The 71,896-nt window shown below is 43.8% G+C and overlaps 2 protein-coding genes across 5 annotated transcripts; both read right to left on the reverse strand.

Moving 5' to 3' along the window:
- Positions 1-1,005: 1,005 nt before the first annotated feature.
- On the reverse strand, positions 1,006-8,431 carry KCNJ2 (potassium inwardly rectifying channel subfamily J member 2). Its single transcript, XM_054846872.1, has 2 exons — positions 8,287-8,431; positions 1,006-3,259 (listed from the first exon to the last, which is right to left on the reverse strand). The coding sequence occupies exon 2, from the start codon at positions 3,041-3,043 to the stop codon at positions 1,760-1,762; it is 1,284 nt and encodes a 427-aa protein (XP_054702847.1). The 5' UTR covers positions 3,044-3,259; positions 8,287-8,431; the 3' UTR covers positions 1,006-1,759.
- Positions 8,432-22,476: 14,045 nt separating this feature from the next.
- Positions 22,477-57,831, reverse strand: KCNJ16 (potassium inwardly rectifying channel subfamily J member 16). 4 transcript variants are annotated; one of them, XM_054846777.1, is made up of 5 exons: positions 57,712-57,831; positions 57,561-57,630; positions 57,058-57,213; positions 44,465-44,570; positions 22,477-26,994 (listed from the first exon to the last, which is right to left on the reverse strand). In XM_054846777.1, exon 5 carries the CDS (start codon positions 26,916-26,918, stop codon positions 25,629-25,631), a length of 1,290 nt encoding a protein of 429 aa, XP_054702752.1. In that variant the 5' UTR covers positions 26,919-26,994; positions 44,465-44,570; positions 57,058-57,213; positions 57,561-57,630; positions 57,712-57,831; the 3' UTR covers positions 22,477-25,628. The 4 variants fall into 4 exon arrangements, with proteins under 4 accessions (XP_054702752.1, XP_054702753.1, XP_054702755.1 ...); XM_054846778.1 differs by lacking the exon at positions 57,058-57,213; XM_054846780.1 differs by lacking the exon at positions 44,465-44,570.
- Between the last annotated feature and the right edge of the window lie 14,065 nt (positions 57,832-71,896).

Raw genomic sequence — 71,896 nt, forward strand, 5'->3', positions numbered from 1 at the left:
AGGAACCAAAATACCGCCCAGAGCCAGAGCTTCACAGAAGGTGACAACGTCTGCTCAGAGCTCGGGGACCTGTGTCTCATCCACTGACCACTCGGTTGGTGTTTGCCAGGGAGAGGAGGCAGGAGATGGACCTCGCTTTGCAGCCTCATCCTCCCCAAATAATCCCTCTCCAAATGAGCTGGGAAAAAAAATATACGCTTTTTCTGACACCCTTGCCCTGCTGAAAAGAAGCATTTTTACCCAATGCTACAATCCCTGTGCCGTTCCCAAGTGCTGTGTTGTAAAAGTTGTTTTCTCTTTTCCTCTCCATTACCCTCTCCCTTCCTCTTCAAAAACCTCTTCCCGGGGATTTATCTATCGCTCGGCTCATCTGTGCCCCAACGCCTGGCTCCGGCAGTGTTATCTCTAGCACCGATCAGCAGCTTCGCGTGTCTCTGGCATGGTTTAACGGGTAAGACAACGGCGGCCAAGGGGCTCGGGTCAGTCGCCTGCAGCACATGGAGGATGGCGGCTCAGTTTTCCGGAGGCTGGGTCAGCGCCGAGGGCTAGCGCGGGTTTGGGAATGCGTGCACTAATACTTGACCTTCTGCTGCAGCCCGGCTCGGCGAGCGACCGGGGAAGGACAGATGTTTGCTTTCCCCCAACTGCGTTTCTCCTTACAAGAAAGGAAGGGAATTTATTTCCCCATAGAAGAGCAGGGGGGAAAGGGGAGGAGTCCTAGCTCGCTTTAGATCTGAGTCTTAAGCGTTTAGAATAAGGTGCAAAATAAAGGTCTTAAAAAGCAAAAAAAACCCAAAAAAACAAAAACAAAAAAAACCCAAACAAAACAAAAAAAAGTGTCTGAGGTTTGAAATTTTTTTTGTTTAAAGCAGCCTGTTCCTTTTTTTTTTTCTTTTTTTTTTTTTAAATAAACTCCACTGTGCAAAACTGTGCATTTTCTTTGGTATCCATTTAGGTAGTTTTAACTTAGTACTTTTTTCTATGTATATATATATTTTAATTTCATTTTTCCTTTAGACAGAGAATTAAATTCTCCCCCCAAAAATCATAATTTTGCTGGAGGCTACTGATTGGCCTGATATTACATAATGCCCCTTATGTAATTGGAAAGAGAGAAATTGATTCTAGCTATCAAACTACTGGCCTCAAAAGGAGTTTAGACTTTCTGGCAACATCAGCCTCTCTGAAGTGATCACGAGCTTTTCAACCCAAAAAGTTCAACACTGACTTTTTTTTTTTTTAAATTACACAAGAGAAAATAAAAACTACACTGCAACAAAAATAACCATTTGTGTTCATGTAGTTAGCAGCAGCTTTTTAAAAAATAATTATAATAATAATAATAAGGCAGATTCTTGCCTTTGTTATGCCATTAAAAACATTCTTGTTCCCTAGAGAGAAGCATTCTGGAAAAAGTTGAAAAAAAAAATAATAATAACCCAACCAAAGCTTGCCTGCAAGTTCAAGTTTTGTAAAAAAATATATACATAATTTATTCTACAACATATGTGCCTTCTGTTCATACTTAGACATGTTTAGTGCTTTGTGTTTAGAGTTCATTTTCTGTCGTCCCTCCTCTGAGGACAGCCCTAAAACCAGCCCGGGTTTCTCAGGTCTGCTTGCCTTCACGCCACTCTTCAACAGTACCGTTGTCTGAAAACTGTTCTGGGCCAACTTCTCAGGTCAACGTGCCTTTGACCGATAGATTTGTTTTTTATTTTTTTCCTTTCAACCAAAAGAGAGAGGAAGAGTTTGTCAGTCATATTTCCGACTCCCGCCGTAGCGGCCGTGGCTCTAGAGGCACCCCTGCTTGGTTGTGGTGGTCCATGTCCGGGTGGGTGTCTGTGCTCATGCTCTCAGGCACCCCAGTGTCAATCTCGTCCTCCTCTTTGCTGGTGAGGGCCACTTCGTTCTCATAGCAAAAGGAGTTTGCGTTAGAGAGGATGTATTTCTTTTCTGCTAAGTCTCTGGCACTACAGATGGGTGTGTTGGGCACTTCGTATGTTTTGTGGAACCTCGAGTAGTCCACTTTGTAGTAGTTTTTCTCTTCAAACAGTACGGGCTCATAGCGGTGGCCCCAGAGGATTTCGTTTGCCAGATATGAGCTACGGCACTGGGTAGTCATGGCAGTAGCTTCCACCATGCCCTCTAATATTACTACAATTTCAAAGTCAGCATTGTCCATGTCTTGTTTGCTCAAGTCATACAAAGGACTGTCTTCATCTATTTCATGTACTATTGTAATTGGGGAGACCAGGAATATGCGGTCTATCCCGCTGTCAAACCCTACGTTGATGTCTATTTGATCCAAAGGGATGTACTCCCCTTCCGATGTGATCCTGGATTTGAGGAGCTGTGCTCGCACATGTGCCTCCACCAAGTGGCTTTTCCTCAGGTTTCCAACACGCCACATCAGGCACAGTTTTCCGTCTCTCATGGCCACCACGGCATTGTGGCTGAAGACTAGAGTTTCATTTCTCTTTTTTGGCTTAGCCATCTTTGCCATGACAGCACCGATGATGAAAGCATCAATGATGCAGCCTACTATAGACTGGAAAACCACCATGAAAACTGCGATGGGGCACTCGTCTGTGACACACCTGAAGCCGTAGCCGATCGTGGTCTGGGTCTCAATGGAGAACAGAAAGGCTGCGGTGAAGCTGCTCACTTGAGAGACACAAGGTTTGTTATTTTCTTGATTCTCCAGATCCCCATGCAACAGCGCAATCAACCAAAACACGCAGCCAAAAAAAAGCCAGGAGAGGATGAACGTCAGGCAGAAGATAACTAGCATCCACCTCCAGCGGATGTCCACGCAAGTGGTGAAGATGTCTGCCAGGTATCGCTGTCCCTTCTCACCCACGTTAATAAACTGGACGTTGCAGTGGCCATCTTTTTTGACAAAGCGGCTCCTGCATTGCTGTCTGGTATGTACCTTACTCTTTCCGTTCCCAAAGCCGTTGGCAACGGCCATGGTTGCCAGCTTCATGCCGTCCTCTTCCGAAGACACGATGCTGTAGCGGTTGGTTCGCACGCTGCCCATCACTACTGCTGTGGACTGAGGTGCTTCTGCTTTAGAAAACAGTCTAAGTTTCTGCAAAACCCTTTGGAGAAACAGTTTTGAAAGTTCTAGAGGAACACACACACACAGAAAAACTGGGGAGAGGCCGGAGTCCCCAAAAGCCCTTGGATCAACCAAGGACAGTCTTCTGGCATGCAGAGTTAGCTTAACAAGTAACCGTCATAGAGAGGGCATGGTCTGCAAGAGAAAGAGAAATGTCGTATTAGATCTCGGAGGAAAAGGATAAGGGATCAAACCTGAAAGAATCAAGCAAAATGACTCCTGTGGACCTGCAGGAAGTTTCTTTATTCTTAATGACAGCATTTTCTGGAATGCACAACGTGCGCAGCTGTGTATTGACAGAAGTGACATCATTACTACAAAGAGGCATCACTCTTCCCAAGTGAAAGCACTGAAGTGATCATGTCACGCAGTCTCTAAGCAGTATTCACTTTAAAGCTGGATATGCAAAGAATCTGTCTACTATTTACAACTGTGCTTTCTGTTTCGTTTGAAACAAACAATTAGCGCTAACATCCATCTGTTCAAAGGGACATACGACGTGTGTCTCCTGGACTGTTTTACCTATGACAAACAAGGGAGCATGCAAAAGGGAAGATGACGCGTACTGAGAAAAGCAATAAACTTGGAAAATGCAAGTGTCAATGATTTCATGAAATTACATCGCATACAGCTCTTTTATTTAATTAAGCTAAAAAAAAAAAAAGAGTTGTGTATTCTCTGCAAATGGCAGGAATAAAGGCTGCATTAGTTCCTCTTTAACTCCATAAACTCGTTAGGATCTGTGCAGTTTTTACACTCACATTAGGCTTAAGTCATACAAAGTAAACTAAACCCTGTAACAACCTCCACCTGCTCCCGCTAATGCAAGTAGCACAAGGCTAAGATGGAGTAGGACCGGCTGAGTGTTTTCGTAACACCTTCGGTGGCAAGTACAGCACCTCCCCCTCGGGAGCCCGAGGCAGCCAGTTCCATCTCCAACGGGTAACGGTTCTGAGCATCCCATGGGTCTTAAATGTCAGCAATTAAGACTCAGCAGAGAGGCTACAAAACCTTCTTCCTGAGGATAGAAGCCACCAAACTTGTTTCAGGGAGGTCTGGCTTAGACCCAGGTTTAGCTTTTAACAAGTGCGTCATCCATTAAGTCATGTACTGTATATCAGGAAATGTAATTGAAATACTGCAGAGGAGAAGAGCTGCATTAATGCAACTGCTCCGTCCACACATGCACCCCGTGGAGGAAATAAAACTAAAACCGAGTGATGAGCAATGTCTGCTGTCCATTTGTCAGAGGACAGGAGACTTCAGCACCGTCTACAGCAGTGGGAGGTTAAACCACGATGCTCTTCGTAAATCAATGTTATCAAAACTCATCTGAGTTTGTCCGAAACCCAGCAAAACCGCAGCCACCAAGGAGCATGACCTCTGCCCACGAAGCGGCTTCAGTACTCTGTGGCTCTTCCTCTGATTCGTATCTGACAACAGCTGTAGATAAGAGTTTATCTCCTTTCCCAAAAGCAGTCCCTAAAGCCCTGCAGAGGTGTTCCAAAAACTTGAAGGATTTCAAACAGTTTCTCAGCCCTCCCACATCCTTCAACCACATTACAAGGGCTTTAGGTCAGCAAACACTTGTTAGGAAAAGAGCAGGTGACAAACAGAAAACAGCATTGTGCTTGCAGTTGCACGCAGGATGGTTTTCCCCCTAGAATCTCTTTAGGGTTTACTTTTACCTTCTCTTTTTCCCTCACTTCTGTTTGTTGTGCAAGAATGCGTCCCAACGCCCACTTGCCAAGAGCAGTCATCTGTGACTTCAGCGGCGTACAAGACATTTTGGCAGCTTTTGGTAGGTTCGGTAATACCTGGATTTGAGTACGGCTCTCAGCAATGTAGGCTTACGGGATGTATAGCTGCCCTCTTATCTGACTATCTTGCCTGCGCTGTGTATGGATTCACTTTTTCCCTCTTCACACCTTTTTAATCATGGGCTTTCTGATTCCCATCAGGATATGATTCTCAAAAATACAAAGGAATTCTTTTAATGTTCACTTAAATTATTTTTTTTGGCTGAAAAATACCTTTACTAGAAACCTGAACACAGAGGGAAAGTGAAATTACTGTTAATACATTCCACACAAAAAAAAACTTATTGAAAAACCATTGCATTGGTCTGCAAATCAATCACTTTTTATAAACCACATCCTATAATCACAGGCATGTTTGACTTCCACATTCAAAATCTGTTTTGTTCCAAGCTGATGGAAAGACACAGCCTAGGAAACCCTTTATTTTGAAGTCTCTTTTCTTTCTTCTCTTCTTTTCTTTTTCCTGCATTGTCTCTTGGATTTTAGAGGAAAACTTGTGGTGAAGGGAAAGATAAGCTGTAAAGTCTCAAGTATCTGAATACTCAGCTCCCCCCACAAAAGTCTTGACCCAAGGACATTTGTTTGAATTCCACAAATCACTGAAATCATCACTCCAGCTTCCTGCAGCAAGCTGGCTGCATCTAGAAGTTTGGGACCCGAATTAGGTATCTTCCTACTCTGAATGGCTGAGCACCTTCTGCCTGCTGTACCAGGCACAGCATTTCTCCTCCATAGCTGCACGCTGTCAGCACTCTGCCCTTGGGAGCAAACCCGCACCACTTTGGCTCTAAGGATCCTTAAACTCGGGGTGTGCCTGGGGGCACCCTGCGCTACCTTTACGGACTGCTTGAAGTTTATACAGCAAAGGTCTGGCACGCTCCACCGCAGCATAGTTTTCTTTCTTTTACAGCACAAATTGCCTTTCCTCCTTGCGAGTGCCTGGAGTGGGGAGGATGCAGGATGGGAGCACGACCAGCACCGCGCGCAGGGACCGGCCAGGGCAGTGCAGCAGGTCTGATCTTGCTCCTGCTCGTGGCAGCACGAGCCCTGTAAGATGCCCGCTAGATCCACTGGCTGCCTGATCGGTGTTCACCCTGACTTTCACAATGAGTTTCAGTAGAGGTTCCCCAAAAAAATCCCACAAATAACCAAACTGACATGAAAATCTAATGGTACTTCTTATTTTGCTAATCCACCTGCTGTTCAAAGGTAAAACAAGTTTGGTCCCCCCATACACACTGCATTATCAATTGTTGGTGGCACCAAAGATGCCAAGCTAGTGTGGGACCAGCCCTGCAATCCTCACCAGACAAAGAAGCCAACCCAGAACCCACAAAGCAACTCAAATCTTTGTATAATGGGGCCCAACGCGCTGCAGCCAGACACACACACACACAGCTGTAAATTCAATCATCACTAGGTGTGTTATTATTATTAATTCAGGCTACCTTTCCTCCTGGAAGAGAATAAAAGACTAGAGCAACGCAGCTTGTAATTACCAGCACTGGCACAGACGCAGCATTACTGGGAAGAGATGAGTTGGGATGGGAGAGCCCCAGGCTTGCTCTGCTGCGAGGGGATGCTTGGAGGAACAGAGAAAAACGGGGCTGTGCTGCATCTGCAGCACCTCTGAACTAACGTTTGTGCAAATGCCACGATGAGGAGCCCAAACCCCCACTTTCCCCTTAGCAAGCATCGCCCTCAGGATCTCCCCCCTAGGAAAGACGTTCACATCGCATGTCTGAACTCTGCAACGAACAGCTCGAAGGGAATTGTGCAGGAGGTTTGATACTGAGCAAAAACTCTGAAGTGCAAAAAGAGCCGGGGGGGGGGGGGGGCGTAGATAGAGGAGCACTAATGAGCGCTTGGAGCAGTTATTCCCAGGCTGACGCCACACAGCCCTGCAGAGTGAGCCGGGCACATGTTGCTAAGAGAGCACCAGCACTACCTTCGCCAAGCGCCTTCCCCTGCTGCCCTCGGTAAACAGAACAAAGGAGCTGCTCGCACCAGCGAAGCCTGTTCCCACAGTCCCCGCTCCCTCGCTGCGGGGTACGGGGGCATCCCCAGAACCTTCCTCCAGACCCCCGCGTTACTTAAAAGTCATTCCCCAGGGCTTCTCCACCGCTTTGGGTAGGACTCAAGTTACGCAAAGTGGTGAGCTGCCTTCAGGAGAAGGATCTGTCCTTCACGATCGGGCAGTGGAGGGGAGGAAATAAATAATAAAAAATAAAAGAGCAGATTATGATGATGCGAAGAAATAGGAGAAAGGAAAGGACAAGTGGCTTTTGCATCTGCTGTCCTGCAAAGGAGACGGGTTCAGGATATTTCTAGCTGATGACAAAATAACTACAAGTGAAATAGTCATCACCAGGGGGTGTACTTGATGCACCGGCTGTGAGGACGGAAAAGCAAACAAGTGTAAAGGTAAGGCTGAAACACAGAAACAAGTGCCGGCTGCCTGCGGGCTGGAAAGGTGGCAGCGGGCTGGGGGAGGACAGAGATGCGGGTCCTGGCTCAGCCCAGCCACCGGCGCGGCCCCGGCCCCGCACCTGCGGGTCCCCGGCTGCCCCGGCCCCGGGAAGATGACAAAGCACTCGCTGAACCGCGCAAATAAATCTGCCATTTCTTATCAGTATTTTTTCCTCTGTCAGGAACTAAGTTGAAACAATACAGTCTCTTCACAGGCTTCCCAGATGCAATGCTTTTTTTCTTTCTTCCTTTTTTTTTTTTTTTTGGTCAGGATGATTGAAAAATAAAGAAAATCCCCCGTTTCCATAATGCCAATGAATGAAGTTACAGGTTCATTTCACACCCCTCCAAAACATTTCGGACACTCCTTTCAAAAACACGCATCTGATCTCTAAGACTTGATACTTTTGACCTCTCTCTTGTACAGGAAACAACAGGCGAGAAGAATGGAAAGGGATGGAGCGGTGCTCCTTCTGCGACACGGAGTTGTCATGCAAACTTCCAGCCCTTCCCCGGAATAAAATATCTCGGGGGGGTGGGGGGTGAGCAGCTGGTGCATGGAAAGTTATGAACATAAACAGATGCTGCAAGCAGATGCTCGAGTGTTCCCAGCATACCTATCTAATTATTTTAGGCACTGAGAATAGCTCGTGGATGGTGCACGAGAAATGCAGGAGTTCCCCCTCCAAACGGCTACGCCGAAGCGTGCAACACATTCACCGACCAGGAAAGCTTTATCTCGGGAATTTCGCGGCACGGTGCGTGCACCCAGACAGCTACCGGCGCATCGCCCCTACCCCTGGAACCCGGGGCGGCACTCGGAGGCGACGGGGCGGGCGTCTCGAATAGATCTAGAAAGAAGGCGCTCCTTACCTGCCGGTGGCCTTAAAGGAGGTGCTTATAGAGTTAAAAGGGTGTAAGATCCAGCAGCTGGGGGGAGGCAGCAAGCCAATCCCAGGGTGCCCGCCGGCCGCCGCCGCACCGCTTGCAACTGAGCCACTCAATGAGCCGCTGCCCCTTTTTTGCGGGCTGCCATGTGATGTTTAATAGCGGCTCCGCCGTCCCCGCCCTCGGCGCTGCCCCGCACCAATGGGAGGCGGGAGGCCGGGCCGAGCCGGGCCGAGCCGGGCCGCCGGCGGGGCCGGGGCAGCGCGGCGGAGCGGCCGGGGCCGGGGGTGGGGGGGTGCCCCGCCGGGGGTGGGGGGGCGGAGGGTCCCGGTGAAGCTGCGGGGCCGGGGGCGGCCGCGGCCCCTCGGTTGTGCGGGGAGGCAGCGCCGGGCGCCCGCTGCCCCAAAGCGGCGATCCCCGGGCCCTGCTTGCAGCCGCTCCGGCCGGTACCCTCCGGTTGCGGCCGCGGGCACTCAGCACCTGCCACGGGTGTCCGTGTCGTGTCCCCCCCCCGCCCAGAAAGGCTTTTGCACCGCTTTACTGGGACCTTGGGAAGGGGCCGTGTGGGATGTGTATGCCTACTCGGTCCGGCTTTCTTGGCTCTGGGTAGTGTCCGTGGCCCCGCGTAGTGAGGAAAAATACCAGAGAGGGAATAGTTTTGTTCCTTTTCTTCCTTTCTTTATTTCACTGAAGAGAAATGCTACGACGCAGGGTATCCCATCACAAACGCCCGACCCTAACGCACACTAGGAGCAGCAGTCAAGCGGACCGCAGCACAGCTATTAACTTAGCATCCTTCTCTTTGACTGAAATCGAACGTCACTTCCAAAACAAGAGCTTTGGTCCCTCTAACTGAGATCTTTTGGAGCAAGGCTGGAAGCAAGAGAAGTATTTGCCTGGCTGCAGCATGTAGGATCCTTTTCTTTGTTTCATAGATCACCTGTGGCAGCTCGATCCGCAGGCTGGCTGGCCATTGTTGGAATATGCACAAATCAAAATGATTTTTAATAGCTTGTCCTCCCTACAGTGGACGTGGCCTAAGACAAAGAACACGAGGATGAAATATCTGGCTGGGAGCCTTGCAGGAACAAAAACAGCCTTGTAAGCACACTCAGAAGTTTGCCAAACTCCAGCTCTGATGGACAGTGCAGGGGTGTTAGTTTCCGAGGCAGGTGTCCGCTGCTGCAGCACTCTCCTGCTGCCCTCGGAAAGCCGAGTTCCCAAGTGCTAACAGCTGAAATGCATCAGGGAGCCCTGTGGGGAGGGCTGGAACAAGCAGAGTGAAGGTGACTGCCGAATCGGACCACACAAGGCTTTAGAAATTGGAGTGAACACCTTGAACTGCAACCCAGGACTGCAACGGTAACCTCTGCAACACCCAGAGAACGGGTGCTGGGGGTGCTTCTGGGACAAGACAGCGTTAACCAGCAGTCAGGTCTTCTGCCTGGAGCCACCGAGGGAGGGACTGGTCCAAGGGGGTCGGCCACTCTCCTCCGGGCAGCTTCCATACAACGTCCAGAACAGGCTCTAAATGTGATTCCCTACTTTCCACAGCAATGCCGGTGCCTGCGGTCACTCGAAATTGCTTAGGCTCTCCTCCTCCTCCTCATTTGTTTCCTAAGTTTACAACTCCGACATTAGCCGTCTTTAAATGCTCAGTGCAAATGCTTTGCCCAAATGCTTTCTCATGGAGTATAGGCTTTAAGAACACACTGCTCATACAGTTGCTGAACAGTTTCCACTGCCTGCCATTACTGTCACTTACAGCATTTGCCGAGTTCCCAATACTCCGAATGAGGAAGCACCGCAGCAACAAATACAATGGCCAAATGCAGCTGGTTTTAAAAGTCCCCGGAGTTATGTGTGCAGGATACGCAAAATTTACAGAGGAGAGGGAAAGAAAAGACAAGTGCTTGTGTATATTGAGCAATCTGTCATGTTGGGCAATCATATTGTTTATGAGTTATTCTTGAGTGATTCTGTTCATTTTGAAGTGGAAGAAAAGTCCTATAAGACAGGTAGGTTTCTTATGAATGTCGAATCTGGAAAAAAAATCTCTAAGAGGGAATGACTGCAATTATTTTATTCATTCAGTAAGACAAAGATCATCAAATCCATAGGATTTGAAAGCCATGGGCGCAAATACTACACAGTTCATGTACCTATATCAGAGAAAAAAAATCCCCTGTTCTTCTCAGAGTATGTGTGCTTCCTATGAACAGCTGAAACAGCAATAATTTGACCCACCTTGAAGAAGTGTGTGCTCATCTATATGTACGTGAAATAAAGCAGAACTGTGATCCGCTATCGCTAAGGGATGCTCTGCTGAGAATACACACAGATCGCTGCACAATAACCACAAGATATTACAGATTACAGCCTGACCTTGTAGACTCTTACTCACCCTTTACTCATGCAAACTGACTGATAAACACAACAGACCTACTAGACCCAGAGATCCCAGATCCGCCGATGTGAGTAAGACTTACTCACAGCAGTAGAGATTTGCAGATCAAGCCATCTAGCATTTCATGCTGAGGAAGGGTACAGCATATACATCACGACTGTTTTACAGCTTGCTTAAAGTCGGAGCAGCTCTGCCCAGAAAGCTTCTTCTTAGGATGAAATATCGATTCTAATCTATTATACAGATAATGAGAACAGTAACAAAGCCGTCTCTGGTCTGCGTGGACTTCAGCGAGAGGAGTACTTCCAAAGCAAAGAGAAGTACCCCCCAAACAGGGAAGTTGAAGTTACAAGAAAAGTTTCTAAAAAACCCTTTCCTGTTGCAACAAGCCAGGACAAAGAGAGTGAGAGACAGCCGAAAATTTAACCCTCAAGAGTGAGTGAGGGTTTGTTTTTCTTCTCTCAATGAATGGTTTTCTAATTTGAGGTAGTCTAGCTACAGAAGTCTCTTAGTGCCTCACTGCAGAGCCTCCTTACTGAAATATTAGAGAGCTATGTGAAATGGCCAGAGTCTGAGGAGTTTTCAAGACAAGATCCACTATCTGCAGAAGAAACGGTATCAAGGGATAAGGAGGGCTCTGGGAAGGTAGAACATTTGTATTTCCTACCAGCGTAAGAGGTGTAAGAAAGGGAGCCAGCAACAAAGCAGGATGCTTTTTCTCAGACAGATTTCAGCCGGGCCGTATCAGTGAAAGAAGGGGCTTTTTCTCCCCACATTTTCTGTTTTCCGGCATCGTTCTCACCTCTGCCCATCACAGCCAGCCTGTCCCTCAGTCTTGCAGAGATCTGCAGATGCCCTGTGGAAGCAAATTTGAGAGTTGTATTGCAGACATAGTCCTTGCCAGCTGGGACCAGAGGCTTTAGCCCCTGTCTTACTGCACGGGAGATGTTATTAAATTGCTTTTTCTGTCTTGGCGGTGAAATGACCTAATTATCAGATTGCATTAGTCTTCATCTCTTAAAGTGGCCAAATCTGCTTTGGTTCTCAAGGATTTTATTGCCAGCTGAAAATAGCTTAATTGTATTGTACTTGCAAAGAAAACACGGTCTGGTAGAATCAAAGCAGTCGGTTTCCACAAGATGAGAAGAAATGCCATAAATAACGCGTTGGGCTTTTTTTTTTTTTTTTTTTGTCTCACCATTTCCATGCATGTAAACTGGCATAAGTTAGTCTTTCTTCTCTAACCATTAAGTCAACTGGAAAAAATTCATCAGGAAAAGGTGGTTTCCCCATTCACAGTAAACCCCTGGGGTTTAGGCATTAACTGGTTCTTTATAGGTCTAATGCTGGGATCTCCAAGGAAAACTGAAGCCACATTTGTCATAGAAGGAATGGGGAAATCCAATGAAAATTCCACAGGGAGACGGTTACATCTTTGATAAGACTTGAGAGAGCAAATAAATATATTTTGTGCTTTGCAAGCAAATAGGATATACAGGTGTGCAGCCGGTGACACAGTTATATTGGATAATAATGTGTTTGTTCATAGAAAGGGTGAAATACGACATAGGAAATTGAATTGGTTTATATATCTGAGAACGGTGGAACTCACACACCATTCACATTTTTTTCTCTCTTTCTTTCCCAGATACTTTGTGTCCGAAATCTTTGCTTAAGATTTCAGGCTGTTTTATTCAGTCTTATTCTAAAGTCAAATCACCAACCAGCAACTATACTTGGAAAAAAATTAAGCATATACTTTCAGCGTTTGCTACTGCGGATGGTGGGTGTGGGAAGCAAGGTGAAGAAATCTTGAATTAATGAATTACAAACCGTAATCCATAGCGAACAGTAACTGTATACAACTAGCAATCCAACAGCAGCCCAAGAAGTTCTGCCAAAGAAAACTTACTTCCAACACTGTATTCCATGTGGCTCAACTCGTAATAAATTAAGACACCTGCTTTAAAGGATCTTTAATTTCCAGCTGAACTTTCAGACCCAACAAAATATGATAAATACCTGTTGGTAAAAGGTGAGCTCTCAACAGATGCTTACCTCTGTAGAGTTAAAGGCCTTAGAATGATTAGGAAATGTTAATCTGTTATTTAATGTACATCTTGCACATTCTTTCTTTTCCAGAAGCCTTACTGTAGCAAGATATTTGTATTACCATTTAGTGATCGATTTTCACAATTTAGGATTGTGGATAATCTTTCAGAAATGCGATCAACATAAGGGACATCTGGCATCGTTCGTGACATGGCAATATTCTATATTTTTCCCTGTCCGACCATCAGTCAGTTGTGGCAATTTGTCCTCAAAGGCAGCAGTGAGGAATGTATGTTTGGATTAATGAGAAGAACCTCAGTATAAGTGATAAAACTGACCAAGCAATTACATCTTAATAAGGCTAATACTTTCCTATTAATCTCAAAGTTATCTAATGATCTTCCATAGTTCCCATTCTTTGGGTATCTCAAGGGAAAGGGAGTTAATGGTTAATAAAACTTGCCAGAGTGGTGAGAACATGCCCATGGAGCTGACATAGGGAACTTGACAATTCCTGGAAGGAAAAGGGTTAAGAGCCAGCAACTTACACATACAAAACTGTGACTACACTTTCATTCTCTTCCTTACAGCTTCAGTTGCTAGCGTTACTGGCCTGCCAGATTTTCTAAAATCAGGATAGGCTCACGCTCAGCTGAACAGGACAGGGTAAGAATATCTTTGTATTTCTCTGGCTTGCAAACTTTGGGTTATGTAAATATTGTATGTAAGCAGGAGGGCTCTCAAGGGAGGAGATATTCAACGGTTTTGCAATGAGTACCCTACTCTGGGCTGTCACCAGTCAAGTCACCTACTTGCTCAAAAGCCCACGTGGTGCTCAGCCAACTTTCAAACTTCCATCCGCAGAGTCCACTGTGCTCACGGAGCGTGGCTGGGTCCCTCCGCTGCAGGCAGCAATGAAACCTCACCCTCCTTCCTTGCGGGGCATCGGAGTTGGAGGAGCTGATCCTTAGAACCGGCGGTTAGCCACGGCGTGAGGGTGGGGAGAGCTGCGGGGGGGTAAAGGCGTGTTTCTGGTCTGCTGCTCTGCCCCCGCAGCACCGTACCACCAACCACAACAGCATTCTGGTTAGCAAAAAAAAAAAAAAAAAAAAAAAAGTGATAACCTACCTTCTGGTGTTCAGTGCGGGATGAGGAAGGGGCAATGATTACAGACTCGTGTTTGCTCTAAGTTCACCGCGGCTGGAAGAGGAGGGATGAAGCAGAGATCGGCTTTGGCCTTTGTCACCACGTCTGTGCCACCACAGGCAGAAATGTGGAAAATTTCCAGTGGGAAAGGGAGTGGCGAGAAAGAATAAAAAGTCAATTGCAATGGAAAGAGCGAGAAACCTTTTGTCTTTTCTAAGCAAAATTAATGCAAAGTACATGTCTTTTCTGCAGCTCTCCTCCTGACCGACCCACTTGTATTATACAACTTGTTTCACCCAAGTGATTCAAGTCGGGCAGCTTCACTTTCTCAGGTGATGTTTGGCAGTTCCTGAGAGAAAGATGATGTGAAATATGTGGGTACACGATGAAATCTGCTTCCACCAGCAGAACGCTACATCCAGAAGTGACTCAGAGAACTTCTGTTAAAACCCCACATGCTTTTCCTGCATTGCAGTGTGCATGTTGCATTTCTGATGATGATCATTTATTATCACTGTATTTTATTACCTATCAGTGTATCCACTCTAGTGAAAACTGCGTTTATAAACTCAGAAGCATCCGATTTGTGTTAACACCGTATAAACTACTGCTCTCCTTACTTTCTCACACTTTTTATTGTAGTATATTAGCTTAGATGCAAACGTCCTCCGTGTTTTCTATCAGTTTGTACCAGAACCTAAGAATTTGCCTGGAGTCCATGGCCACAACGTAAATGACAATATCAGAGTTTATTTTCTCTCCTGGAAAGCAAATAAACTTTGCTAAAAACAGAGAGTTAGAACACTGGCCATTGTGGAAGGAAAAACACAGTAGAAAACAAGCTTAAGTTTCCTGAGGAGCCAGCGCTGTGCCTATTTACATCAAACGCGAACTTCCATCTTGATGGCGGTGGTGCAGACCACTCCCTGATAGGAGACCGGGTGACTCCGCGTGTGTTTGTGCTGGCTCTTTCGAAGCACTGCCGACTCTGATTGAACGCAGCAATTCCCGTTGTGGATCTGCAGGTGCACCACAGAGGGTCCGTGAGGTGCTGGAGCTGGTGTGGAGCAGTCCCACCTTGACCGGGAGAGCCTCGAGACCTTTCAGAGCCATCACGGCATCTCTTCTCCCCCGCGCCTGTACTTCCCCGGTCAGGAAGCCAAGCTGGGCAAGGAGAGCCTGGCCAGGAGACACGCCGCCCGGGCAATCAGGGGAGTAGATCGCTGGCACAAAATGGCAGTCCAGCCCCGCTCGTAACTCCTGCGTGGCTGGGAAGGAGGTAGATAAATTAAATTAGCTGGCACCTTTCTAAATTTCCCTCAAAACTAAAATTGAACAGATGAGTAAAACCAAACCAAGCTCAAATTGTTGGTTAAACTTCCTGATATTGTTTTTGACTGATTATTTGGACCAGCCCTCCAAGGCCCACCCACTAAAACACTTCGTATGATTTGAAAAATCTTTCGTCAGAGAGGAAATAATCCTCAGTAAGTCAATGCCACAGCTTCCTTTCTTCTGCTATCGTGATCTTGTGCTGCTTATTTGCTTTTCTGATGCCATTTTGTGTCTCCAGGCTAAATTCTGCTCTTTAGTTATATGCAGACACACAGGGGAAGAAGGATTCCTCACCCACCCTTGGGCATCCTGCATTAAAATTTGGCCCAACCTGCACATCCTGTGCACTCTTTTGGCCTGATCAGGATGCAGAGACAGAGGGAAAGGATGTTTCGCACTAGGAAATGTTGCTCCTCAGAAGGCATGAGCCATGCGTTCCTTTGTAATCTCCCTAATACTCCCAAAGTTGGCTTCGATCCTCTGATATTATTTGAGCTGATGCCCAAACCCTATTAAGCAACCTTGTGACAGAGACTGGAGGGGAAAGGACTGTGCCGTTTCCCATCAAGTATTAAAAAATCAGTATGGAAAGTCGTGAAATGTCGAAGTTGCTGCAGCCCACGGTGACTGTGAGTCCTGGTGACATCATGGCCCGCCGATGACATCACAAGTCCCGGGACCCTGGAGGTTTCCCGGGGCTCTGCTCGCTCTTCAGGCAGGTGAATGGTGCTGCAGAGAGCAGGTTGCCTGGGAGGGGGCAGGGCTGGCTGCCGATCCCTTCCCCGCCTGCGGACTGGGCTGGCACCAGTTAGCACTTTCTGCAGTTTGCTGTTGGCGTGAAGCGATTTGCAGAAACATGCCGCCGGTCTGTAGCTCACGAAGAGGACGGGCTGATTACAAGAAGTCCACGTTCCTCCTCAGCAGCCTCAGACCAGAAAGCCTTTATCCAGAGCCGCACTTCGATACATATTTCACTTTAATCTAAGCACACAATTAGCTCAGGGGCCAAATGCCTACCGAGGCCATCGGTGGCGGGCACGGGCAGAGGGAACATTCAGCACCCAGGTTCTGACTATCTTGATTTGACAAAGGCCAGAGATCACATGTAGAGGCAATCAGTGGCAAAGAGTAAAGAGTGAGAGAGCAAGCGAGAGAGACAAAGAGCTAAAGAGAATGAACAGAGGCTCGTCACGTCGCTCGTTACAGTACTGGAAGGTGCTTGTGCTCTCTGACAGCAAAGGTGACATAAAAACCTTTGCAGAACAGACGAGACCAGAGCACAACGGGCTGGCTTTGTTCATCTTTCCTGATGGGGTGGCTCCAGTGCTTAGGATTGAGTGCCAGCAATGCCAATCATTTCTAGGTGTTCTGTTAAAAAAAAGTTTACAGAAGTTAGAAATCACCAACCAGCTCATCCTTCCTTAACTGCCATCCGTGACACTGCCACCAGAACCACCAGTGAAGCCAGGATGGGTGCGCAATTAAGGCGAGCGTATTTTGAAAGCACAAGTGAGTGCTGGAGAGAGCTGTTTGCTTTGCATTATTCACACTCTTCAAGCTCTGGCAAATTGCTTTTCCTCTGACCATACTTCACTATAATTTTTTCAAGCTGAACTGGTTTGGATGGAATTAATGTCTGTTCTGAATCTTCATTAGAAATGTCAATTGACTTTGAATCTTTTTGGAATGTCCAGAAAGAAATAGAAGTCTTTCAAGCATCTTTGTGCTTTTGGTGTCTGGAAGTGGCTTCCCTCACAGGAGAGAAAAGAAAAGAAGCAGATCTATTTGAGTAATTTAATCTGTATAAGGTAATTTACTAAAAGGCAACACTTCAGTACTCAGTGCTTTCATTTTCCAACACACAAGTATCCTTGACCTCGCCCTTCTCTAGCCTCAGTTGTGTTTCGGCTAGCCCTTGTAAGACGAAGCCTCTCTAAGGAGCAAATCTACAAGTCAAAGCCATGACTTCCTTTGCTCAAAAAAGGACCCAGAAGACTGGATCAGTTGTACGTATCTCCTCCCTTTATATGGTTTGGCTGTTCCAGTGCTTTCATCATCTCAGGTAAAATTAGCACTATAGTAATTACCCTGGGCCAAATATACGGCTGGTGAAAGTGCACATATTTCAGAGGGATGAAACTTGAGATGGAATTGGCAGGCACCGTCCCTGTTTATTAAGGCTAACGTAAGAAAAGTGATGGGAGCTATTTCGGTCCCACATCCACACGTGCGGACATACACTCACATGCGACACGTCCACTCTGCTGTGATTTTTCCCTGTTAGAACTTCGCACCCAACTTCCTGAGGATTGCTAATGCCAGCGCAAGGTTTTCCAACTCATCCCTCCACATCTTTGGGACAGACCAAGTCAAGAGAAGTCTGTGGTTTTGGTCTTCTGTACTGTCAGCCACAGTTTTGCTGGAGGGTGTTGGGAAACGGCTTGTGGCTGGTGGCGTGTAGAGTTGTGCAAGGTTGATGTTTTGTGGGGTATTCTGGGAACTACACTGTGATTGTGAAGGACTTGTCCATAAAGAAAGATAAAACGGGAGGAAAGAGGAAGAGGACCCAGTGAGGCAAAGCGTTATGGGCCCTGTAACAGAGTGGCTCCAACTCAGGAGTGGCACTCTGCTGTGCCCTCGCAGATGAAACCAGTGACAAAAGACAGATGGGTTTTTTGCCTATGGAAAAGTCATCACTGAAGAGAAGAGGTTTTAATCAGTAAATATACAGTGAGTAATTCCAACACCTATCATAAAGTACTTACCAAATTTTGTTTCCCGACTCACATCCTACTATAGGTCAGTCTGGAAGCTGTCCCATTGAAATTGGTGGGGTCATATTTACTTAACGTGAGTAAGGCCCTTGACCTGGGCGGGCAAGGAAGGTTTCCCCTTGGGTACACTCACCAGGGTCTTTTTTCACGTCTACTTGGAGATCTGAAATGAGACCTACCCATTTATGTGTAATTCCTCTTTTTGTGCCCTATTTAGGGCACGCCTGTCGCAATTAAACATTTATCAGTCAAAATTTGAAAATTTATGACACGCCCAAAAGGCAACTCTACTTACTGCTAGAGACACCCAGCTCGGTCATTCCACCGAGCCGCAGCACAGAGCAGTGGTATCGGGGAGGCTTTGGGACTGTCTCCTCTCTACTGCTGTGTTGTACAACGGTCACATATAGGCCGTCAGCTCATTTTGGCACCTGGACTAAGCAGGAATCGTGCCGACCGAACATCAGACCAAAAATAGTCCCTCCCCTGTCAGGCAAGTTTGAGAGACACCCTGTGATCAAAGGTGGGGAAACGTGAGGAGCAAATACAATGCCCAGTAGTTGCAGCTGCCTGACAGTTGTGGCGCTTCCTACACATGCCGCTGCGAAGGAGAGTCTGAAGAAAGGATGTGAAGAAGGATGATGATATAGATGGTTCAGCAGATGTTTAATTGGAGCTACTCCCATGCGTGAGAGAACGCACGAAGCTGTTCAATGGAAAATGTGCGTTCAGAAGTGGACATGGCACTGAATATGAGATAATTATTAAGGCATTTCTATTTTGGAGCCCTTCTGTGTGTAGTTTTACATAATAAATGTTAGCGTTGCTTTTCTACACGCACACACGTTCCCTGGTCCAAACAAACAAGCAGCTTTTTGCTTCTTGTCACTGATACCTCTTGAAGTAAGAATCTTTGGCCACAAATAGATCATTGCCCTATTTGAAAAGTTCCTAGTGGAGTGTAGCCAGTTTTGACTGGCTATATATACCTAAGCTGGCAAATCAAGCAACCTCTCAGCTTTTGCTTCTATATATAAAGAGGAATGATATAGAATAAATCAGCTGGACGAAGCACATGTCAAATCAATTTTTATACCAAAAATCATTTTCTTTCTGAGTTTGGTTTATACTACTGAGCCTGAGCTATAGAAAGCCCTAACCTATGGTCCCCAATTTGCCTAGGATGGTCAGGCAATACCAGGAATTTGCTGACAACAGGTTCTCCGCTTATGCTGTGCTTATAACACCGCCTTTCTACGTGCCCTTCAAGAACGGCCGGGGAATCCATCGGCGGGGACAGCACGCCGTGCCTCCCAAGTCGTTATGATTCTCAGATGCTGTGCAGCCCTCACTGCCCAGCTGCCCCCGAAGGGGGGCTGGAAACAGAGACACAGAGATGGGGGCTAAGCCTGAGGCGTTCATCTGAGTTTAAGGCGCCTGTCTCCTCACAGACGCTCTCGGGGAGCCACTCAGCACCCACCGAGCGGGAGCAGGACAGGCTCCGCCGGCCCCGCCGGGACAAGCGGGGAAGGGGCCGCGGGGGACCCGGCGCAGCGTGGGGCGATGGGGGGGGTCGAGGGCGGGGGGGCGGGGGGGGGGGGCGCCGCCGCTCCGCAGGCTGCCACCAGGTGGCGCCCAAGTGCCCGCGGCGGCGCGGCCCCGGCGGCAGGAGCGGGGCTGGGGCTGAGGCTGCGGCAGGGGCTGGGGCAGGAGCGGGGCTGGGGCAGGAGCGGGGCTGGGGCAGGAGCGGGGCTGGGGCAGGGGCTGGGGCTGGGGCAGGAGCGGGGCTGGGGCTGAGGCTGCGGCAGGGGCTGGGGCAGGAGCGGGGCTGGGGCAGGAGCGGGGGCTGGGGCAGGAGCGGGGGCTGGGGCAGGAGCGGGGGCTGGGGCAGGGGCTGGGGCTGGGGCAGGGGCTGGGGCAGGGGCTGGGGCTGGGGCAGGAGCGGGGCTGAGGCTGCGGCAGGGGCTGGGGCAGGAGTGGGGCTGGGGCTGAGGCTGCGGCAGGGGCTGGGGCAGGAGCGGGGGCTGGGGCAGGAGCGGGGCTGGGGCTGGGGCAGGGGCTGGGGCAGGGGCTGGGGCTGGGGCAGGGGCTGGGGCAGGAGTGGGGCTGGGGCTGGGGCGGGGGCGGGGGCTGGGGCAGGAGCGGGGGCTGGGGCAGGAGCGGGGGCTGGGGCAGGAGCGGGGCTGGGGCTGGGGCTGCGGCAGGGGCTGGGGCAGGGGCTGGGGCTGGGGCAGGGGCTGGGGCTGGGGCAGGAGCGGGGCTGAGGCTGCGGCAGGGGCTGGGGCAGGAGCGGGGCTGGGGCTGGGGCAGGAGCGGGGCTGGGGCTGAGGCTGCGGCAGGGGCTGGGGCAGGAGCGGGGGCTGGGGCAGGAGCGGGGCTGGGGCAGGGGCTGGGGCAGGAGCGGGGGCTGGGGCAGGAGCGGGGCTGGGGCTGGGGCAGGAGCGGGGCTGGGGCAGGGGCTGGGGCTGGGGCTGGGGCTGGGGCGAGGGCGAATGCCCGGGAAACAGGAGGCCCCGCTGCTGTCTGTACATGGCTGGTAGCATCCGAGGTCGGGTTCGGGCAGGGCCAGAAAGATAGGGAATTTTGGGGACGCGTCTGGGTGCGGGGAATTGTTGGGAGTTTCTGAGAATCGTAGGTAACTGTGTTGCGGGGCACGAAGCAAACACCGACTGGCAGGTGGGAATGTCACAGCTTCACAAAATCTAGCTTTCTAGGGAGCAACGGGAGCCCAAAATGGAATTATCCAGCATCATACCATTTTTGTCTGACATTTATCAGATTGCCCCATCATCTCCTCAGCCATGGGGACTAACCCCAAGAAAAGCTTTAAGTTCTGGAAGTAGCTGTGTGTTATTGTAACTGCTCCTTGTTTCATTCTCATTTCATTTCTGTCACGCTTCCTTTTGTCTGCTTGGAAGTGAATTTGTTGTCAGATGCTTCCCAAAACGGGCCTCTTAGGCCCACCACAGACACCAACTCTTTCTGTTTGCAGGTTCCCAGCTCAAAACCAGCAAAGATTTAAGAGCTAAAAAAAGCTTACAAGCAATTTTTTTCTTCCCACACAAACAGTTTGGATACCCTGAAAGGTACCTGTTGTTTCCTGAAGTGAGTGTAACTGTAACCATAATGCTTCAGGTTAGGTAGGCAGCTGAAGTCAGACCTCCTGTGCAGCGTGTAAGAAACACAGGATAAACAAAGGGATATATATCACATCCCACATCTAAAAATCAACTTCACAGAAAATATGCACTAAATGATACATGATAATGGGGAAAGAAATGCCAGCTGCCTTAATGAACGGTGGTAGGCAAATCTGGAAAAATAAATTCTATAATAATCTCTTCTATTCCCTTTGACATAAACTAATCTTTCCCCAGAACAATAGTGCTACTTTCCAAGAGAAAATAACCGAGATGCAGCTATAATCATCATACAGGAGTCCAATGCAAAGTGGTTTGTGTATATTCTCTTTGTTGTTAAAAGTTTGCTTCATCTGGTAAATTTTGTGGAAAAGATGGGAGCAGGGTGAACAATTTCCAGCTGAGGCAGAAAGAAATGCCAGTTGCTGCCTCTGGGTGGCTGGGAAGAAGCTGCTGAACTTCAACCAGATGTATTGGCTTTCTGCTGAAGGCCTGAGGAGCACGGGAGGTGCTCTGGGAGGGTGGGAGGTACTTGTGTTCTACTTCAGCTCCCAACTCGCTGAGCAGCCCAGAATGCAGCCGGACACTTACTTTTGGACTGGTGACCACTTTGATCCATTCATTAGGGATGACTCAAGGGTTAGGTCTGCGTTTCTGCTGTGAGGATGCACGCGTCATTACTTTTGTTGGGTTTCGGAGAGGCTTGCTTGCTTTTGCATTGCTCATCTCTGCAATGGGGATGAATAAAAAATAGCCAAATGGAAATCCTTGGGAAACATCCTCACCTAGAAAAAGCAGATGGGTGAGGAAGATTCTCCCTCCTACTTACCCAAAGCTGCTGTACAGCAGTGTACTGCAAGAGTCTTTCCTAGGTCCTCTCCTAGGCGAGGAGGATGTAAGAACCGGCGCAGTCAGGCCCCACCTAAATGGTCGTTACGGAAGGAGCCTGCACATTTTGTGTGGCTGTGTATCCCTTCTACACCTCTGTCCACTCCTGTCTGACCCACCTGGTGCTACCAAAGGTCCTTCATCAGGCGAGGAGGCTGCAGGTTAAGTATGCAAGCCCTGGGTGCAACTGCCATGCAGAAGTGCGTATGTCTGCGAACGGGGCTTTGTTTGGCTCGTTCCTCCAAACAAATGGAGTTCATGCTAAGAAGTTTCCACAGGATGCATTTATAACTTTGTGGGTTTGCTTGTGATTTGGCACCTTTTAAAGTCAAAAGATTACTCTGCACCTTTCCATGACCTCTTAGTGCATAAGATATGGAAGCTTAAAACTGTGGCTGAAGGGAAGAAAAGTAAAATGTGCTCTCACAAGGTGTGTGGTAGAGGCATGTTCTTTATTTCTGTGTCTTTATTCATAAAAATGCAATGCATGCTTTACTATACATTATTATACATAGTTTCTACACTGTGATAAATGAAATTAAAATATCAAACAGAGAAACCCAGAAAAAGCCAGACTGTTTGAGACCAGTGCTTCAACCAGTATCCTGTCTCCAGCACTGGCTGGTATCAGATGCTGTAGATAAAAGTAGAAGAAACTGTATAGTAGCCTGTTACGAATTAACATGCCCAGGAGAGAAGTTTCTTCCTGACCCTCATCAGTTAGTGGTTGACTTGCATGCCAAAGCATACATTACTATACATGCTCACGTATTTATATCTATCTATACCCAGAAGCATGTGACAAAACACTAAATCAGACTCCTGGTACTTTCACTTACAGGAAAGTCATTCTGAGGAAAGAATTTTCTTCACCGCAAGAGGCTCACACAGTTCATAACTGGGAGAGGAAAAGGCAGGTGGGATTCGCAGCTTAATAGGGGAAACTACTTTTACAAACAGCACCTGAAATATGCACCTTTTGAAGATATTTTGGGGATTTTGATTACATATCTCAGTAGTATCTCATCTCTCTGAGTAGCGTTACCTGTGTAATTAAGCAAACACTCACACGTGTGTAAGTACTTGTAAAGTGATCAGTTAGGCAGATTTCATGTCAGACATTCCCTTTTTCTGAAAACCATAGGATCACAGAAAAACAGGGTCGGAAAGTTGAAGGCAAGGTTGACCATTCTGTATCACTCCTGACAGCTGTTTTCTCCAACAGGTTCCCGAGAGCCACCACCACAGAGGTTACACACCCCGCAGACCTGTTGGTGCTCCCCATTCTGTACAAGTGTTTCCAAATTCACTTCAATCTCTTTGGCTTCAGTTTAACCCCATGTCTTCCTGTCCTACCCACCAGATATGGGCAACAGATTATCCCTCTCTCTCAAACTGCAATTTTTGTGTTTGAGAACTGTTTGTTTCCTAACCCCTTTTTGGACTGAAACACCTTCAGCTATTTCCCTGCTTCCTCACTGCCATGTTTTCTAGATCTCCGGATTCTCTTCAAATTGCTCCATGTCTTTCCGAACGTGCGGTGCCCATCATCGAATAGAGTAACCCAGCCAAGATCTTTCAAAGACAGAGGAGTGTGGAAGGATTACTTCACATGTCTTGAAGGTTAGATTCTATTTTATACAATCCGGATGGTGTATTTTCCCACACCACATAAGTACTGAGACCCTTATATATTTTCCTACGTTCCTTTCCATTTTTTTGGACTATTTCCCCAATGCCTGCCAGTGCTCAAATCCAGGATACAATAGTTATAGATAGATGCTGATGCTGATTCAACATATAAAATAGGCTTATTAATGAGTTTCAGTATAGCCACCTCCCCCGAGGCTTGTTAATATGCTTGGTTTTACCTAAAGGGATCACATAGATCCAAAGACAAGTGCTAGCAAAATAGAAATGCAAGATACATTAAAATAAATTTCAGGAAAAAATATTCAGCATGCTATTTTTCTTCATTAAATGTGATGAGCTCATAAAAACTTCTAATTAATCAGGATGATGTAAATGACTCGTCGGACCTAATTTTAGCAGCTTAAAGTTAGCCAGCAATTCCACAACAGTCATCTCATCTCCTTCAACAATAAATGGAGAGAGATGAACATTTCCAGGATAAACACATCCTATTGCCTTCAGCTCCCTAAAAAGCCAGAGTGAGATGGGATGAAGTCCCCTGTGAAGACAGAGAACAGTTGCAGTAAGCACAGAGAGCCGCAACCAGTAGGCAAACAATGTCTTGATGGCTGAGGTCAGGTGAGATAAATCCCATTTTAGGCAACCACAAATTCAGAGATAATTATTTTTGCGTTAGCATGATAATTAAGCACAATGCAAATTAACTGTAATCATCAGGGGGAAAAAAAACATGATGAGATATTGCTTATTGAATAATTACAGAGATGTGCAGAGCATGGAACTTCCATATCACAGACAACTTCAAAACGTTAACATTTTCCTTTTTTCCAAATTGAGCTGACAGCTGAGTATGTTGAATTTCTCCATGAAGGATCATTTTTACACAGTCATTTCAGATGAATAAAAATATTTCATTTTGACAAAAATCACACTGTTTGGTCTCCAGATTGATCTTTGTCTTAAAGAAGCATAACATACTAAAAAGAAAAGCAAGGCTGACGTTCTGAAATGAAAGACTTTTTGATTGAAAATATTGCACAGCTCGCTCTAAAAACATGATCTTCTTTCTGATGCTCAACCTGATTTTGCTGATTTTGATTTCAAACTTGAGGTCTCGTTTTGATTTCTGAACAGTGCAAATGAGCCAGTCTGGCCAGCCCTCCTAGCCGTCAGAGCTACGTAACAAAATCTTCACGCAGCCCCGAGCCAGCTGACATACCGCATACCTCAAACTGCCGAGGGAGTGGCAGTTCTGGGAATGGCTCACGACTAGGAAATGAGAAAAGCTCTCCAGGATCCCACTGTGGATCCCACAGGACTAGGCAGGGTGTAAGCAGGTTTCCAAAGCTACCCAGTAATACTGGGTTCAGTTATTCTTGCCAGTTCACTTCCTCCTACAAATAGCAGCCCCATAGATTCACCGGGTTAACCCTGGGATGAGGGCTTCATTTCAACTGCTAGAGAGGTGCAATGAAAGAGTAATCGTTTGTTGTGATGGTGGGGGAGTTCCAGAGTTTCCCTCCTAGGGGGACTGGGAACTGGCTTTCCAAATAAATTAGGCAGCTTTGAAAAAGCTGACCTAGAGGGCACACTACATTGGTTTTTGTTCCCTGCCTAGATCATTATCTATCTCTGGGTATGGCCAACATTGGTCCCTGCAGGGTAATAAAGTTTACAATAAGTTTGCTCAAGTACAGTAGCTGTCTAGTCAACCCAAATGTAAGCTGTTTCCTTGTGCCAATGCTAATCTGTTACTGATACCCAAGCTAACCAGTATGAAGCTCCTTCTAGCAGCTCAGCACTGTATTACAATGTAGGCATGCTGTCAGCGAGGTTTATAATATAAATACTTGTGCATATGAGTTCATTGTTTATATTCTAAAAGCTATGCTGGGAGAATTCGTTGGAAGTGATTTTAATTGCAGTAAAAAACTAGATTTGGGACTCTATTGATAGCCTACTTAAGGTCACAGCTGCTTTCTGATAAGAAACTTCTCCAGAAGGCTGATTGACAGCTGTCACTGGGTCTTCTGGATCTTCACAACTGGTGATGAGGGCAACTGCACTAAATGACTTTTGGTTAGTACTGAATGACTTGATCTCCAGTGCTGACGTCTCTGCTTCTTTTTCCCGTGTCTTCTCGGTTCGGTTCCACTCTTGCTCCTTCCGATCCAGTTGCATGGCACTGCAGTGAGGAGCATAAACTTCTGTGGTCTCTTCAAACTGTAAGCAATCCACCTTATAGTATTTTTTCTTTACATGTAAGACATCGTTAAACCTATGGCCCCAAAGAATCTCTCTGGGGACATATGAGCTTCTTGACTGATGTGAAGTTCCTGTTGAATCCCCTGTGTAGACAAATGTGACCAGGATTTCGAAGTTATCCTTCGCCAGGGCTTTCCGGTCTAGACCATACAAGGGGCTCTCACTATCAATTTCATGTACGACTGTCACTGGTGTAACAAGTATGATCTGGTCATTTAGCAACTTCAAGTCCTTGTATTCCATCGTCATTCTGCCTTCCTTGTCTTCCTTGTAGCGCAGAAGCTGAGCTCGTACAGAGCCCTCAACCATGTGATTTGGCCGGAAATCACCAATGCGCCACATGAGGCAAAATTTATCATCCCTTAAGCCTACTACAGCGTAGTAGCTGAAACGAATGGTTTGAGCTCTTTTTCGAGCTGTGGCCATTTTAGCCAAGGCTGCCCCAATTATGAAGGTGTCAATAATGCAGCTTAATACTGACTGTAGGATAACCATGAGGATGGCAACAGAGCACTCTTCTGTAACGCAGCGGTAACCATAACCGATGGTTGTTTGGGTTTCAAGGGAGAACAGAAATGCTCCTGTGAAGCTATGGACATTTGCAACACAGGGGATTATTTCTTCATCATTGAATAAATCTCCGTGTTGGATTGCTATCAGCCAGAAGACTAGTCCGAAGAACAACCACGAAAGGACATAGGACAATGAGAATATCACAAACATATGTCGCCACTTGATGTCCACCAGTGTGGTAAATATGTCCACTACGTAGCTCTCCCATTCCCCAAAGATATGTTTGAAATACACATTGCAGCTGCCATCCTTGTGGAGAAATCGCTTCTGCAATCTTTTCATCCTCATTTCAGGGCTTTCTTGACAAGCGCCTTGGTAACTGATCTTATTTCCCTGTATGTTTACAGGCCTATAGCAACCACTCTGTTCAGTCATCTTTCTCATATCTGCCTTGTGGCATCAGTTTACAGAACACGCTTATGGTCCCAGGGGCTATATGTTTTCTTTGTTCACTGGAAATCTATAAAATAAAAGAAAAAGTTTATTTTTGTTTTAATTTCCTATACTAGAACTCTGTAGCACCAAATCTAAATACATTCACTCTGCGGCCATCATGAGCAATTTTCTGAAGAGTACAGACTCTGACATTCACTACACGACATAGCTCAAAAACTTAGGCCTGGAAATATGAGGCAGCTAGAAATTCAACCAGTTAGAAATGTCCATATCAATCCTAAAATTTGGTATGTATATGAAAACAGAAATCAAAAACCTTTGTGGTGACCCCACTGTGAGTATCTCTTCTAATGTTCTTTTGAAGTAACATTCAAATCAGGATGGTCTCTATGAACAGTCACAGAAATGGCATGAAACCTCTTAAAGTTAGCCAAATATTTGAGGCAGGTAATTATTTGTTTGTTGCAGGTTTGTTTGTTTTCCTCCATTAGAAGAAATGCCTCGGAAAACACCCTCATTTAGACATAAGACTTCGGTAGCATGGGCAGGCAAGTTCAGTGCTAATGTGTTTTAACCAGAAAATGTATCCACCACACAATAATTCGTCATTATTTGTGTTTCAGTATTGCCCAGAAAAACCTGGTCGTGGAATTGAACTTTACTGGGCTAGTGCTACAGAGACATATTTGTTCAATTTGTAGAAAAGTATTTACATTTCACATGAAAAAGAAACCTCTCTGAGGTTCTGGAAACCCTCACAAATCATTCCTTAAAACAAACAAACAAAAAAATCCGGCTGCCAAAAAGTATTTAAATTTTTATTAATGAGTTTGAAACAAGCATCCAGTATGTTAATAAAATTTGTGGATGACACAAGTTTAGGAAGTGATGTGAATTAGGAGATTCCTCTGTCAGATCAGAGAAAAAAAACGGATGTCTTTGCAGATTGCAACCATATGACCTTCAGCAGTACGAAGTGCTAGGCTATACGTTTAGTGACTAATAACAAGAACTTATGCTAGAAACTGAGACCTCATCAACTGGAATCCAACAAAAAAGGAAAGACTTAGCTGAAGTAATCAGTTATGGGATGCTTATGAATTACCTGTAGGATACAGCACCGAAAAACACAAATGCCTTTTCCTGCAGGTCTCCAGCCCATTCTGCCACATCCCAACCGCTAACACACAGCGCACTGACAAGTCAGAAGTGACAGGGTACACAACTAGAACAACTCAAAATTTTTGCCAAAAGTCATGCTTCTAACCGATATTTCTGAAGAAAAAAAGCTAATATTTTTGAGGAAAAACTGTCGTTATTCTTCCAAAAAATTGTAAGTTTTCAATGAAAAAATGACAAGTACTTTTCCCATTTTTAAGTTGGTTTCAGCTGACAAAAGTTCAAATGTAGGTTTTCAATGAAGCCAACATATTCATGGAAAATGAATTTTAAAAAAAGTTTCCTAGTGGTAGTCTTTTTCCTCAGCTCTTCATTCACTTTGCCTGAGTATAAATGACTGCACACACTTGAAGGCAGAAGAGAGTCAGGCCCATAGAGTGTCATATATATTGGATGGACTAGATTAACAGACCGAGAACTCTTCTCCCATCCAAGGAACAATGACAAGCATGCATAGACACTATTCCAAAAACACTTAAAAGCCAAACATAGTTTCCATTTCTTTTTTCTTTTCTTTTTTTTTTTTTTTCAGTACAGAAATGAATGTGACATATGGTGTCGTAGCCTCAGAATGTGGCCTTCATTAAAAAACACAACATTAATGTTTCCAAAAATACTTCTTGGAATACAGTCTTTGGAAACATTCATATGACTTGCTTTACTCATAACTTTAAACACACAGCATAGCCTAGTCTATTGAAGACTCTTGACCTAACATTTTATAAGTCATATTTAACAACAAACAAAACCTGGAAACTGTTGAGTTATTTTTTTAAGAACCTCATAATGTGAGGTGTGAAAATGAAGCAAATTGTAATCAGGAGCCAATATAATCTTAAATAAAAACATACTTAGGCTTATACTGTTTTTCTTATTGACCGATTCAAACTAGAGTTCCTTGAAAATACTCACAAATGTCCTGGGACTCTGAAAGGGACTAAACAGTTCATGAATCAAAGACTGCTGAGTTGATTCCACTCTGCTGTTGCCATCAGCAAATCATCATATTTCAAAAACGGTGTTTTGCTGGCACCATCTTTAGATTTTGTTGGTGCTGGCAAGAATCATGGACCGTCACACATGCAACTATGTGGCGAAGTCCACTCTGATTTTACGGTAGCCTGTCACACACAGGAGACAACTTCAGTTGTGAGGCATCTTGCATTAGGAACTCTGTCTCTACTTAGGGTCTCTCCTAAGTACAGGCTGTAGTAATACATCCATGCTCATGGATGTCTGTGATGGGTTTTTGACTGGTATAAATGAAGCCATGTAGTAAGATGCTAGATTGGATTTTGCAAAACAATCAAAAGTATGTCTGTAATAAGAAAGGGAATGTGATGCAGAGGTTCCTAAACCAGAACCAAATAATCTAGCCCTGAAGCTGGATGGAGTAAAAAAGAATCAGTGCAGAGCAACGCTAACAGACATATATTGCTCTCAGGATCTGAGTTAATCTTTCTCCATCGTGTTGAAAATTGGATTGCTCAGAGCCATTTGGCATTGCACAGTGGAGACGTGCCCCAGATGACCTAAAATCCCAAATGTGCTTGAAAGTCTTAGGAAATAGCCTCCTCAGCCACTCAAAAACTTCTAAAAATGTTGCCCAGTATTTTAGGTGTGCTTAAAGGTAAGCCAAATCCAAACTTTTCCAGGCTACCTCTTAAAGTCTCTCGAGTGCAATAATAATCATGCATCATAATTAATAACTCTTTTACATTGTCTGATGTTGCTCAGAACATTTAAGTCTAAAAAGCCATCTTTCGATGTTTCTGAATTATGTAAGTCTGTATTAAGATCTGTACTTCATTCATGGGGACACTTTTAAACAGGCACATGATTTTCCTCTTCCAAATAAGAGGCAGCAAGGCTGTGAAGCCAGATGTTCATTGCTTACTCTGCTGAGACACACTGCCTGTTGCAGAACAGTCTGAAGGCTATTATTATTATCATCATCATCATCATCATCATCATCATCATCAAATTTTAAAGGGAGAAGACCACAGACTTACCACCAGACTTATGAACTTAAATCTTAAGAGCCATATCAAAAATCTTATTTTTCAAAATGGAAATATTTTACATATCCCTAAGAAAGCCATACAGATTATATTAAAGGTCCTACTACCTGGTAAAGATTAACAAAGGGGGTGGGGGAGGATTTAAAAACATTCTCTACTCACTAAAGCTCATGGATCGGTTGCTGCAAATGATTCTCAGATGTTGCCAGGAAGCGTTTTCACCTTCCTCTAACACTAACACACAAATCCTTGCCCTTTTTTGTCTTGCTTTTACTTTCCATGGGATTTTTTTCTTTATTTCTGGGCATGTTTGTACACATCATGAACCTCCTCTTGCATACTGTGCTGTTGTTCAGAGGAGGAAGTGTGCAGAAATTTGCAGTACTTTTGCTAACCATTCTTATAAATCTATTTCCACAATTTCTTATAAAGCTACCACAAAGCAAACACTAGCAGAAGGAAGCTTTTTTATCATATTTATCATTCTCATCTAGTTCCTCTTGAATAGAGCAGCTGTACCAGAAGAACTTGCACTCTTGATTTTCATCAGCTTGCTCAGAACACCAGTAACTTAAGCTCAGAACAACAGATGCCTTAAGTATGGAGTTTAGCCTTTTAAAGACTTCCACTAAATGTAATTGTCAATTTAATCTTGATATTTTGAGTTTAGGGCTCAGTGTTTTATGAGGATAATCCCTATATTGCACCTTAACCTAATACCTAACAAGTTGTGGCTACACCCATTTTATGACTATGTTTTCCCATTATGTAAACAAGCAGGGGTGAATTTTTGTTCAGTGACAACTTCAGTCAACAGCTTGTTTGTAAAACATCAGGCAAAACAATGTGAAGATCTTGGCTCCAGAATAATTCTGTTCTGAGATTAAATCAAAAAGAAAACAACTCAAAACCTCCAAATGAAATTGGGTACTCTCACTCCTACCCCACACACGAAAGCGGATCTCTGTCTCTAGCGTCGGTTTAGCAATCACCTCAGTTTCCTGCTTCATTTTGGAAATGGTCGGAAGGGTTTCCAGTTTTAGTAATGGTGTTGCAAGCCTGGAAGACTTTCAGCTCAGACAACAGACATGTTACAAGAAGAAACCTTTTGAACTGTTTTGGAATTGACTCAAACACTTGTCCCTTTAAAAAAACCCCACCACCCACAAAATCTAAATGAATCTGTTAGAGGTCAGCACTGAGACTCTTCCTTCCTTCCTTCCTTCCTTCCTTCCTTCCTTCCTTCCTTCCTTCCTTCCTTCCTTCCTTCCACTCTTCTTCGGAAAGAGACCTAACTTCTCCCAATCCTTACAGCCAGTCTTTCTGCTTCTGATACGCGATGCCCTGAGCAGGGTTGGCACACCTCGCGGTTCACCATTTGTGTGTCTCACGCCACGCACACCATGCCACTGCCCCACGGAGGTGCTTGCGAGCAGTCTCCGAGAGGTACGCCTCAGGACACGGGAGACTCTGCTTGTAAACCTGCTGCCTGCTTGGCTTGTGAGTCTGAGCGGCCTTAGCCCACAAGATAAACTTATCTTCGTGGTGCGAAAGCTTTCGCTTGCCTCCCCTGGTAGAACAAAAAAAGCTCAATGATGTTCACAGTTTCAGAAAGTGTCCGATATTCTTGGTCTCTAACAGGTCAGGCCTGAGAGCTTGATAAGCACAACTTTATGTTGCAAGTGGGTTTTTTTTATATTTCACGTTCCGCAGCTCAGATCCCCACAAAGAACTAAAGGGCATCTCTACAAGGGGAGGGGGAATGCAAAATCCCCTAAACTGAACCCAGAGCCAGACCTCCAGGGAGCAAGGACGTAGGAGAGAGGTTCCCACCGCCGGACATGACCCAGAGCACTTTCAGATCAGTCCGTGCTTTTGTGCTGACTTTACAGGAGTGGAGCACACCTCAGCCAGGAGCTTCAATCACAGAACTTACTTATATGCAAAGTAATGTCTTTGAAGCCATTGGAGCGAAGCTTTTAAATGGCTCAACTTTCCCTTTAAAATAAAAGTTTTGTTGTTCGGATGACTTCATCTTAGCTGACTGAGTGCAGCGGAGGTCGGTGGGGCTGCAGTTCACCAGCGGGACTCTGTCAAGTTCGTAACACACAGTTCTGCGAGCATCACCTTACAGGTAACACCTTTCCTCTCCATCATTTTGTGTATTTAGGTCTTCCAACAGCAGAAGAGAAGGTTGCAAATACAGCAATAAAACTTTGAGTAGGCTAAGCTCAGAGCTGGAGAAAAAGGATACTTCTTAGAATTCCTATTCAATACAAGACCTAAAGTATCAATAGAAAGCGTTTGTTTATTAAACATTTTTAGAGATAGACATAAATAGCACACAGCAGCAGACCTTTGCACAGATTTTAAAGACAGGCAATAGTGCTGTAATCTACACTGGAACAACTCGCAGTAACAGATATATTGACATTTAATTCATCTAAGTGAAACCAGATCTCCTTAAAACAAAACCAAAAAAGCAAAAAAAAAAAAAAAGGAAAGAAGCTTGGCCCCTTAAGTTTGAGAAGATGGACTCCGAATGCTGCTCTTTGATGAAGGCTAGCTACCAGTTTCAGAGCCACAGGACAGGTTAAAAGTGAGCCAGCCCCCTGCTTACCACTCAGAGCAATTCCTAAAATCTGTAGAAAGCTGAAAATGTCTATTTTAATTTATTCGCACTGTATGCACTGCATGGTTTTAGCCAGGAACAAGCAGTGGAAATACTGAAATATCATGAGAAATGGAAAGTGCTGGCAACTTGAAACTCCTGATTTCGGGCCTCACTGCCATTCTTTGTCTCAGACAATTTGGCAGGGGTGAAACCTAAAACTGTTGACTCTCAGGACTTTCTTCCTCATTTTAACCCTCAGCTCTCAGCAGCTCCTGTACCGCGGCGACCGGACACAGCGTGCACTCGCGGCAGGATGCCCCATCAGCCCCACTCAGTGCAGGGGTGGGTAGGTACATGTGGCATCCAGGCTGGGGGCAGTGCTGAGCAGCCCCAGTGCACCGGCAGCAGCGCTGGGGCTGAGCCGGGTTGGCCCAGGGCTGCCTTCACGAGCCAAGTCCCCGACCACAGCGCGGAAGCAAAGCAGCACCTGAGCTCACCTCAGAGGTGATGCTGCTGTGCGTCCAGTGCAGCCCACGCCGGCAGTGGAGCAGCTGGATCCACACAGGGCCACTGTCATCTCGTCCTGCCTGAAAATCCCTCCTCCTGGTTCTCCTCCCATCAGCTATGAGCCACTTGGATTTTGGTATTGAGCTGATGGGAGCAAAGAGTCTCCATGTCTGGTCAAGCCCCTGCAGCCTCAGTTCTTAAAAATGTATAGCTGGTACATATCCTAGACCTGAAAATCTACCAGATACAGAACAGCTGAAAAGGTATACTTTACATCCAGTCTTCTTCCTTCGGAAATCAGTAGTGAACCTATTTCTTACTTCAGCAGGCAGAATCCCCTGGGCTTTAATGCGTGTTAGCTGTGAGGCAATCGAATACAAGTGTTAGTGCTAATTATGATTTCCTCCTCCCTCCTCCCCTGACACCCAGAGTGAAGGTTAATTTCAATAGTTCTGCAGATGTGTGCAGTGGGATTTCTCCGCATGTTGAACCTTACGGATTACGTTCAGCCTACGGAGGCACAGAAAAATTCTTCGAGGAACTTTTCCACCCGATCTTGTTGGCAGGGAACAGTAGAACAGTTTGTTGCAGCTCTTAATAGACATGATGTAATATAATAATGTATTCAACAAAAGGTATGTGGCAGGTTATGAACAATGATAGAATCAGATTAGATAATGCTGACCACTTTCGTTTAACGGAGCCAACACCCTCGGCTCTGTTATTTGCCACAATTCAGTACTGTTATATCTCTTGTCAAAACACAACAAGTTATTAATAATGTAGGATTTTGGGGGCGGGCAAGAGCTGAAATTCTAAAAGGGTTCTTCCAGTCTCAGGGGCCGTTTCCTTTACGTCACATTGTGCAGTTCTGCTTCCTGAGGCAGAAAGCGTACTCCTTTTTTTCCTGTTTTCTGGAGTACATTGTAAACCAAATATCCAGGGAAGGGCACTGCGACATAAGAACGCAGAGTCGCTGTCTTTCCAGTTGTGCCTTTGGTCCAAATATGTCTCTAGGATAAGAAAGGTAAGGAGATGCAGGGCTGTACTTGTGGCACTACAGTCAGCTCCTGCAGTCCTCGGTACTTCGGTGCTCCCCGTCCTGCAGCTCTCTGTGTGTGCACACATCGCAAAAACAACTGAGAGAAGAAAAGGTTACGTGGCTTTAACCAAAGGGTTATGTGAAGATCACAGAATCCCTTATATTGCCTGTGCAAGTTTTAATCCTGCCAATTCAAAAGGCTGCAGCTTTGACAATGGAAAGCCTTGTGCTGGTGTCCATGGAGTTTGGATCAGATGCCTTGCTATTGTATTTCATATAAGGAACAGAATAAAACAGAATCCCAAGTTAACAGCATGAGTGAGTTCTGTTCAACAGATGAGAGAAGTAAAATGTGAGCAGGATGCTGAGGATCTTTGATTCTTTTTTTTAATTCTATTTATTTACTTATTTATTTTTAGTTTTTCCAGCCTTAGTAGACAGTTCCCTAAGATGTAGCTTGACACCAGTTATTAACTTCTCAGGGCTACCCGGGGCAGACAGGAACATTTGCAAGTTTCTACTGATCTCAACTTCGAGCTACTGACCTCAGCAGGATTTCCACTATAATACCCAGAAGCTGTCTCATCCCAACTAATAAAATATCTCAAATGCCAATTAAATCACCAAAGCTTTTACATTTTCAAAACTAAAGTAAGGTCCAACAGTGAAAATACCATTTTAAAGTACTTCTTTAAGAAATGAAAGGGAAAAGGAAAAAAAATCAAAATGAAACATGAAAATAAAATTAATCACATCCACTATCATCTAATCTTTCAGGAAACATCACAAAAACCCCTTCTATCTCAAGCTTTCCAGACTGATTCCCAAATCAAAAAGGTTGAGATAAGTATTAGCTAAGGATCAAGTCAAACAATGTATCAGTGCTTTTTTTTTTTTTTTTTTTTGTAGGAAAAGCACATATGCAGTCAGGTAAAACCAGGCAATCAAATACTATGCTTCAAGAAGTCAATTTATTTAGGGTCCAGAATGACTATTTGCTTTTCTGAGCAGCCTGTATGACTCTCCTGTCATTTGTGAATATGGATACAGCAGAATCCACCTCTGATATGCCTACACATGATTTTGTCTCGGGTCTGGTAGGGGATATCATGCGGCTCCTATGACGAGCTGCTCAGCCAAGGCCCATAGTCCTTCCTACATGGCATCCCAAGTTCCTGGTACTGCATCCAAACCAAAACACACTTCCACATTTGTCAGGCTATATATGTCAGCACTTTTTAAAAGCCTGTGAAATATATTAAATGGTTTCAGAAATCAGAGGCCTGATCCAAATCCTACTGAAGTCGGCAAAGGGGTTGTCTTTGATTTCTTGTTTTGGATCCGATCTAGCTGTTGGGTTTCTTAGTATCACCACAGGCAGTATCCATTGTTGCTCTTCAGAATTGGCTTGGCTTGCTGGAATTACAGCAATACTTTCTAAGGAACAAGGGCTTTTTTAAATCTTCATTTTCTTTGGTTCACAGACTTTGGCAGAATGTTGACTTTCCATATTGTTACTTAACTCCACTGAGGTCTATAGGAAATTTGGGAATGGGATGCTTCTTTCAGAGATGACTTTCAAAACCTTGTAGAGCAGATGGCTGAACCTCTGGGTATATATCCTCATGAGCCTCTGTCTCAGCATGGCTGCATGTCATCTGGAAAGGCAGGTTACTCTGAAACTCAGTAGTTGTTTTTTCAGAGCTTACACTCAGCATGGTGTTGGCCACTCTTGTTTTCAACTGTCATTCTCTTTCCCAGTTCAGCAGTCTAATTTACAGTATGTTAGTGTTTTGCAAGTCAGATAATTAAAATAATGTTGAAGTGGAAAATCACGTGTGTGTGTGTGTTTGGACCATATATTTAAGAATTTTTACCTCAGTGTGTGGGCTGCATAACTTCCTTTTCAGTGTCTTGAAGCTGTTCAACAGCTTATTCCAGATCATCTGAGTGAGTTTCTGGACACAGCAATTAGTATTTTAAGAAATATGAAGATAGGCAGAATCTCCTCTTAAACCTTGCCTCTCCTTCCCCACCTTTAAAACATCATTAGAGAAGTTACTCATTCCTCTAAAGGTGGGAACATTCATCCCGAATCAGAGCTGAGTTTCATTTAAGACCGTGTCCACTCTTTAGTGGTGGTCCAAATCAAATATTTAAGGGGGCAAAATGTATTCATCATTTATCACTCCATACAGAAATTTCTCCTCTCCACGCCATCCAAACCCATGTGTAGCTGACACATTTAGTGCTTAATTCTTAAGATCCTTTTCAATACTTGCACCAATACTAACTGTGACACCCTGATGAGTCATTACCCACATCAATATTCCATTCTTTTGGATTAATCTATCACCTCTGTATCAGCATTTCTCAGATCTTTTTCATGTCTTCTCACTGTTCTGCTTCTTAGAGTTGTCTTTTGGGCATATTCTGAGTTCTCAAAGGTTGTTGGGTGAATATAGCTTTTTTTCTTGCTGTGCTCTCGCTTTCCACACTCTGCATGTGGCATTCATTGCAACAGACACTGGAAATGGCTTTCACAATCTGCCTCACACAGTTTAAAAAGATACTTTGCATGATGTTGAAAACCTTAAATCTTGACCTTGTTTTATCCTTTGATTTGTGTCGACTACTACTACTATTTCTCATGTAATTTCCTAAATGTTTTCCTCTTTATTTTTTTACCCACATTTCAACCACTAAATGTCAAACCTGCCCTTGCCAAACTGGGTTGTCAGTAAATCCCAACGACTTCTTCCATGGGCTCCCCAAGGAATGGACCCTTCCAGGTAAGCAATCATTTTCTTCAGCTCCTGAAGGAATCCCAGGCCAGGCATGTGGGAAAAGGACAGTCTAAGAACTAAGGCATTGGGTTTAACTCTAAGAAAAACATTCATGCATATGTTTAACTATAAGCACACAATAAGAATGAACATAAGCCTGCTTCAAATCTTCCTGAGATTGGAGCCAGAGAGGTAAAATACTTGTTGAAGGCTTTACAATGAACCACTGGAGGAATGTAACAAACTGGTTTCTCGGTCCCATCATAATGAATTTATTAAAACAGCAAATCTCTCAGCTGTCTCAGGGAAAGTTAATACATTATTTTTTGTTCAAAACATCAAAATGTTTCAAAAAATGGCAGTGATTATTAAAAAAAAAAAAGTTGCCTTTAATAAAAAAAGTTAATTTAGGGGGTTTTTTAACTAGGATTTTTGTCTTCCAGTGATTTCCATAGGGGCTGACAATGCCTCCCTGACTGCCCAAGATCTGTGCCTCCATGGTTGCCCTTTGTGTGGAAGATTTTCACTCAGCAGCACTACTGACTGAATGAGCTACTTATGGGAGGTTCAGCTCATTTCAAGATGTTTGTCATGAACCTGTTCAGTCAGCCATGTTTTTCCTGTTTTACTTCTCAAAGGCAAACACTGTGAACAAGCGAGCAGATCTTATCAAGATGCTGTTAACAAAAATATATCAAATAAAAATCTGTTATATTACAAATGTCAACACTCACAAAAAAAGATATCTAAATCACAGTAGAGCTGATTTTATTGCCAAAGCAATTCCCAAAGGTTGTTTTGAGAAACAACTTTTCTGGTTTTCCTCATAGGTGCTATGGACCTCTGAAACAAATGTCTCTCTTGTTTATTACACATTAACTTTACAGGGTGCTGGCATCAGAGACAGCAGCACGCCTAAATAGAATTTCACTCTCTGGTTTGAAATTTGCTTTCACTGTCCCCCAATCCACTCCAAATTAGTTGGGAGTTAGAAAAATGATTGGTCAACAAAATTAAATTCAGAAGTGATATACCCAGCCTAAGTGGGAGATGTTTTATCCTCTATTTTCCCTGCATCATTTTAACTCCTGTTTTCACTGAGTAAAACTGAGTAAAAGCATCACCTTCTCCTGCCACAAAGCCAGAGTCACTGAAAACTCACACAAATCCGTAGGTGATTAGTTAAACCTCAAATCACTCTCAAGGCCTGACAAGCTCCGAATCACATGAGCTCGGATTGGTGGCATTCTTCCTCAGGAACATTTTGTATAGTGCTAAGCTGTATTCACTTCACACCAAAAAGGTCTTCAGGGAATGAAGTCTGTGAAAAACATAAAGTGGTGTTTCCCACAGAAAAAGCATGCCACACCACTTGGGTGTCGTACTGCAATGCTGATTATGCTCAGGAGAGAAAGTACAGATTAAGGAGACTAAAAAGTAGCCTAAAAGGTTCTGGAAGGAAGCCAGAAGTACTGTAACAAAGGGAAAGCAATCTGAAAACAATAATGTCACAAAACATCCCGCGGAAAGAAGCAAGGATGAATCTCCAGTCCATATGAATGCTAGATAGATGAAGTTATCTCCCAGCTACTGCCAGCACAAACATCATTTACAAAGCTTGACAGCTGCATAGCAATTAGGAGAGGAGCTTGTGTTTACTTGTGTTTAAAGGCAGAAGCGGCGAGTGGGTTCCAACAACATTATGACGCGTGTTGATAATTATTATGTTATGCCATTGATTTGGTCTTCGAGTGTTTTTCAAATCAGGACTTGAGATCTCTTTGTTCTCCTGTGTAAAACTCAGCTTTGAGGTCATTCTTCGCCTTACACACCCTTGGCTGTTTATGAACATCCTCACAAAACTCAAAGCCCATTTCCCATCGAGGAAGACAAGAAACAGGTTGTGTCATTGTCTGGCTCAATTGTTCTTCATAACTACAGAATAATTGCAAAGAGAGGAATACTTACTAGCTTCAGGTCTTATTGTTGTAAAAGCCTCATATCAACAATGAAAGGATATGCATAGTACCAGGCATATGATTGAGGGGAATCTGCTTTTCATATTAAAGAAAAATGAATGAGAATGACATCCATCTATCTGAAAGGAAAATTGGTAGAAGGTTCAATCGGGTACCCACCTACAATGAACATTAAGGGCCATTTCTGCTATCTTGTCAGCAAGATAGATGGCTCGAGACACCTACGTGTGACAGAGGTCCCCTACTGACATCCCGAAGGATGCCAAGCCAAGCCTTTTAGGTTTTTGGCTTCAGGGTAGAGGGGCAGACTTTGGGACCCTAACCTGACATTTCCTTAAAGCTGCAGACAACATATTTCCCTATCCTGATCTCATGCATTGTTGCTCCTAACTGTGGCTGCATTTTATTAGTTTAGACAGCACTCTGGGATCTTTCAGAATAAAAGGATTGTTATAGCAGAAGTTGGAAAAATGTCAGCAGGAGGGATGAAATATTGCCCCATGCCCTTGCCATACTGAACAGGGAATCTTTTCTTCCAGTGTTGGTTTAGGACTTAATCCTGCAAGGTCTTGTCTGTCAGCAAACACAATCAGGTTTAAGAGCATGAATAACCATCCTAGAAATCACTGGGAACTATTTTGTTAGTGTAAAATTAAGCAAGTGCGGAAGTTCTCCAATAGCCTTGGACCAGAGTACTCAGCACCCTGCAGAAATGAGCCTTTAGTTCTTAGAACCATTTATTGTGTCCAGAACAGCCATTCATTAGGGCTCTGTGCAGAGAGGTTGAATTTCACTCACTTGGAAGATATTCTTTCTAACCCCCTGAGACACACAGACTCTTTGGTTGATTTGGAAAACAAAATGATTAATGGCATTTTACAAGTTTTTCCACTAAACAGATTTCATTTGAAGTCTGTCATAAGCTAAAGAATTTGCAGGAATGGTGTCAATCTGATGACATAGTGGCAATAAATCCTATTGTACTGGATTACGTTTTTACCCATTAAAATGCTTTGACCTATTGTCATCCAAGTAGAACCACATTCCACTGGCTGTTCAAAAGGTTCTGATTTCACTCTCGATTGTTACCAGGGCAACTGCACCTCAATCCAAAACTCTGCTGCACCAATCATTTAACTCGATTCAGACAGACTCATGTAGATAAAGCGAAGCACAAATTATTTATTCCCATTGAAAAAGTCTAAATCAAATCTTTCTGAGACCTGAATTACAGAAACTTATAGAAGTTGTTTGAGGGTTACTTGGGGTTTTTTTGCATGAGGCACCAATTGCCTCATTTCTTTGGGGAACAGCTAGCTGTGGCGACAAAATGCCATGAAAACATTAATATTCTTAGTTTATCCAAAGCAAGAGTGCACTAGCAATCTCACCACAGGCCACTCCTGGAAAGAGTTCTCACTCAGTTTTGGAAAACTAAAAGGATTTTCATTAATAGTCAAACAGCTGGTTAAGGCTTGTGAGTGAAAATAGAAATGTTTGAATTTCCCCATTGAGATTTCTGGTGGAAAGTAGACTGTGTTCTATGGCATCTACTTTTATATGTATTAAGTGAATATCATCTCAGTTCATATTTGTCTTAATTTGAGCTATCTTTGAGTGGGATAATGCCAATTAGAAAATGTGCATGTTCTCCATAGCTGCTAAGGATCAGCATTTCTTGGACAGCAAAATAGGCCATCTGGCCATGTCAGAAATCAGGTCAGTAGAGTTTCTTCAGGTCTGATCACTGCCAGGATGCAAGTTTGCAAAGAAACAACGAGGTGATGCTAGTACTGCAACACAGAATCAATGTCCTGACATTGATGTACACAAAATTAGGTGCCAATTTGAAAACAGTTTGAGAGAGAAGATTTTAAGAAGAACTGGAGATCCTTTGTGTTCAAAGTTGCCTCAGGAATGGAGATGCCTTTAGTTCTTTTACATGGAAAATTTCCAGCTAGTTTTACTCTTTTATCCAGATGACTCTTCATTTCACACCGCCTTGTGAATCCCTGTCTTGGTTTTCCTTTGGGGTGCAGGAAACATTGTCTGAAAAATGGTTATTCACTGAAATTGCCTCTATTCAGTTTGTTTCCCAGACTGTTGATTTTTATCAAATGTCAGTTCTTAGAACTTCTCAGGCTAGTATTGACCTACTATCCTCTACCATGTTGACAGCAAAGAGAAACCAAAAATTCAATGCTTCCTCAGCTGAATCTTTCCACAGGAAATTAAGGGCTGAAACACTCTCTACTCTTCCAATTCTCCAATCCAGCGTGTCACCACAAATAACATTTGAGCAGTTGAAGCATATTCTCCCCTGTCTGCACTCTCAAAACACAAATTTAACTGCTTTAAAAAGAGGAACCAGTGCTACTATCATGACTGCAAACTACAAAAAATGAACAGTTCCTTGTGAAAAGCAGCACAGTGGCTTCTTTGGTTACAGCATTGCTTCCTGCCAGACAGGACGGACAACTAGTCTGCTTTTACAATAGGAGATGAAAAGATGAAGAATCAAATCAAGCTCTTATCCCAATTGAAAAAGCAAACAGAAAAGAAATCTGAGGTTGGTTTTGTTTGTTCGGCTTGTTTGTATTCATCATCTGCCATTTTAATTGCACAATAGGTTACTGAAAATGGATGTTCTGTTACCAAACATTCGCACCAAAAGCTCATGGTGAGAATATTGGGCAAGAAAGGTACTCATAAAATAAAGAAGGGCATGGCATCAGCCAATCTAGAGAATCTTAGTCACGCTGGAGAATACTGAGTGAGGTCAATTAGCAGTGTCCCGTGAAAAGGCAGAAACTTTCTCAGTATGAAGAGTTTTCCAACTGATCTTTCCAAGAACTATTCAGAACCCCTTCTGGCACAAGGATTTCTCAGATTTCAACTTTTTTGTCTGGTAACACTTCCTTTACAAAAGTTTATTTCTTTAGAAACAGTTTCCTGAACAAACGACCAATATATCAGTCCCTGCACTTTCTGCCTCCAGAACAACAGATACAGAAATCTTGGTAAGAACCTGACTTGTATTTCTGACATTTCTTTGCTTCTGTTGCAGTGCTGAGCTGTTACAGCTGCACTAACCAAGCCCATCTACAATATGGATTGCCTGGAAGTTGCCTGAATTTAGCAAGTTTGCAGCTGGTTAACTCTGATTGATCAACTGACATTTGCTAAGCAGTGCTAAATCATTTATCAACATGTACTATAATCTTGTGTTTGACAGTACATAGATCAATTGTCTGATCTCTAGGGAGCTTGGCTGACTTAGTAGCACCAATCTTGTTACATCAATACATTCACACCCTTTCAAAAGCAGTAATGAAACAAGTCCACTAGAATGTTTGCCCCCATTTCAAAAATGCATGTCAGCGTTCTAGAATGTGTCATGTAGATGCCCCAAGCCTTCTTTGCATTGCTTTAAATCACGTAAACAAAAGGAAACGAGAGAAGAGAAGAGAAGAGAAGAGAAGAGAAGAGAAGAGAAGAGAAGAGAAAGCAAAAAGATGCAAAAGTGCTCTAAGGCTAGTTAGTAAAGTCTTTGCAGATCATGAAAGCTAAAGAATTTTCTTCCTTTCCTTCTTTCAGTGACTAATTTATATTACTGTAACAAGCAGTAGGGATGTTTATCCCCACCAAAACTGAAGCATTCGCTTCCTCTTCTCCATCTCATATGGTGTCTTGAAAAGGCACTTCCCTCTCCATTCTGGTTCTGGCAGGAAAACTTATAATAATACTATTAAAAACACCATCTATAAAAGAATTTCTTTTGTGTATTAAAAGCTCATAGTCTCAGTCTGTATCACCATCCCCACAGGGAATGAGTCAGGGGTAATAAGAAACACCAGCTCAAAGTTCCCAGGAGACCATACTGCCAGGAGAAAGGAAAGTGATGTAACGCAAGGACATTGCAAGTTTTTTCATAGTAATGGTCATATGGACAGAACACCTCACAGACCACCCCCCTCTAATCTAGATCACCTTTGTCTTCTTCCCATAACTCTGTTGTGGCCACTGCCATGGGAGGAGATCTTCAATCCAAAAATACGGCACAGGCGCAAGTATCTGAGGATGTTTAATAACAAGGAAGATGCAGTAGCCAGTATAATGTAATCAAACCCCTGGCAAGGGCACTGCAACCCATGCAGAGAGCAACACGACGATTGTATTGTCTTTCTCTGCCATCTTTCAACTTGTTCTGTCTCTTGGGTTAGTACGACTAGACAGGCTACCTTCAGCAGGCACACCTTGGCAGCAGGATTGAAAACCCTAAATATACAGCAAGGAAAGGAAATCCTGTCCACCAGTTTGCCTCCTATGTGACCTCCCCAGCACCTCAACCTACTTAGAAAGATATTACAGAGTTTTCTGTACAGTTTAAAATGTTTGTTCAGGATTTAGAAATATAGAAATAGGGGTAACTCTAAGGTGGATGAACATAATTCTTCCTTTCTTATCTTTTTTTGCAGATTTTCATGGCATACTAGGGGTCAGAATCTCTCGGCAAACTCCTTGCGCATATACATTTGTGCACAAGCACACATTCACACAAGTCCTCACGCACAGACACTCAGATCTAACAAAATTGTGTCCATTCTTGTATTCCAGGCCTTCACTACTAGGCTCCCTCTACTACAATCCATCCAACAAGCTAGTTGCCCAGACCAGACTCATAAGGCAAGCTCTGGGGCAGAATGATTCTTCTGACTCACACTCATTTCAGCCAACATTTCTCACAGTCTGTAACCTTCAATTTCCTCTGGTATGAGCTGAAAGTGCCTCTGCTGGTCTGCCCTCCTAACTCAAGAATTCATGCGGGCAGTTTTGCTGCACCTTAGCTTTGTTCCTCCTCTGGTAATGACAAGTTGGATAAACCCCACCAGAAATGGACAGACAGGAATGGAGGAATGGAGGAACTGCCAAACTGGATCAGACCCACAGTCTGTCTGGTCTCGTATCCTGTCTCCACCAGTGGCTAACACCAAATGCTCCAGGAGAAGGTGTAAGAGCCCTGCAACAGGCAGCTTTGGAAGCATTTCCCTCCTCTAACAAGTTCTTATCCTGATCTTCAGTAATTAGAGGCTGGCTTCAGCCCTGAAATTACACAGCTTAATATCTTTCCCAAACATGTATTCATACAGGCACGAAAGCTCTGCCTCTTTTTAATATTCAAATGAACACAAACTCTCCTTCTGAATTTCAGAGAGAGAAACTGTGTTTCCAAACAACAACTAACAAGCTGCCAGGTTACAATGCAAAACACACTTCCAGTTGAACAAGATTTATTCCCATACAGGTTGTTTAGTTAGTTTAAAACTCTCTAAGGTAACAGAATTTCTGTTTACATGTACAGACACAGAGACAAGCGTAATTAAGGAAATGAGAAATGGGCTTTACCTTAATGTCTGCTGAGATCTGAAAGAATCTCTGCTTCACTCCCTCCTTTCTTTTTCTCTGTCTCTCTCCCTCTCTCTTGCATGGCTGGACTGACAGGTTGGCAGAGCTGAGAACGACAGGTTGGGTTTGTTTTTTTAGGCACAACTCCTCCCCCTCTCAAAGAGAGAAAAAAAATGCAAGACTGTTTGGGAAAAGTTCACAGAAAATCCCATCCTTTCAGCACACTAGAACTGACGAGAAATACGTTACATTTGGGAGCCCAGCAGTTTTCTGATTTTTTTTCCTCAAAAAGGCTCAAGGTCTACTTTGCAATAAGTATGAAGCAACCAGAGGATTTACACCAGGAACTAATTTGACCCCAAACTTCTCCCATTTCTCTGATAACTGATCCAACAGATAATTATAGCCTCTTTAAGGCAGCCTTGACAAGAGGATTTTTGTAAAAGTGGAAAAGGCTTTTTGCATGCAGCACAAATATCCTTGGGCCTTGGATTTTATCCTTGCATCCCACCACCACTATGTATAATAAAAGCCACCAGTGGATGTCTAAAGTCCTCGTTTTTCCCCCAGAACCCTCTGCTGCTGCTAACCTGCCTGCACGCGCAGCAGAGAGCAGGTTCTACTCCATCCTCTGACCTGGTTGCATAGAGACCAGCTGGCCTTTTGTCACTGTCACCTGAAATGTGATAGCAATCCCAGAAAGCTGGGAGAGATCTTTAGCAGGCCACACTTACCACACAAATGTAAAAAGAGGCATAAGCAGTACAGAGCGATGCTGTCAGCTGTGTGCTTCCACAGCCCCTTCCAGGTGTTCGGGCTCACCTAGACAAAACACATTCCTGGAAACTCCTGCTACTACAAAGTTTTTGAACTCAGCCCATTAGAGAGTATTACACAGAAGATGCAGACAGCGATCCTACCCTGAGCCCATCAACAGGGCCTTCAGCTTAGGGCTGTGTCAAATGAGCTCAGCCTGCCCCTACTCCTGTGCACCGCTGCTGCTTGTGCCTGTGCCCACGGGGCTTTGCTACGGGAACCCACGGGCAGAAATTTTTGTTAATGAACGCTAAGAAAGAGGAGCCAAGAGGTTGGTGGCTGGTGATGAAACAACGATTACACTTCCTTCCACTTTCCTGCAATCTGTCAAAGGAATTGAGAGGCAAGTTTCTTTTGTGCTCTGATACTTTTCCTAAGATGGCAGTTTGGGCATAAATCTGCAATTTCTGTGGCCAGTTCTCTGCAGAGTAGCTGTCTCTTCCTTACCGCTGTTTCAAGCAAACGTAGTAGACTAATGACAGTCATCTGCATAAATTTGCATGACGGACTCCTTGAATAGAATCCTTATCTCCTCCAAGTCAGATCTGCAGCTGGTTTATAACAATGAAGTTTCACAGACTTCATTTACCTGCGTCACTATGGCTGGCATTACAGTATTCAGTATGCTGATTAAGCAGCAGCTCCACAAAGCCGTAAGTATTCCAAAACTTTTGGGAAAAAAACCCAGCCTGTTTTGTTTTACATTATAGTCAACTAGATTAGAGGTGAATTCAATGGGTATCAAATAAAGTAAGTGTGACATCAGATACAACAATGCCCAGTTCCACCTCTTGCTAACTAAGCTGCTTCAGTTTCCCCTGTACCAGGGGAGGACCATGTCCGTCTGCTCCAAGACCAACTTCCATTCCTCCCCAGCCTCCTGCATTTTCTGTCTCTGCTATCAGGCAACTGTTCTCAATCGTGTTCAGCTCCCTACTGTGGATTTTCAGGGAGATAACACAAATGATCAGAAATCTTTCCTGCCAGTGGAACAAGTTAACTGAATCCAGACAAAACTGGCTAAGGCCAGCACCAAAGTTCAGTGATAATGAATCATGGCTGAATGCACCAGTGCCTGCTGAGTGCCTCTATGAAGTGAGAAACTGTTCTTAAGGTTACAGCATGGTAACGGTCTTCATGTTTCTGCCTTAATTTCTAATACAGGTGGGATGGGGATAAGAATGTATTAGCATTAAGTGTGTGCCAGTCTCAGCATTACAGTACCAAAGGTAGATTAACTAGCAGAGAGATGCAGCTGTAGCTTGCTTTGGCACTGATATATAACAGTCTTCTCTGTCCTCCTTCCTCAGCATTATGAGGCTGGAGATCCAGGTCCTTCTAAAGATCTGCAACTTGCAGAATCCTTATGAGGCAGGGTAGATCCAAAGGGGTTTATTCTCTCTACTGACCCCTGTTACCTGCCCCAACACCAGGAACTAAAACATGCCCAGTACAGCACTCCTGCCTTACTCCTGGCATATTGAGCCCCCATGGACTCCCAGAGGAGGAGAGCAGCTGAGCAGCATTGCAACAAGGGAGAATGTGCCAATCTCCAGCTATAGCTTCCTGCTCAGTCCCAGTCCAACCCTGTGATGCAAGCCTGGAGCCTGCCATGTGTGTGTGTGGCTAGGCTCTGTCCACCCCAGGAGCTAAGGGTCCATACAAGCCAAGAGCTGGCCCATAGTTCTTAGCAAACAGAGTTGCTATAAGAGCTTAAAATCAGTCAATAAATGATGCACTTCAATTAAGTACTACAGTGAGGCCAGATTTCTTGTTTTTCCTGTTTAACTAGCAAGTTTCAAGACAGTCTAATAATGAACCCTCAGAGCACAGCTTATTACAGCATCAGAAAGGTTGCAAAATTGCATACAACTTGGGTTTATTATCTTCAATTAGTTACACTCCCTTTAAAAAAAAAAAAAAAAGAGCATGTGTCCTAAGGTAGGAACTTAATCCAAAATGTCTTAATGCCAATGACAAGATTCCCATGGCTTTCAATCGACTGCAGATCAATACAACTAATGTAATAAATCTGGGATTTTCACATATTGCTACTGATGTTAGGCTACTGTTTCCCACTGATTTGCAATTGGATTCTGTATGTCCTGCTCCCCTCTCCTGCTTTGAAAACATCTGCCTCAATGCATACAGTCTTTTGCCTTTGTAAGTTTCTTGGGCAGGTATAGCTCAGCAGACACCAATACCACAGGAGCCATTGATGTATTGCAAAGCGAGAAAGGGAAAAAAAACCCCTTGCATTTCAATTCCCAGCTTTTAGCCTTTGGGAGTGTGGATCACTCAAGCAACCTTGCAGTGGTCGCTGATCTGCATCGATCACCCCAAACCCCAGCAACAATGTGCATAATCCAGGCTGTCTTTTTTGAACTGGCTGAGTCTGTTGCTCTAAATTTCCACCCATTCAAAATTCAAACTCTCTTTTTACTACCTATAAACCGCAGGTGCTTAAAGTTTAATAGGGAGGTGAGAAGCCCCCTGCAGAGAAGAGCAGCAAATGGGACAAGGTATGCTATCTGCAGTGCTTGCAGATTGGTGGTCCCATGAAAATCAACACAAAAGTTCGTGTTAACTCAGAGGGCAGAGATAAGCCATGTGGATGTCACAGACCCTCTGGCACCTCTGAGAGGACATTCTGGCTGTTGGGAGCTACAGAAGGGCTCTAGCCCTTTTACATGTGCTGTTGCACAGGGAGAATATTTCAGTCTGGGGACTGAATAATTCACCAAGAAATCAGCTGGCCAGTGTGGAAATAATTTTAAATGAACTGAGCCCTTAGGTATTACATTAACTGGATCTCTAGGGAAGGATGTGGATTATTGCAGCTGAATAGAGCCCTTATTTATCAGATGGAAAAGGTTAATGTCATTTCCTTTCCTTTCCTCCATGGTTTTTCTTACCACATCACCATTTATGGATAGCATGAGGTGCAGACAGTGTAAGAACATGTGCTTGATTGTTTAAATGACCAGAGCTGTTACTTTAATGGGGGGAGGGGGGTAAGAAATTAAGATTTCTTCTGGTTTCCTGGGGGGAATTACAGGGCTAGGAAACATAAAACACTGAAGAAAGGAAATGGGCTTGTGGAGCACCTGGTCTTTGATTTGACATCCAAGAGTACCTAACTGAATGAGGGAATTTTTGCATTCTCATCTACTGTGTGTGCATAATAAGAACCAGGATCAAACTAATCTAATATCCTTATTTCATACTTTATAAAGAAAGAGTGCATTAAGAAAGGTCATTTTTTTTTACTCCTTAATGAAGTTTGAATACAGTTAAATTAAGTTCTACTAATAAAGAGTCTATGCTTTTTCTAATTTGCCTCTGGAGTCTCAATAGCTGTTCACCTAAAGATAAATATCAGAGGAGTTCAGCTATCTATTATATGCTTTACTAATGATGTCAACAAGGCAATTCTAATACCAGCTATGGAGACAATTTCCATGGCAATAAGACTGAGAGCAGTGAAAGCCTAGATTAAGAGAAGAAAACTCGTTTTGTGGTAGAAGACTCAAGAGACCTAAGTTTATTTTCCTGTCTCTACCGCAGTATATCCTGAGGTAAGCCACTTAGGGATATCCTCCTAGTTAGTAACCAAGATGGACCTAAATCTCACTGTCTGTTGTCAAAGTTCAAGAGAAAAATGATCACTTCTGACCACTTAGGAATTCAAGGATGCCAGGCTCTGGCTCCCTGTATGAGTCAATGGAGAAAGAAAAGTATGGCATTTGTGTTAGACTCCTGAGTACAGCCCGCCCTTCTTCTCAGTGTCTAGAGCTATTCAGATCACTCAACATAGGCGTCATGCATGTTTCTCCTTGCCATGCCACAAATAATAGATGGCATGAATTCCTCACCAACCTCTTGCTTCCAGAGCCATCAGTAGAACTTAACTCCATGCTATGCCCCACAAGAAGACATCTGAATACAGCTGTCGGTCTCTCTTGACCACACAGAACTACAAGATGTGAAATGACCTCCTAGCTTCGAGGTTCAGCTGCTTCCCTCACCCTGAATCCAACTCCACGTTGGAGCAAAACTCAGGCACGCACCTTCCCTCTCTCCACATCCCACTATCCGTGGAAAGAAATCCAGACTGAAGGGATGATGAGGTTCAGGACCTCTGTGTATTTGCTGGATGATTCTGAGGTAACTCTCTGCCCCAGCTTCCCAGTAGCATTACCTTACCCTGCAGAGGTGTCTTGAGGACAAAAAATGAATATTTGAGGGCACTGCAACGGGGATAGCTAATTCCAGCTCTGAATGAAATGAGGAGAAAGATGCCCATTGACTTATATGGGATTTAGAATGAGCTCTTATTCACTTTACATTAGCCACCAAACAGCCATTTGAGGATAGCAGTGAATAACTATTAATACTTGTGCAGCTAAACAATCAGCATCTAAGTTAAAATGGAGTAAATTAATGTATGTATCTAAGGCAACCACAATGTGACTACTGAGTTGGCTTCATGAAGTGAGTATTTGCAGAATATGAAAAGAAGCACATGTAAAAGCTGAGTGCATCTGTTCTGATTTTTTTCTTGCCCATAAAGGATCAGCTTTCCTGGACAACCAAGCAGCAAGATATTACAGCAAATAGTCTTTCACATAAAGCCAACCTTGACTTTGCTATAATTGCTATGTAAATATAATCCCCCTCATCAATTAAATGCTACTTTCCTGAGCTGGAACACTATACATGTTCATTGAGATGGAATCCCTGTCAATTCAGTTTGCTAACTCAGTATTCATGTGCATTAACCTTGGAAAAGAGAATGTGATTGCTTGAATAAATTCAGCCACTACCTCCTGCATCCCTGTATCAGTTGACACGCATCAGTCTGACTGTAATATGGGTTCAGAAATATGTTACCATGGAAATCCTAAATATTCAGTTCTTGGCAGGGGAATTCAAATGGGATACCTGATAAATAGAAATAGCCCAGTCCTTGCCAACTGTATAGCTAACCTCTTGGTCTTAAGATGTTACTGAGAATCAGGAAGTCATTTTTTTCTAAAGTACCTGAAGAAGAAAAAGTCTTAATTTTCACTAACATTTGTACTTGAGTGAGGAAATCTCTCCCAGAACTTCCCATTTCATAAGTACAGTCTCTCCAGTGGGGTTACATTATGTTTGAGCTGTCTGGATCCAGCCTGTTCCACAGGCCAGAGGGTAATTGTTAATGGTCTCTGACCGCTTAGGTATTGCTACTCAGCAGTAGCCCTTGCACTCAGGATGACCTATGCTTTCCGTCCCTGTACAACACCCACATGGGGCCAGCCAGTGTCTGACCCCTTGTTTTATGGTTATTGTTCTGTGTGACTGAACATCCTTAATAATTCAGCACGGTTCTATAGCTTTGCTGTTTCCTAAGTATAGTTGCAAACTTTACAACCCAAAATACAACCCATAAATAGATTTCCCTCTCGGGCAGAATCCAGCAGCTGTTTAACAACATACAACATCCCCCTGCAGCAGTTTAGCACAAGAAATAATGTGTGTCATACCTAATTAAGCTGTAGGCAATTCAGGCTGGAGACCAATTCTTTGCTCTGTGTTGGTAAAGCAGCACAACAGACCATTACTGGGGGCATTAAGTACTACTGTAATATTTAAAATCTCAGTAATTGTTACCGGGGAGGAGAAATTAAGTTCCACAGAGCATAATAGACATTGTCCATAGACATTGAGGTGCTGGAGCCTGTCCAAAGAAGAGCAACGAAGCTGGTGAAGGGTCTGGAGTACAAGTCTTATGAGGAGTGGCTGAGCAAACTGGGGTTGTTTAGTCTGGAGAAAAGGAGGCTGAGGGGAGACCTTATCGCTCTCTACAACTGCCTCAAAGGATGTTGTAGCCAGGTGGGGGTTGGTCTCTCTTCCCAAGTAACAAGTGATGGGACGAGAGGAAATGGCCTCAAGTTGTGCCAGAGGAGGCTTCAATTGGGTATTAGGAAAAAATTCTTCACTGAAAGCATTGTCAAGCATTGGAACAGGCTGCCCGGGGAAGTGGTTGAGTCACCATCCCTGGAGGTATTTAAAAGGCATGTAGATGTGGCACTTAGGGACATTGTTTAGCAGTGGACTTGGCAGTGTTAGGTTTACAGTTGGACTCCATGATCTTAAAGGTCTTTTCCAACCTAAATGATTCTATGAGTCTATGATTCTATAGTAAAGCAAGCACTGGGGCAGGAACACTCTTTTGAACAACTTTTCTTCCAGAAAGTGCTGCAGAAGCGCTTTGACACCGCCTCCCTTTTTCTTCCCATTTGCAAAACGACTCGAAAACATCAGGAGCGGTCCCGAGAGCGAAGGGAGCGTCCCGGCCGGCGAGCAAGCGGGGCGGCGGCGCAGAGGGCGGCGGGCGGGGGCCGGGGCCGGGGGTGGGCGCTATCCCTTCAGCACCACGGCCGGCGGCGGAACCGAGCACCGGCACCTCGCGGGGGTGGGTCTCCCTCCAGCCGGGAACAGCGCAGCCTTGAGTGGGATGGATGAGAAAGTACCGACAAGGACACTCAGCAAGCTTCCCGGTCTCCTTGACGGTATTAGTTACCGGCTTTAAAACTCTGCCCGTTCCAGCCGTGATCTCAAACCTTCAACCTGAGAGCACTTCCTGAAGCTGGGATCTGCCGTACGCTGCCCGCTCATACTGAGTGGGATTATCTCATTCTTCTGCGGTGGAGAGGAAAGAAAAGAAGAAAATGCCTTTCTCTCGTTTTAGGTTTCATATGATTTTGTACTGGAAAACAAATTAACCTAAGAGGATTTTCTGAACTTGAGCTAGGAACAAAAGACAAGGTGAAAGTGTCTGAATTTTGAAAATGTGCCAAAGTCCCAAACTAGCAAATTCTTTTTCTGAATGTTGTCTTACCTTTCATCAGCACTGAAAGAATATAGAGAAAATGTGCTTTATTTCTCTTTTGAGTTCACAAAAAAGATTACCCAAAACCTATTTTCAGTAAAATACTGATTGTCTTCTCAAAAAATGTTTCTGTACATAGAATTATGCCAGAAGAAAACTAAGCAACCGTGCAATCTGTGGACCTGATCTGGCAATTTAGATAAAACTATCATTTGCGTTAATGAAGGCTAGAACTTCTTTTGCCTAAGACACACATCTCTGCCATTCTCCTGAACATTAGTAATTTCATTTTTGGCTGAGATTGTTTCATACTCCACTATTGCAAAATATTCTTCCTACCAACTAAATAAACTTAGTTCATTGCATGCTTGTTCGTTGCTTCAAGCTGGATCCGGAGGGAGGAAACAGTTGTCTTTAGAACTGAGCAAATACCTGGGAATCTAACAGTCTCCTATGACTCAAAAAATATTTGGTACGCTTATTTTCAGGCCAGAATTTTTCCATCAAAGACAGAGAATTTTAAGTTTCTGTTCAAAATCAGGACCTCCATAGTACCCCAGTTTTCTGTGTTATATATTTAAAACATATTCATAGCTGGCCAGAAGAAACATTGAAAAGAAATGCTTCTGCTTCTGTTGAGAGAGGAAATTTCTAAACACTGGTGGAAAAGTTTACTTAAAGGACTGGATTTCTCTTCCTCCAATAGAGTTTGTCATTTACATTTGGCAACTTTCATGCCTTTGTGCTGAACAAACCAAAGAATTGTGCAGAGCACATTAATAATAATAATAATAATAATAATAATAATAATATCTGCATCAAGAAGGGCTGTGAAACAGGAGTAGGAAAATATTCTCGTCAGACAAACGGCTCTCACATCATGTACATATACAAGCTAAACATTTCAGATATAACCAGCCAATCTTCCTGTACATTACAAAGTATAATTTTGAAGCTCTACAATGTACAATACTGCAGAGCATGGACTGCACCAGTGTTGTACATTCTGTAAATTGCAGCAGCTTTCAAAAGTGTGTGAAATAATCTTATCTGCAGTCACTGGTTTGTATGTTATTTATTTTGTGTTTTGAAATAGAAGAATAATGTAATGCTTTGTTGGCTTAGTGGTGGAAATTTATTTGGGTTATCGAATGAAGTATCATAAAAGTCTAAGGTGCCCTCACTGAAAGCTTGCTCCTTGTGTGAACCAGCAACACACTATCTTCTTGAGCAAGTGTTATCAATCACAGTCTGTGTGCTTGGTTCCAATGCCTATAAAAAGTAAACAGATACAGTTCAGATTGCAGAATCTACCTGTCCTTTCCCAGCATTTATTACTTTTCCTGCTTTCCACTGCCCCAGAGTTTTCTTAGGTGCTTCATCCTTTGACTCAAATGAGGAAAGCTACTATATGACTTCTTAAAAAATGTTTTTGCAAAGCTCAGAGATGCTATGCAGCTCTGACAGCACAGCAAGAACTGAATTGCCAGCAGAGGGGGAGAGTTAGAGAGAGCTTGTGATTTGATCTAATATCCACTGAAGTCAGTGGAAGTATTCTCACTGACCGTGTCAATAAAAAGAAGGAAAAACCTTCCACTAGAGATGTTTGTGTGGTATTTTCTCCAATTCATGTTTTCTAGGTCCTATCCATAACACCAGTTTTCCTTGCTGTTTATAGTAAAGAGTGTTCATCACTTTTCCTGTGCAATAAAAAAAGCTCTGGAAAATGCAAGGCCACATATGGTCTCACAAATAATGATTAAGATGAAAAAAAAGTCCTCCTTGACCAGAATGAAAAGGCACTGAGCAGCTTTAAGCAGAAAATGCCGTATGCCAACCCCTCATGCCCCTAATAAATCTGCATTTGATCGTGCGCTGTAAGTCCTTAAGCACATTGTAGAAATGGGGCAAATCCTCTTTTGGAATTTACTGACTTAAAAAAATGAAAAGCAACATAATTCCATTTATTTTAACATCATTAGATTCTGAAAAAAAAAAAAAAAACAAACCCTGATCGTTTCATGGGATAGTGTTATTGTTATTTCTATGATTACTGGTGCATTTTAACACTTGAGTCTGCATGTTGCTGCTAGCCAATTGAGTCTTTTGCTGTGGAGTTCTACAGGAGATTAGAAGTATGTCAAGAGCTGGAGTGAGGCACAAAAAGTAGTTACTGCTTTGTACTTTTTTCCCAAGAAAGTCTAATCTATTTTTGTCAGAATAATGCCACTGAGCGTGGATGGGGCAATGGTGCTGGAGAAGGCTGCTTTTCTGCTTTCTGTTTGTCTCTGAAGCACGATAAGGTGGTATCCTATCCTTTAGTATCTCCAGAAAGTTTTTGAAACTGGTTCCTAGCATTGCACTAAAAAAAAGCCCCAACAAAACAACCAACCAAAAAACCAAACAATACAAAACCCCAAACTAAAAACCAATCAACCAATGAACCAAAACCCCCACAGAGCTCAAAGTTTGGGCTGAGATCCTTGCTGCTGGCTCTGTCACACCAGCACAGCCAAAAGTTAACTCAGGCACAAGGAGCTTATCCGCTTTTAATACAGGCAATATAGAATTTAGCCACTTCTCATTTCCCACCCTCTCCTCTGGAACAGCCCTCAAGTAAGTTGCTTATCCACTTTTTTCTTTAACCACTTCAGTTCTGAAACTGAGCCGAGGCAGCTCTATTGGCCTAAGCAATTAGCTGGGAGAAAGCAATGAAGATCTCCCCCGGTTCCTTCTGATACGTGTTTGCTTTCACCAGCAGGCATAGCGTCCTTTAAGTCCCACGAGAATTCCAGTTCTCACTGGTCCATTGGGTCCTTGGCTCTTTGTCAAGCCCTTCATCTTCAAAGCACTCCAACCCCTTTTGATGCCAGCGTCTTTATTTGCATTTCGTAGCACCCAGAAAGCTAGGCAAATACGTTTAAAGTCCAACATATGCTTTGTAGAATTGCCAGATTGGAAAAAAAAAAATTGCTCAGGAAATGGAGAAATCCATGGACCCTTAACAAACATTAAACTCCTGACAAAAAAAGAAGGCAAATTCATCCTCTGCTGACCTAGGTCACCTTTGAACAGACACAAGGTTCTTTATCAACTTGCCAATTCTCCCATTCTTTTAGAGAACAGGTTTGTGTTTTGTTGTGTTTTCTTTGCTTGTTTATCTCTTAATCTTTGAGTAAATTGCAAAATCCGAATTCAGCCATTGTAGGAAGAGGTTCAAAGTTTCACCACTGACTTCCCATTTACTTCATAACCAAGGTGTCAGTCTATTGAAATTCATGCAACTCATTTACTTTTTCTGTCTTATGATTCAGATTTTCGTAGTCACTTGGGTCTGTATTCTTATATCCTTCCAATACATACTAATTTATTCCACCAATACTCTCATTCATTTCACTATTCAGTGGGAGTAAAGTGACAGAATCTAGCTATATGTGATGGATGTTTTGGAAATATCTGTTAGCCACATTATCATCCCTGCATCATCCCTTGCTTATGATGCCAATGATCTTTAGGGCTAAATAAACAGCTGGATCTGATCAAAACACAGAATAACTGAGTCTTTTTCCTAATCTAATAGGCTTACAAGAATCAGAGACGTGTGAACTACTTCCCAACATCTATTTATAGTTTTTTTTCAGGAACTATGACGATGGTGTATCTTCACAGCGCTCAGTGATCACGCCACTTTCACATTTCACCATGTGCCTGCAAACCTTTTGTCATAGATTCCTAAGTATTTACAGGCCAAATACTTTGATTGCCAATGTAGCTCAAAGATAATGTAAAGGAACTGTTTCATTCTGGGGCAGCACATACCACATTGCAAATGCTGCTGTAATATAAATCAAAATGTGAACAGTGTAGCTGCAGCGCCTTTAGAAATGTCCTCTCCAGCAACACTCAATAGTTTTGGACACGCTCTTCCTCACAAGGCAGCACACACAGTACAGAGAGGAGAATGCACCTGGGTCTTCTTAAAGAATGTATTGGGGCTGAGACATTGTCTACTTAGATGGAGATCACACCTGACTTACAGGATACTTACAGCAGCCTTCCATTCCCTAAAGGGGCTCCAGGAAAGCTGGACAGGGACTGTTGACAAGGGCAAGGAGTGACAGGACAAGGGGGAATGCCCTGAAGCTGCAGGAGGGGAGATGGAGATGAGATATTAGGAAGAAATCCTTCCCTGTGAGGGTGCTGAGGCCCTGGCACAGGGTGCCCAGAGAAGCTGTGGCTGCCCCTGGCTCCCTGGCAGGGTTCAAGGCCAGGTTGGATGGGGCTTTGGGCAGCCTGGGCTGGTGGAGGGTGTCCCTGCCCATGGCAGGGGTGGGACTGGATGGGCTGTGAGGTCCCTTCCAACCCAAACCAGTCTGGGATTCTATGACTCTACCATTTACTTGTGGAGTAAAATGGTATTCTGAGCAGCTGGAAACAGGAAAAATTTGGTTCTTTTACTGAAGTTTGTAAAACTCATTTCTCTTAAAAAGTTATTGTTTCTAAAAATGTGTAATATTTATTTAATATGTAATTATACAACACAATGGGCAGCTACTTTTTGAATGTCTTTAAGTACTTGTTTTAACTTCCACTCTTACCTTCACCAAGATTTCCTTTGATGCATTGCTTTGGCTAAATTTCAATTATATCATTTTCCATGTAAATTTATGTCACATCATATAAAAAAAAAGATTTGAGCAAGTGAATCCTTCTCTCTGCAAACCAGTTTTGAGCCACCACACAGCATATAGATATATTTAACATTATTTTAAAACAAGTATTCACACCATATTGACATAGCAACCAGAACAATTGTGGAACAAGTGTCCTGGTCATTTCTGTCCTGTGCTGATAGATGCCCACCCCACCAAGCAGCTTTCTCCTAGAATTCACAGCTTACCTAAGAGAAGAAAAAAATCAAACGTGCAGGATGAATGCAAAACAAATGGTACAGCTGGTTTGTGGGAGCTTAGTGGAAGGACTGATGTAAATTCAGATCTTCATAGTGCAGTCATGCCTCTCCACAGGCACAGAAGAAGAGGCAGACCTTTTCAGACTTCAGCAGTACATAAAACAATTAGGAGGAAAACAATAGTTACAGAGATAAGGCTAATGGTGTGAAGAAAAAAGCAGTGGAAAGCGGTACGTGTGTACCAGCGAGTACATGAATGTCTGAACAAATTCACCGTGCATACTCTTATACTCTGTAAATAGATACTTTTTCAGTTTGTGTCAAATTAGGATGAAATTAGCTGGATGTATCTAGTGACTTAGTTAAAAAAGACACAATTAAACAATGCTTGCTATTGACAGGTTGTTCTGCCCTAACAGAAATGCAGAACACAGATATGTGCAACTGCTTTCCCATGTATAGGTATGGAAACAATATGAAAAGTACTTTACCTTTGCTCATGCCTCCATGAGGAAGTTATTTCAAGGGTCCTTTGTTTCTTGTGTGCCAGCAGCTGTGCAACTGTAAAGAAAAACAAGGGTTGGGTTAATAATAAAGAAAGGTACAAGCCATAGACTCCAAAGACTCAAGTTAAACATTTACCCCGGCTTGTTCCTGTGAGCAAACTCAGAGGGTCTGCTTTGCTAACTGCTGGCATCTTGAGAAAGAGGTGACAGCCAATCTGCTGCTTGCCCTGCTGCTTCCCTGTCCGCAGCTCAGACACACACAGCAGAAAGCTGAAGTCACCTCTGCACATCTAGGCTAGGATTTAAAAAGCAAGAAGCAGGAAATTCTCCCATGTAAGAAAAGCCCTTCACAATTCAAATGGTACTTCAAATATTTACACATGGGATTAGATTTGGAATTATCCACTGATATACAACTTTAGAATAAACAGCTTCAAGTATTTATTCAGATTTTTTTCTACAGAAAGTCTTTTGTTTCTATATTAGCATGAGACTAAGGTAAAGACTTCCAGTCTACACAAGAAGTGCAATTTCCTTTTCTACCAGAGTCACAGAGCAGGCAGCATTATGTGTCAGCTCCTGCAAGGCAGACACCTGGAAAAAGGCGAGGGTGGAGTGCAGCCTTCGTCCCTACTCAGAAGCTCTGCTGCTTCGGGACCTTTCTGAAAGCGTACTAGCTACTGCTTTTCACTTCTCACAGCATTACGTTCAGGCTGTTCATTTAGGCACCTGAAGATGTATTTAGGCCATCTGAGTATCTAGGTATGGTTCTGACATGCAAGGTCAGGAGCAGACCTGAATGCAATCCCCGCACAGAGACCCTGTCCATTTCTGAACGTTATATATGAAATGAACCTGTAACAAAGCCAAACCATCAGCAAACCTTGAGGACTAAACAGAGGAGTGAGTTGGTGCAAGGTGGTATGAGGTTTCTCCATCTCACACAGCCAGCCATCAACGGGAGTCAGTTATGCTAACTCACATTAATCTTGGTTTTGCTGAATCAATCTCACCCTATCTCGTGTTTGGATACAAGAAGGCAGACTCATTTCTTCTAATGACAGCTCTGTTCTCCAGAACTGTACTCCAGTAGCTGAGGTACTAGGCTATGACTCAGGAGAGATGCATATAATTCCTAGCTCAACTGCTAAGCAGTTACAACTTAGGGCAAAATGCCTTTTGTCTGTCTGGTCTATTTAGACTACGGGCTCTTTGAGGTAAGACCAGTCTCTGACTGGGTATTTGTACAGCACCTAATACAATGGAAATCCAGTCTCAGTTTGGTAGTTCTGTAATACAAATTAATAACAATAACTAGACTTGACTGCTTGACAAAAAGCAAATAGTTTGGAAAAAGCTGTCTTAAATCTTTCTATCCCACTTCCCCAGACCAAAAAAATCTACAAATGTTATTTCTTTTGGCAGCTGAAACCTAATCCTACCTTGGTTAGCATAACAGAGAGAACAGGAAGCGCTGTGAAGGAATTTTTCATTCCCTGGGACGTCTTTGATCCCCCTCCCCTCCCTTTTCCTATCAGGTAATTTTCAAATCTTGATGTTTCCAGTTAGTCTACGTATCTTCTTGTTTTGTCTACTTCGGTCAAGCATTATTTAACTTCCATTTCATGGATGAAAAACTGGTCTGCATTTAGACTTTGCTGTTGTGTAAGCCAGAACCTGAGAACTTCAGAATCCCAAAAGGGAATACAGCTAAAATTCACAGCCCTTGCTGGTGGAAAACCAATCATTACTTTGCTTTAACACAGACAAGGTGCATTCATACATTACATAAATGCTAAACAAATCATTTAATCATTTTCTGTTGCAGCCACTACTTTTTGTCGCTTAGTGTCTCAGTTCAACTTTCCAACATATGGAGGAAATTTTTTCACCATTATACATCTTGATTTATGCTCATCTAAAATGTGCAAAGCTCAAAACAAATTAATGTCTGTTTAATATTTGGGGTTCTGAAGGAATGTGTTGACCCTTATTTCAGTCCCACATGGAATGCAAGACTGCATCTCATGTGGGCAAGCTTTTGACAATAAAACAAGTAATAATTAAAATATGCATGACCCTCAAAGGGCTTAATTACCACACACTGCTGAGTGCAGCCTCATGCTTGTAGCAAAGACAAGCCTGTAGCACTACAAAGCAGGAGATGACAACACACGCAAGATAAAAATGAAAACAAGATCATCTTGGAGTAGATAACACAACATCCCCTTTGCCTGCAGATGACTGTCCCATCACACAAGCTGGAGCTTCAGTAGCGTGTGCGAAGCACACCACTTGGAACTGAAGTGGCTGCATATGTACTGTCTGTTTTGCCTCGGGTCTTCCTGCTTTGAACCAATCGCCGTTTGCCCTGCCTGATGAATGTAGCATGCTGCATTTCTTTTTAGCCTTCATCTGTTCAGCTGGTCCTTCTTTTTCTACTATCTTCTTTACTTCAGTTGCCACTGGCATCATCTGCACCTTCAAGTTACCAGTCAAACGTTCCTCAGATGTCAATAGGAGTGATGGCAAGAGCCTGCTGTAGAAATTACTCTAGCTGTTCAAAGAGTTCCATGACCATCTTACAGCTGCTCCTGATCAAATACACTTGTCAGTGGCAGTGATGGGGTTAGCTGCAGCAATGACAAAGTATCTGTCATCCATCAGATGGAAGATGTCATCTGCCATCTACTTCAAGGTATGCTCAAAAATATCTCTTCCCTAGGAGGGATTTAGCTCTTGATTAACAAAATATCTTACAGTCCCAAACTCTACGTATTCCATCCTGTAGTAAGAATACTTAGTCCTTTTTTATGGCTAGCAAATTGGGGTGCAGAGACAACAAATTACTTTAATCAGTTTAATTCTAGTCCATTCAAGAAGAAAATAAAAAAATCAAGCAAACTACAATCCAACAGGGAAATTTCAATTAACTGATTTTTTTTTTTAATTCACATATACACAAATCTTGGTTTCAGGAGACTGCAATTGCAATAGTCCTCAGTGGAACAGCAGGAGATGTATCCATGAATCCTTGTGCCCAGTCCCGTACTACATAAGGCCTCATTATATCTTTTTTTCCCCTAGACAATAATACACCTAACATTTACTACTAACTATTGTGCATGCTTCCAATTTTCTGATAGAACGACTAACAGTAATTCTCCTTGGTAATAATGAAGAAACATTGCTTGCACTGGCAAATAATGCATGATAATCGACAGTGGTTTTGTCACTGATTCCTTTATTTGCAAAGCTGTCTATACTTGGAAGCCACTGGAACAGATACCAACTTGCTTACATGATTATTACTACTGACTGCAGCACTGTTAAGCCTGAAAGATGCCAACAGAACTGACATTAGACTCAAGTCTTTTGTGTCTCTCTTTTCCCCCTCTCCTTTCTCTTCTTTACCCAGAGATGGCCAACGTTGTACCTTCCTTCTCTTCTCTGAGAAAAGTTACAATAAAAGCTACAAAAAGTGACTGGAAGGCAGAGTAAATATATAATTTCCCTCCTCTTTATGGCTTGAACTTGTGAAAATGCAGGAACACTTTTATTATTATTCCGTGTTATAATAACCTGCACGTGGAGGTAGACTCTAGGCCATTATTGACTTCACTGGTCCTGAAACAAGGATGTTGCTCAGAGCTCCATTTACAAAATGTATATACCACTGTTCTGCACTCTTGCTTCCAGCTATTTATAACTCCCCAGTGCCTTGGAGCCAACAGCTGGGGAATGAGTTAGGGACTCAATGGCACTCTTAGGACTCAATGGCACTATGCTTTTCTTTTCCATTTTTTCCATTTTAAAATTGAATTCTTTTCGGCATTAGCAGAATAAGACAGGCAAACAAAGTGTGCACAGAATGAGACAGTACAAAGGCAGTTGATACCGCCAGCCTGATGGTGCTTGTTTGTCACCGCCTGCAGGTACAGATGCTGTGGAGATGCATGGCCTAAATAGGAGCTTGTGCCTCCGGGATCAATGTGCACCGACTATGCATCAACCTTTAAGTGTGTGTAATGGGCTGTGCCTGGTAATGACCCACCTTTTTTTCAAGCCCTTCTGGGGCGGTGGTTGCTAAAGGGACTTACACAGGCTGGAACTGCTCTTAACTTTACGTGGGTGACTCTGCCTCATCAACCTGTGCAAGAGCCAGAGACACGTTGGTTCATTCCTACTTATCTAGCAGGAGGACAGAAGAAGAAATTATAGACTGTGACTTCCATTGTTGCAGGATGTAACAAGGAAAGGATGGACTTATCTTGCTGCAAACAGAGAAAATTGAATGGAGGTGTGTGTCTTTTTTTTTTTTTTTCATATTAATGAGTTCATTTGCAACCATTTTAGAAACATTTTTGCCCATTCTCAAACACAGATCCCTCCTTGGGCTCTCCAGGCTGTGAGGGAAAGGAAGGAGATCAGAAAGAAGATGTAACAGGTTTTTTTATTAAAGTGTATTAATAAGCCTGAAAAACATAATCACTTCCTTTGCTTTGCAACATTTCTAGGATAAAATGGCAGAGCCTTCTGATGCACAGTACCACTGTCCTGCAGGTCCCAGTGTTTCATGGGAGCTCATACATACCCTTCTGTGTTTCTGGGCCAGTACTCCTCTCCCCTTGTACATACCCTTCTGTGTTTCTGGGCCAGTATTCCTCTCCCCTTCTACATACCCTTCTGTCTTTCTGGGCCAGTACTCCTCTCCCCGCAACGGGCAGGTATCTGAACTGGAAACCCGGCTGCTCTTGAAGGGGCAACACCAGAACCTGCTGTGACAGGAACCCTGGCAGACCAGCAAAAAAATACAACCAATGAAACACCTGTAGAAGAAACGTAATTGTTCCCAGTGAATGCTCTCTGAAAGGCACCCAGACCCTTGAGGCTGAGTAAGCCCTGGAACAGCTTGCCCGTGGGCACAGCGGGCGCTTTTCCACAATACCGCAGCGTCCCTCAGGACCGCCTCGGACCCCGCCGATCCCCCTCCGGGGCCACAGGAGGGATTCAGTTATGACATATTGACACCCTTATTGTTCTCTGCCTTGACAAGGCACGGCCCTCGCACCACGTTCCTCACCAACACGCTCCTTTCCCTCCCCTCACCTCCGGCCCCTCCGGTCTCCCCGCCGCGGCCCCACCGCCCCACAGGCCCGCCCGCCCCGGCGCCGCGCGTCTCCATGGCAACGCCCCTCGGGGCCGCGCGCCGCGCCGCTATCACGTGACGGGCGGCTATAAATGGCGGGGCCGGCGGAGCAGCTCGTGCTGGGCCCGTGGGCTCCCTCAGAGAGGGGGGCGGGCTCGGGGCGCTTGTGGCAGCGCTGAGGGGAAGGGTAGGGCGGGGGAAGAGTTCACTGAGACGCCGAATGCGAAGGGTGTGTGAGAGACAGAGCAGCCCTCAGGCAGCCTGAGGGGCTCTAAAGCAAGGCCTGAGGTAGCAGCTGGGAGCCAGCTGGGCGCCATCGTGGCCTCCAGCCCGCGTTCAGGGCGATGCAGAGTTCAGGCAGGGGCCAAAAGCAGGAGGCTTTGAGTTATTCAAAGTTTAAGTTTTCTTGTGGCAGGACCTACTTGTTAGAGAAATAAAAAATGAAAGAAGGTGACAGACTCACCCTGGCAGGTGCCCAGGCAGGGGCCGCCAGTCTGTGCGTGAAGATTTAGGGCACCGGTGTGAGGGCACCGAGTCTCTTCAGAAACCGCTTTGCTTCTGTAAGCAGAGATAGGAGACTTTGTGGGACGCTCTGGCATCCTAAGGCAAAGCAAAGTCTAGTGGAGGGTGTCCCAGCCCATGGCAGGGGGTTTGGAATTAGATGATTTTTGAGGTCCCTTCCAACCCAAACCATTCTATGAAATTCCTGCCCAGGATCTGATAGATTTTCTTTAGGTTTTTTGGAATCTAAGCAGCGCAGAGGCGCGGTGCAGACGGCATACCACTGGTGACAGGGTGGAGTGTGCAGGGCCTGAACCTGTGTAGGAATTACTGGCAACTTGGAATACAGTCAGCTTGTCCTTATGGTAAAGCCAGAGAACATGGTGGTTTCACCACTTCCCCTCATCCTTTCCCCTCCTTTCCAGCTGGATTTACGAGAGCATAGCTGACAGAAAAAAGAATTTGGGAAGGTCATTGGAAAAAAAAAAAGAAAAATTGGCATGACTATACAGATAATAAGACTTAATGATTTTTATTTCCAATTTCATCTTTGTGCTTTCTTACGAGAACAGTCTATTTTGGGGTGATAGTTCTTCATTTAAAAAAAAAAAACAATTAGTGGAATGAAACTGGAATGACAAACTGTGCTGCATTGTCAGATCCTTTCATGCAACTATTCTAGTAGCCTTAATGAGTTGTAGGCATGTTTTTACTTGCCTGTGTGCCTTCCTGGCTTTTGAAGTGCCAGTATAGGAATTGTTATTTTGAAAAGCAACGCAATAAAATTTTATTAGACAGAACAGGCTGGTTCTGCCCCGGTATGGACCAATTGCAGTGTAGGACGGAGGAAGCGACATGCCAAGCACAATAAGGAGTGAAGCGCTGGAATGTGACATTGGTATTTGTCTCCGATTGATTCTTCACCTTGGAGGAAAGATTTTTACTCCGCAGGATACTCTTTCCTCGTATTCATTGACAACTGGGAAATAATAGAGTTGTTCATCAAACAGTTGTCGTAAAAGACAAAAATAGCTCTGAACCCCTACAACAGCCCCTCGGCAGCCCTCGGAAAGACCTCTTTGCTAATCCTGCCGGCTTCCCTGCCAAGGACCGTTCTCTGTGCTGCAGTTTCTGGTGCTTTGGTTAAGCTAGTTACAAATGTTCCGAGAGACGGGGCCTCTATCGTTTCTCTTTGCAGACTGTTGCAGCCTAAGAAATTGCAGTTTCAGAAAGTTTTCGCTGCTGTCTGGGGCGTTAGTTCCCTTGGCTCCATCCCTTTAGCTATCGCTATGCTCCATACACCACGCTGAGCTATCCCTTTCCAATGCTGATGTTACATTTGGTAAAACAAGACGCGCAAACTAATAAAGCTATTTTATGAATCAGTGTCTCCAGCTCAAAATCATTATTGTTGATCACTTCTGAATGCTGTCCAATCTGATTATACTATTTTTGTATGATATTACCAAGAACTAAGTACTCTCATCTCTTTACAAATAGCTGCTGAGATATTGCCTTTTTCTTTACCTGCATTCTTTTAACTTGTTTTTCTAATTCTTTGGCATATATAGTAGGTGCAAGTTGCTATATATTAATAAATTCCTTTTCTGTACAGAGTAATGTTAAACTGAAAAAGCAGGCCTGAAGCCTGGGGTCAGTTCCAGTTTTCACATGACTGTGGCCAGCTGTAGTGTTCACCTACATATAAGAAATGCAAATTATATTTACCTGCTTTGAAGAGGTAACATTTAGTAGCTAAATTCGTTTTTATAAGTTTTCATAAATACTTTTTACGTAACACATCATGATAATCAGATTTTTAGCTGTGACAGTAATAACGATCTTGTAAATTGACTGTTACCTAAACGTTTTGGGTTTTTTTAAACAAGTATATAGCAGAGCCCAGTAACTTTCCTCTGGCAGGCAGCTGGAGGAGAGCACAGCACTGAGCAGCGCTGCCACCTCTTCGCAGCTGCCTTTCTGCAGCAGTCTCCTTTTGGTGCCATCGTGGCGGATTCCTGGCTCTCTCTGCAGGGACTTCAGGCGCCTTTCCCCAGCCAGAAAATTTCAGTAGGTGAGAGCACGGGGAAGTCATGTTTGTCAGGGATACCATGTGAAAGTATTTCTGCAGACCAAGCTTGATACCCACCTGTCTCACAGAAAGGGTATATGGGGACTTTTCCAGACCTGTAAGTGGAGGATACCGACCTCAAAACCTGTGTCACTGAACGAGTGTGCGAGAATTTCGTGCAGAGACTTAAAGAAGCTGTTTTCTAAATTTGACATCACTTTAGTCATTGTGTTTCTAATGAAAGTAATTAAAACCAACCCAAACCAAAATATTGTCTAAAAGAGCATATTTATAACATATCATTTATAGTAACCGCCACTTTAGTAGAAGTCATGGCTGACAAACTAGAAAAGTCCTCATTTAAATTTTTCTTTGGAACTGAATGGGTTTGACTTGACAATCATAATCAAACTGTTTTTCTTATCAAAACAGAACACACCCACAAGGCTGTAAAAGTCAGAGGCAAAAAATGAAATGTGGGTGGGGAAAACAGTTTTCTTGTGAACTGGAGGAGATTATTCAACACTATTATGGGAATAAGCATGACCTGAGTTTCCTCATTGAGATGGAAATAGCTTCTGTACGTCTTGAACGCGTATTTCCGAGAGGTACGAGAGAGCTGAAGACTGTTGCCCAGGGATGTCATTTTTGATTAAAGAGTAGGTTAGGCCAAAACCACAGATCCCAAAACCTCTTAAACTTTCCCAAAATGTAACTCCTAATCTGAATTTAACATCTGTCTCTGTAATGAGCTGAACTAAAGCTTGACCTGCAACACCAATGAACTTTGGAAAAGTTCAGTTTCCTGTCTGAAGCTGGGTTTCCTCCCTCCACATGAGCTATCCCAGGAAGTCAAGAATTTGGTACATTGATAAATCCACAAATAGTACTTCTAGGTGTTCTATATACAGGCTATTTGATGCCAAAATGTTATATTCAGCTACCTCCAGATGCTATCTATTTAGTGAATAGACATGTGTGAGGCCTCACACACCTAAAGGAATTAATAGCAGTGGAAACTATTTGAAGAATTGCAGGTGAGGCATTTCATTGTGCCCAGGGGTATTTATGACCTGGTTTTAATAATGAAGACAGTGTTTTCACAAGGTCACTAGCAGCATTCAAATCTGTCCCAAGAAATGCAGCTAGCAAATAGCTGGGATGAAGAAAAAAAATCAATAGAAATACTATTACTGTATACTTTTCACCGCGAATAAAGTAATCTGGCTCTCCGAATGCAAAAATCCAAGGGATGATGAAGGGCCCCAGGGATGCTCCATCCCCAGTAGATACAAAACCTTTCTCTCAGGACGATGAGGTGTTACGCAGTCACGGTGGGAAGCTTCTCCAGAAAAATTCAAATCTGTCATGCAGTAATGTCTCTGTGACATGAGAAGCATTTGAGATGTCACTCGGGGTGCTGACATCTGGAGCTGGTATTTGGGATGGACACAGGCAGAAGTACTGGGCTGCTCAGCATCCTTCGTGTACCTCCAGCAACACACAGAGAGCAATGCTCTGCAGCCAAGGAAAATGTTTGTTTTAGCAGCCAAATATAAGTGAATAAATAAAATAAGTAATATGAAACAAGCCAGTATGTTCCTATGTCGGCAAGCCATTTAATAAGTACAAAGATTTAAGTCTACCATATGTCACAGACACCACTGAACAGAAAAACAATGCACAGTGTAGCCTCTTTGAGCCCTGAAATAGCGATTTTTTGTGCCACTAATTGACTGTATAAATATCCTGAGGTGCACAAAGTGACTAACTCATTATCCACGAATCAGGGAGTAAGCTTTATCAGCTACGTTATTTGCTGCTCTACAGTCAAAATCTTGTTAAACTGAGTAAGTGGTGCTGCATCCCCACGGAGCAGGGAAAACGGGAGTGGAGATGGTTCTGTAGGTAGCTCCAGATGCAGCTGGTGCTGCCCAGCTGCCTAATAATCATGTCATACCTGTGTTAATGATACACAGTGAATAATCCACAGGTGAGAAACGCACTACAATTTCCATCCCATAATTGCACAATAAGACACACCAGGCTGTGCATTTCTAGGGGATTATTACACTCCACTGAAATCTGAAGTCACTCGGCCTTTGGCCTCCCAGAACCACCCAAAGCTCTCAATAATCTCCAGGGCTCTGCTCCCTGTTGTGTCTTTCTCAGACAAATGGAAAACACATTTTCATTTCAAACTAATCCCCATTAAACATCACTGAAACCATGCAAACCCTTGAGCTGATTCTAATAAAAAAAGAACGTATTTAGAAGCAAATTAGTCTTGTAACTCAGGCACTGTAATACCATTCTGTGAAAACCACTGCTGGACAGCTGTGATTAGCAGCTTTCTAAATTCTTTCCTGGGCCTGAGTGACGACTAGCGCATTTCACTCAAACGCAGAGATGATCCAAGCACTCTGCAAGCAGTTTAAGCCTTAACCTATGTTGGTGTGGGCTTCTCAGCCCTGGGAAATTACGTAGCATTATGAGTTTTAGTGAAAGGGAGAGCCAGTTCTGTACAGGCAAGCTAATCCAGAGAAGGGACTTCTTCCTTGCTCCCCCATGTGCTGCTGGCTTTTAATTAAGCACCCTAAATGCAAAGTGTGGCTGTGATTTACTTAGGATAGTGAGGAAAATGGTGCGAGTAAGAATCTCAGCTTCGGGTTACTTGTTAGTGAAGTAAGCTATTTCTACAGGATGACGTATAAATCCCTTTCAGCTAAATAACATTTTTCCTGGGCCACCTTCAATATTGCATTGATACTGCCTCAACAGTTGATAGCTCATCATCTGTCAAGTCTGCTATCCAGCCACCAGCAACACTCGCTGGTTCAAAAAGGTAAAACATTTCTGTGGTACACCTTGCCAATATGTTATTGTTCTTCAGGGAAATAAATTTCTTCCCGATCCCTGCAGTGATCGGTTCATGCAGTGAACATTTTCAGATTAGTGTCTCCAGCTGTGGAGTTTGCTCACATGTGGAACATGGGGTAAAGCTCATCTTTCTAGCCAAGCATTGTTTTGAACATCACTTGTGAGGGCTGGGTTTTGTTTTGGACTGGTCTTTTTTTGTTGTTGTTTTTGTGACTTAAGGGCTTTGCATGGAAAATTGCTTTGTGAGATCTCTGTTATGCTCCCATTTGAGCTAATGTGTTGCTTATTTTTAATTCTCCATTCTGTACTCCAGTCTCAGTGCACTGGTTATATCCAGTGACCATTTAAGATGTGCAAATGTCTTAACAGCCTATTCCAAAGCCCACTGAGGCTTTCTGTTTTCTTCAGTAGACTTTGATGGGGCCATAAGTAAATAACCAGGAAATTTTAATTATTTTAACCTTTGTCCTACCTTTCTCCTTTCTTGCACTATTTTACTGGCATTTGTTACCTCGCATCTCTGTTTAAATATACAAATTCTTCAGATTAAGATTCGTGCCTTTAACTGTTTTCTCCTTAGCTTTTACAGATTTTGATTTATTAGTTCTAACCACCTTAAATGGCTTAGAATCAGATTTGTTGTGTAAGTGAAAATGCTGTTGGTATTAATTTTTGTCCCCAGGTCGTTGCAGAAAACCCATTAGGAACGTAGAGGATAAATCTCCTGAGGGGTTGTGTTATGTGTTCCCTTGATTTGTGACGCAGTGCTTTCACTGGGACCCTGGCTCAGGAGATGGACAACGTGTGGGGGACACATCCTGTCCCAGCCTCAGGTCAGAGTAGGACAAGGCTGCGACTGAAGAGGGTCTCTGCTGTCCTTACTGGGGAGGTCAGAGACAGTATCCATCTCCTTTGACCCACGGAGATGTTCTGGAGGCCTTTTGCTGGTGTGTTCTTTGACATGACACAGTCAGGGCTTCCTCTGGCCGTGGCTAACCACTTCCATTCCCATCCCTTCTGTCTGGTCCTCTGCCCAGTCCCTGCTCTTTCGCTGGGCGGCGATTACCAGAAGGATGCTTTATGTGCCATGAGGGCTTTCTGGTGCTGGGAGAGTAGCAATCAGAGGAAAAGGAGGAAAGAATGCAGAGTTCAGTCTGACTCACCTGCCCTCCTCATCCAGGAGCGCTGGCAGTTCCCCTGCTTGCAGTGGGGCAATGCTTTGTGTTTTCTGTCCTTCCACCCAGTGCGCTTTTCCACTGATTCAAACACCGGGTTGCATTCTCCCATATATTTTAGCAAATCGGTGCCAGATATTTTACAGTGTCTTCATTCATCCTGTAAATAGGAAAATGGATTGCCATGTGTCATGTTACCTTCAGACTATGCTTGGCCTTCCCTGGGGCAAAGAAGAGTATTTTTATTCTTCTAGGCAATCCTCTCCGGAAAAAAATAAAATAGTTTCCATCTCCAAAAAGTCTGAGGGTCAAAGACTTCGCTTTGCAGTGGATAAATTCAGATCATACTCAGTGTTATACCCTGCAGCTACGCTGAGGCCAGTTACTTGGTATTTAATGGCTTTTATTATGGTCTTAGTTGGCTTGAACAGGAATAGTTAGCAAATAATAGTTAAAATTCAAACAGCCATTAAAGTCTGGTCCTGACAAGATGCAACTACCCTGTTACTAATGGACTTTCCCCCACAAGGACACATTTGTTAAAGGAAAATGTTTGAAATATTTGGCCAGTTGACAGTGGAAAAAAAGGAGAGAGCAAATTCTAAAGTTCTTAGGAAGCTGTGGTGGCAGTATCCAGTCTGCACACATCAGCAAGATCCACTGATCAAGAGAGGCAGCATTGTTCTTAGGAAAGCTTTCCACCAGTTGTCTTTATTTAAACACATTTGTGCTCACACATCCCCATTAGCTTGGTGGAGAATGCTCAGAGGAAAAGCTACTTGAAGATCCAGAAATTATATTTGACCCATCAATTAACAAAATAAAGCCTCTAGTTGCTATTGAAGCCTAGAAGAGTTCAGCACTGCTTTGCTGTGACTGTAATATTATGGATTATCTATGTTAAGAGAAATTTGAGTCAGAAAGACTCAGGGGCCTAAAGGTTCGAGTCCTGCAACATAAAGTGTAGAGCTGTATGTGATGTGGCAAAGACTGTACCCTGCGCTGGGGACAAGAATTGTGAGGTTTTGCATCAGTTTCAAGGAGGCAGAAGCACGTGCACAGATTGCAGTCCAAATGTAAAGATAATTTGGTTTCAGTGCTTCATTTAGGAACCCTGAAGCTTTAATCAAGTGGATATTTCACATCAAAACAGTGCTGATTCTTGGTTTTACTCCATATTGTTCTGAGCGTGTAAACGTTTGGCATGCAAACTTTCCTGAATGGATTGGCACACGGAGTCCTCCCATTGATGAGCAGAAGGGTTTCGTTCATAAGAACCCATCACCTAAAATGCCAATACAAAGACATATCCCAGAGGTGATAGCATTCAGAAATTTCCATCTGATCCACGCAGCCATTCAGAAGATCTTGCCAGCTCTTCAAAAAACTTCATTGAGTTAAGTGCATCGAGGGCTGGAGGCAGTTGGGGTGAAAGCTGTGTTACGTACTGCATGGTATCACTTTGTTCCAATCAGATGCAAGTGCAAATAATATAAGCAACTTCTTTTAAAATTGCAGTTACAAAAGAGGAAAAAAAACCCCAAACCCAACAAACCAACAAACCGAACAAACTAAGAATAATCACACTTTGTTTTGTTTCTAATTAGATGCAGGTGCTAGAAACCACTCCAGAGCTACTCCGTACATGGTATTTGCAAACTCTCTACCAAATGGGCTCTTGGAGTGGCAAATAGAAAGCTGTTAAACCTCCTGTCCCTCCTCTCCCTCTGAAGTAAATGTACTCTCAATGCCCGTGATTTGTTGATATCTTTTAATGCAGTTTTTTACTCCTTGCTCTTGCTCTTCCAGTTCATCTCTCTGGATCCCTGAGTATGGATTTTTTCCTGCTTTTTTTTCTGTTTTAACTTCTCAGCAGCTGCCTGTAGAGAACATGAATTTGCTGTGTGCTGCTTCAGTGTGGTGGTGCTTGGTACAAAATGCTTCAGTCTCTCGCCCACACGTTAGATAAATACTGATCTAAATGTGGCATTAGTAAGATACTCTTTCCCAAATTACCCCCAGTGTTAGAGCTGAAGCTAAGGTCCTTCGTCCTTTTTTTCTTATCAACATACATATTCAAGATTTCTCAAAGGAAGCTGAATACTTTCTTTCAAAATGAGAACCTGTTAGGTACCTGGTTTGCACTTGAAAATATTGTTCCCTACATTTTGGCCAAGTGGAATGCAATTTAAAGCTCATTAGGCAATTAGTATCAATATAAACGAGAACAGATTTTCCCGGACTTCAGATAATAGTAACCACTTGCCTATTTCTTCATTTGACTTATTTCTTTATAGATTTTGTTTCACCCAGCACCGATTAATCCAGAGACATTGTGCATACACGTAACTGTTTAACAAGGTATTTGTAAAGAGAGATCTGGTCCTGTCAACCACTTTTTTCTTCTGTATTCTTTGCCGTGCTTGCCCATATTGCATTCATGTAAGTAAGGAATGATAATAAAAACATCTGGTGTGGCTTTATGCATTTTGTTTAACGTCAGCTGAAGGAATACAGATAAAATTCAACCATGAAGGACCACACT

The sequence above is a fragment of the Grus americana genome, chromosome 18 (genome assembly GCF_028858705.1).
Source record: "Grus americana isolate bGruAme1 chromosome 18, bGruAme1.mat, whole genome shotgun sequence".
NCBI classification, from domain to species: Eukaryota; Metazoa; Chordata; class Aves; order Gruiformes; family Gruidae; genus Grus; species Grus americana.

Excerpts from the sequence above, each read along its gene's own strand:
- KCNJ16 (XM_054846779.1), bottom strand. The coding sequence starts at position 26,918 with ATGAGAAAGATGACTGAACAGAGTGGTTGCTATAGGCCTGTAAACATA.
- KCNJ2 (XM_054846872.1), bottom strand. The coding sequence starts at position 3,043 with ATGGGCAGCGTGCGAACCAACCGCTACAGCATCGTGTCTTCGGAAGAG.